Below are 72089 nucleotides of genomic sequence, written 5' to 3' on the forward strand. Positions count from 1 at the left end.
ATCGGCAAATGGAGTCTTTCCAGTTTTTGTTTCAGTCTGCAAACACAAAAATTTGTGTACTTTTGCCTTTATTTACGTCCCACAGACTGCCTAGCTCTCACATCATACATGCTCTCTGAAGTTAGGGACAGCTCTGTCTGGTTTAGCCTGTACAGTCTAGCTTTGTGTCAAGCATACTGATGTTAAAAAAACATTTGATGGTTGACGAGACAGTGCTGGAAGTGAGGTTGGCTGGTATTATTCCCATTCAGATATGAGGGAGACAAGAGATGAGCTGCCTGTAAGTCTGTTATAGAGGAAGGTTGAGTCCCTGGGCTATGCCCGCTTTCTTCGAATTTGAGAATGGGACTCAGGCTTGAAAAACCAAAACCAAAACAATAACAAAAAAAAAAAAAAAAAAAAAAAAAAACAAGCAACCAAAAACCCCACAAACTTCTTGGGAGCCTCCATTTTAAGGTGGAGAAGGTATAGAAGCCAAAAGTAATAATTAAAACATGAGATCAGCCCAAGTCAGAAAGTAATGGTGGCAAAGTGAAAGGTGTGTGTGGGAAGTGGGGAGGGGGGAGGGAGAGGGACAGGTAGAGAGAGAAGCAAGGACATTTTTTTTTCTTTGCAGAAGCAAAGCCAGTGACTCCTTTTCTTGTTCCTTGAGGGAGTGCTTCTACCATGGTTGACTTTGGTTATGGGAAAACTCATTTTCAACCTCTTGGCAACAGTTCTATGAATTTTGGCAAGTTCTTAGGTGTAAAGACTATGTTGTATCTCAGACTTGATCATAGAAATAATTTCTGCTGCTCACTCTTGTCTCTACAGCTGACCTGTGAGAATGTGAACTAGAGAACACATGTGCATTCCCTATCTCCACAGAGATGACCTATTTATATTTCTTTGAATTTTCCATGCAGGTTCTTATATAGAAATTGATTTGTTTTGAATATAATCCTTTCCATTAACCCTATTATATCATGAAAATATGTATATCTGTTTTCTTGATTCAGTATAAAAAATCAGTTACCTTAATATGCCTACATGCAGACAACTAAGGTACTGTATAACCTTCATATCCATTTTTATCCCCGGAGTAAGTTAAAACACTCACAATTAGGAAGAATGGTCAAGCTGTTTATGATATAGTAATTTAGCTCATTTGTTTTGTCCCATGTCTGTTAGCAATCCATGACTTTAGGACTCATGTAAGAAAGGAAAATGATTGCAAAAAATATTTATATTTTGTTTTAGCTATTTCTCTTATGTTCTCCCTTTTCTTACTATAAGAACCACAGGTTTCTTTTGAGATTTTTTTTTTGGTCTTTGCAGACACCCCTGAAGCTCTTGGGGACCATGGGAATACTTCCATCTCCTGAGGTAGAGGCACCTATGCTTTAGAAATTCCTTGAGGTCCTTTAGTTTTCCATCATATTCCTCAGCTCTTATACTATAAGCTACAGGTATAATGCCAGAAGAGAAAAGTTATTTTTTTGTGAGCAAAATGAGACAAAGTAAATATAAATTCAAAACTGACTCAATTGTCAAACTCTGGGCTTTTCCCAGAGGGGTAGACAAAGACTCTGGCAGTGTACACCTTGAATGTAGTAGACTGGTGGGGCAGCTGTAGAGAAGGAAGATCCTATCAAACATTTATTTATGTGTTTATTTTGCTTGCATGTGTGTATGTGGGTCCAGGCCTGCTGCATATTTGGAAGACATTTGGCCCCTTTGTGATAAGCATGCAGTTTATTGCTGTTTGAGGGGTGGGCTTGGAAAGTGAGAATGTTGTTGCTGCCATTTCGGTAGACAGTCAGAAACAAACAAACCAAGAAAATCTATAGGCTTCTAACAGATGGGTTTTAAAAAGTAGGTCATGCTTTGAGCCCACCAACTTTGATGACATCCCTCTAACAGAAACTGGATTCCTGAGTGTCAGGACAATACAAATGGGGTTCTAAAATGGTCTCTGGATCTGTTACAGCTTCCAAGTACAGCTGGGAAAAAACGTTGTAGCAGAAGGTCTCTGTGGGTTTGGAAAATTAAGAACCATGTTGGGAAACCCTGAATTCATCACTCTGTCTCTCTTTACTCTGTTATAAGAGGCTTGGATTGATTTAGTACTGAGGGACTGCAGGGGAAAAGGGGTGTATGTGTGTGTGTGTGTGTGTGTGTGTGTGTGTGTGTGTGTGTGTGTATTTGTATGTGTCTCTGAATATGTATCTCTCTCTGTCTCTCTCTCTCTGTATGTCTCTGTGTGTGTGTATCTCTCTCTCTCTCTCTCTCTCTCTCTCTCTGTGTGTGTGTGTGTGTGTGTGTGTCTTGGTCAAGGGAAGAGCCACTTTCTATGAAAATCACTAGTGTGTAGAGGCTACCCACATTGTTTTGCCTCTTTGACTTAAAAGCATCTGAAAAGCTAGAAGGGCAAGGTGTGACATCTATGATGAGGGAAGAAATCTCACTTACCTTCCACCTGGCCTAGGATACTGGGCACTTTTTGAAAACAGAATTATGTACAGATCCAGTTACTGGTGCTCAGAGGAAGATGGTTTTGTGAGAATTCACAAGCTTCAGATAAAGAGCTCTTGGGTATTTTCCACTCCACAGCCCTAGAGAGTGAAATAAATACCTTCTTAGATCCAAGTATGTGTGGTTTCCCAGGCTTCATGCCTCATTGCTGAATGAGAACAATTGAAAAACAGGACATACATTTATACATCAACACCATTTTGCCTGCAGTGGAATGAAGGATGGAGCCCCTCCCTAGATCAGCCCTTGTTGATTGCCTGCCTGACCCAAGCACTAATCCATCAGAAGTTTGTTTCCCAAACTCAACTGCTTCCAAATGCTGTTGAGCTAGTACTATCTCTCTTTACTTTCTTTGTCTTGATTGTAGAGAGCTCGTCTTCCTTCTCCCAGGGCCCACCTTTACCAAGTGAATACAACTGCTGCTAATATGGGAACTTAGTCTACTCTTGTACCCACAAATACCATCTGCATGGTGTTTGACTGATGTACTGTGGTAATTAAATGAACTTGTGTTCTTTCTAGTCACCTCCTTTTTGCTTCTTTGTCCTTATATTGAGCTTCTGTGGAGCAGAACTTAAGCCAATATGGAATGGGGAAGATACTATACAGCTAAATGATGATTGAGCTATTTATCTCTGAAATCTCTACAGTGTCCTTGAAGCTAAGCTAATAGTTCTTGTCCAGTGGACAGAAAAAAATATAACAAAGTGCTAAAGAAAAGAGATTAGCTCAGATTGTTAGTTGGGGTCACCCTTGTAGGTCTCTGGACATGTCTCTAGAGTCAGTTTTCTCTTCAAACCTATAATGGCTCCCTCTATTAGTAGCTGATGGAAACAGAAGCAGACACCACAGCTAAACACTGAGATGAATTCCTGGAATCCAGTTGCAAAGAGGGAGGAGTGATAAGAAAATGGGGTCAAGACAAGGCTACAGAAACCCACAGAGACAGCTGACCTGAACAAGGGGGAGCTCATGGACCCCCAGACTGAAACCAGCATTATACTGACTCAGACCCCCTGAACATGGGTCTCAGTTAGAAGGCCTAGGCAGACTGAGGGACCTCTGACAGTGGAACCAGGATGTATCCCTGGTGCACAAAAGGACTTTGGGAGCACATTCCCCATGGAGAGATACTACCTTAGCCTAGAGGGAGGAGGGAGGGCCTAGTCCCTACTCCAAATGACTTGACAGATTTTGATGATCCCTCCTGGAGGGCATCACTCTCCCTGTACAGTGTGTGAGGGGGTAGGATGTGGGGGGCAGAAGGCATGGGGGAGGAGAGAGGGAACTGGGATCGATATTTAAAATAAGAAAAAAAAAATCCCCCACCCCAAAACGAGGTTAGGAAAAAAATTGAAAGACTAGCAAAGAGACAACTACTTGGAAAACTCAAAACAGCAGCACACATTTGTGGCATTTTCTTCTTGTGGCCTGGACATTCTAACTTATTACCTATTGGGGGAAACTCAGTGCCACTTACCTTGAAATAAGATTGGACACGTTCTGAAATACTTCTGCAAAGATATATCTACGGATATATCTATTAATGGTATATCAGATTGTAGATGGAAGTTTATGTCCTGCCTGGTCCTGCAGCCATTTAGTCCCAAATAAACACACAGAGACTTGTAGTAATTATAAACTGTTTGGCCAATGGCTCAGGCTTCTTATTGGCTCTCTCTATGTCTCTTAATTATTAATCCATTTCTATTAATCTGTGTATCTCCACATGGTCTTGGCTTATTGGAGATGCTTGAATCTCTTTCTCAGCAGCTACATGGTGTCTCCGTGACTCTGCCTACTATCCGTCTCTATCCATGTTTGGATTTTCTGCCTGGCTAAATCTTGCTTTCACATTGGCCAAAACAGCTTTATTCATCAACCAATTAGAAACATATATCCACAGCATATAGAAGGATATCCCTCATCATCAGATACTTGATTTTACCCTGCCTTTCAATGAGAGAGCCTCTTGAGCCTCCCCTTGCTTGTCTGATCTCACAAAGACTATAGAAGTCTCTGCAAGAGAAGGAAAATCAAGAAAAGTTGATAGTTCACAGAACTTAAGTTTTCCTGAGCTATGTGCCAAGTTTTGTATATGACATTTTAGAATAGTTCCTTTAGTTTCACAAGCATAGAAAATATCAATTGCTTTCTTGACAACAATTATATAATAACTCTGAGGCAAGTTTATAACGTCAGGTCCTTATACTTGGCAGTATAAAAACTTGGGTGGTTCCCGTATGCCTTTAAATCTCAGGTTGCTAATCTTTATAAGATGCTGATAATGTCATAGACTTCATAGAGATACTGCAATGTTAAATCATCTTGTAAATGCAAAGCACTGTGTCAATTTCAGGCATTGAATTAGCTCTATGAATTCATAGTGTCACTATAGTAAGTACAAGAAGTATTCCTTCAAAGGGGAAGCTTGTGACACTAGATGTGAGAATGTGTTGATGACGTTCTCTGGGTCATTTGATAGATTTAGTCAAGAAAAAAAAATCTGCCATTTTATCAAGTGTGTAGTACATACTACTCACTATTTCTAGAAACACTATGTTTTGCTTATAAATGAATATCTATTTGCATGTGAATTTTCATTTGAGCCCTTAAAATATGGCATTTATTTAAAAGTACCTTGGATAGCTGAGATTCTAAAGGTAAGTGGTTCTTGCACATGGGAAAGGAAGGTACACTATTGCTAACAAGATTTATTACATGTCATGTCTCATTGTCAAATTTTCTTTGGTTCAGCATGTGTATTAAAGAATAAAACATGAAGAGATAAATCTTAGAGGCTTCTTCCTACTTTCTTCTGTTTATGCCAGTTCAAGATTCTCTAAAAAGGAAATATATCCATTAGCTGAATCAGACCTGTCACACCTATTTACTCTTCCCCACTGTACAATAAAAAACAGGGAATAAGAAATCCAAAGGGATTTCTACCTGAATGTTTCATTGTTTGCTAGTGTTAGTGATACATCCCGAGTAAGACTTCTCAGTCATTTTTGCTACACTTTTAAAGGACCACTGGCTTAGTGTTTCACTGCTGTGATAAAACCCCAACAGAACCAGCTTGAAAGAATCGGTGTTGATTTTGGCTCAGGATTTCAGAGGTTTCAGTCCTTGTCAGCTGAAGTCTTTGTTCATGGGCCTGTGGTAAGTCAGAACATCCTGGTCACTGGTCATAATGAACTGAAGGTGCTCATTGTGTGACTTCTAGAAGCAAAGAGAAAGATACAGACAGCCCGCAAAGACATGTCCTCATTGATATACTTCCTCCAATTGGCTCCCATATCTAAAAGTTTCTGACAACTCCCAGTATACCATTGAAATTATAAATCTATAAGTGGATTAATCCATGGATTCATAGGTATGAGGGTCAGACCACTTATCATCTAATTATTCATCAGTGATTGGATCCACTGGCTGAGGACCTGGGGACATGAGTCATTTGGGGAAAGAACTTACATTCAAGCTATAACAATAGAATGCTTTATTTCTAAAATGGTAATTTTAGAAATTTGATAGTAATAAATTTGTTCTAGTCAATAACTTGGATATTTTAGTTTAGAAATGGTGACAAATCTTTTAAAGAAGCACACACAAACATGGTCATTATTAGCCTTACTTGTTAAGATGTTGATGTCAAATGTGGAGTTAGGAAATTCAAGTTCATCAGTTTTGGATATGAAAAAATATCTTGAGGACCTAAATCATAGGTGCATCTTTTAATAGGGCGTCTATATCAAATTTAAAATGGATAAATAGGATCAGTATGTGTGAAGACTGACACTCAATCATGTATTTATTGAACCACACATTGGAAATTACAGCCTCTTTTCCCCAGGAATGACTACATACATGAAAACGTTTCCACTGACAGCAAATAAGATCAGGAAGATGTTTGCAAAACAAGTGGAATATCATAAATTCTGGGTCTCAGAATTCATTTTGGTCTTTTTGGGGGGTCTTGACAAGTCAATCTTGGGAACAAAACTCACCAAGTTCTAATAGTGGAGGAGGTTCAGATATTTTTGGAATAATGGCATGAGTAGAGACATGGAAGCAGGAGAGATTCTGATAAAATATATGTGAGAGTTGGTTATGGGGACACACACCTGTAAAGCCCAGCAATATGAGGACAGGTAGAAGCTGGCTGGTCATGGGTTGGAGGCCAGATTGAGCTATATAATAAGAGTGCCTAAGTAAACAACAAAGAACTTGGTGAAGTCTACTGTGGTGACAAAGGAGAAGGGAATAATTTGGCCTGAAACAATTTGCTTAAAAAAATAAACTGAGGGTGTTAGCTTGCTTGTGGGGAATCACTGCACAGACTGCAAGTACGTGAAAGCAACAGCTTTAATAGAAACAATTTGTGTTTGTCAGTTATGTGCCAATAAATCTGGGAAAAATCTAGTACTATTGCTAACTTCAAATAAAGTACATAGTCAATTAAATAATGAATTGGTCAAAAATTAATGTTCTCAATTATTGTTTTTTAAATAGCTGGGCATTTTTGTTTCGTTCTGACATTAGACTTTCCAGAACTGAACTACTTCTGGATTATAGGTACTCACTGATGACCAGCAGGGTCATATCAAATATTCTCTGCAGGACCATGTCCCTCAGTTAAAGCTGCAGAGAGCCAAGAGAAATGTTAAACCACTAGTTCACATGCAAAGATTACAAACACACTAGAAGTTAAGTACAGGGAAGAATAAACAACAGATTTGGACTGCCATGAACAATTACAATGGAAACATTTAGTAAAATGAAGAATGCAAGTCTGAGAGGTACATAGAATAATTACAACAACAACAACAACAAAAGCTTTAAAAATTTAAGTTTTAGCTGTATTGCATGTGTTGTAATTTTTGACAAATACCCAATGGATGATTAAAAATAACACATTAGACAAAAATGAAAAAAAGAGTCAGTGTACTGGGGAATTATCTGTTATTTGGAAGGCAGCCAAAGTTGTGATGGGAAGCACATTAGGAAGCTTGGGTTGTATAGAAGAAGATGGACACATCCTTATGCACATTCAAGAGGGCTTTCAGAAGAGATCAGAGAAGGAGCAGAAGCAATGGATAACAAAGCAACAGTCATGAATTCTACAAAACTAGTAAGTGGTATGATTGTGCATTTCTATAAGTAAGGCATAAAGGGAAAAAAATCCATCCTAAATGCATTAGAGAAGATATTTCAAAACCCAAGACAAGAAGCCAGTGTAGATGGCTGTCAGGGTTTTGAAAAGGTAGGTCACTGAAAGTGGAATGGCGATGGGATCCAGGCAAGGTTTGGCCACATACAAAACAAAGAGGAAAAAAAATCTTTTATAGATAAAAGACTAGAATTTTAATGTTCTCAACACAAAAGAATGATTCATTTTTGAGATGAGGAGTGTGCCAATTATCCTGATCTAATCATTACACATAATACACATGGCTTGAAATATTACATAGTACCACAGCATCTGTACCATACCAATTAAAATGAGAATATTTTCAAAGTTCCATGGTACAATTTGTGCTAATGTGTGGTTATTCTCTACCCAACTCTCCCTATCATATCAAAAAGTTACCTATTGTAACCCATTAAATTGATTTTACAATCCAATAGCAATAACCCACAGTTTGAAAAATGTTGGTTGAGACCAATCTTCTTAATTTAAGGAAAGGAAAAAACAAAACCCAGAAGCTCAGAGGCTGAGGTCAATTAGTTTATAGTTGGGTTTGTTCCTCTCTTAGGGTGAGCTGTGTCTCTGAATCCCTTGGGTTAGGGGTGAGGGGAAGAAGGACACATGCTATGTTTCTGATTCTCCTTGTTCACTTCCTTCTTCCAGGCCCTGGCCAGTCCCCAGACACAGTGCAGGTCTTAGGAGTCCTTGATTCAGGAATGCAGGGACTTGAGACTGACTGCATTTTTTTTCCCCCTACATTAGGCATTTTGGTCTTAAGGAAACCAGGCCAGTGCAGAATGTGAGGTGAGTTTGGCCTTGCCCCTTCATTTATCTTCCTTTAATCAAACAGACTAAACGTTTTCATTGGAGAGAACACTTGTTATCCTTGGCTTTCTTGTGTCTCCAGAGGTATTTTTCTTAGGAATGTGTTAATAGCTGCAAAAATCTTAACACGTCTTCAAGTGCCTCTCACATTAGGAGATTCCTCTTAGTTGTGGGAAAAGTGGTTGTCAGTTAGCCTCGTATTTAAGCAAAATCAAAATGTTTCTGACAGGTCGATTAAGTTCTTCAAATGGCCCGTCTTTAAGCAATGTGCAGCTGGAAGGTTCAGAAGGAGAGACATTTTTCTTGCCAACCCTGATTTCTGCAGTCCTCATTCACTTCCAAGGCAGCTGGGCCCAAACAATGCTTAACTTCAGGCCCAGTGGAAGCCGAATTCAGGAGTTTTCAATTTCAAGGTTCTGTCTCATTTGCTGTACTAACCAAGTTTCTTTGTGCTTTGTTTGAAGAAATAGAAATATTTAAATATCAATTTAAGAAACACAGAGGAAGTATATTGCGTGAAAAGCAGTTTCAGAGGAAGGTGGGAGGCAAATGTTCAAACGAAGGAAGGGGATTCCTAAAAATAGCTATCCGTTTTGTTACCCTTCTCAAGTATGTTTTTAATGGAATTAATAGATAGGGCAGTGTATCTCTGCAAAGATCTATGAGTGCAAGTAGAATTATTACTCTGGGGAGTTTTGTGCTATGAACATCTGACTTTATCGAAGATTGCACATTCCTATGTGTTGTATTGAAAGAAAGATTTGTTGTTGAACTCAAGAAAAATCTGTAGGTGGAGTGGAGGGGCGTGGGATGGGAAGGACGGAGGGAGAAGGAACTGGGATGGATATGTAAAATAAAAAAAAAAAAAAAAAAAGGAGTTTTTATGCCTGGACAGAAGCTAAGCAAAGCCCTCCTTCCCCTGAGGGCTGTTTGAGAGAGAGTCATGTCTGCTGTTTCCTGTTCAGGTATCACAATGCTTCCTTCCTAACACCTACCTCCTGTCACTGCAGCCACTACCCCCTCTGTTCCTTCTCTTTTCCTCTTCATCTGCCCCTCCTCTGCTTCCTCCTTCTTAATCTTCTGAAGAGAGGAATAAGAACAGGAGGGGATGAATGACAACTTTCCCTAGAACAAGCCTTTCCACCATTCTTAGCGGATGTTATTGTGTGTATCTTTGGAAGTACATCAAACAATCACTTAGCAGGTATGATTCACAGGGCAGTTCTGGAACCATCTGAAGTCAGTGTGTTCATCAGACTGACAAGAATAAGCTTTGGGCTGTGGGCAACTAGACTGCAAGCTCTTCCAATGTGATTTTCATCTTCATTGTATCCCAAGAGCTGAGCAAAGTGTTCAGTGTCTAGTATTATACTCAGTACATATTCCAATAAAAAAGAACACAGCAGTTAATTGATCTAAATCATACTGATCCCAAGCTGTGTTCTTACAGATGGGCCTTTCTGCTAGTCTGCTCGAAGGATGGATTTCTAGTGTAGTTACTTTGTCCCTGAAGGCAGGAAGTTGGCTATGCACAGAGATCTACATTACTGCCTTCTATTTCAAGACACTTCTGAATGAGATGTTTGCATTCTCCTCAGGAAATAAAGTTCTGTGCCTGGGCTTTGAGCTCATTCGGTATCCCTAAGCAGCACAGACACAGACAAAAGACATGGATTTTAAAAGGGTTTTTTCATGCATCCACTAGTTTCCCTGCAACCTGGCACCACAGCTTATTACTGAAAATTCTATGGCCTTGGGCAGGCCAGGAAATAGTTTTAATTTGCTCAGGCCCTAAATTATAGACTGTGCATTTGCAATTGTTTCAAACCAGTCAGCAAAGGCCTGGTTTTCAACAGGTTTTAAAGGAAGAACTTCAGTTCACAGGTTAGAGTGCTTTATATTTTTGCAAAGGAAAATAAAATTTGACATTTTCCTTCCCTGAGGAATGGTGGAGTTGAGCAGTATTCAAGGACAGTCAACAGTGCTCATCCCCCATCCTGTATTAACCCTAAACGGATCATCAGATCACATCAACTTTTATTTTAGTGTGTGTGTGTGTGTGTGTGTGTGTGTTTGTGTGTGTGTGTGTGTTAGAGACACTATTCCAGCAACATGTATCAAACTACTCCAACAATTGTTCAGGATTTAACATATCAGGAGTAGAGAGTGATCTTTGTGGCTGTATGTTGAGCTTCTCTTGGTAGTTGTAACTTCATTGTGACATACATAGATTTAAATAAAGCACTGGTAAATATGAACTCAAAATAAACACTGATTCTACTGTAGTGCTTTGAATTCAACAGATGTGTGTTCTATGCTGTGTGTTTTGAGGTACCATCACTTGAACCCTTTGCCACATCAGTCTACAAACATAATATTTCCAAGTTTTGTTATCACTTAAGTTTACACTTCTGTTCTAGCAGCTCACGTTTTTAGTTTCTTCTGTGTGTCTTTTGATTATCTTGGTAGAGTTTTCAGTTACATTCAACAGACTGATGCTTCTTTATGATTTAAATGATTTCTGCAATCTCAGATATACCCTCAGGTGTACAAAAGAGCCAGCCTAGTTAGGCTAACTCCAGGTGAGTGAGGTGGGTGGTACTTATCAATACACATCCACAATGTAGAAATTTTGGCAAGAGATTAAATAAACACAAAGGTAGTCTTTAGCATGGTTTTTTTTTTTTTTAAAATAGGGCCTCATTAATACTCCAAACTTTTTTTTTGTTTTGTTTTTTTGAGACAGATTTTCTCTGTGTAACTTTGTAGACTAGGTTGGCCTCAAACTCACAGAGATCTACCTGCCTCTGCCTCCCAAGTGCTGGGCTTAAAGGTGTGTGCCACCACTGCCCAGCAATACTCCAAATCTTTAAAACTTTGTTAAAAGTGGTAATCCCTGTTTATGCTGCTTGGGAACTATGACTTCTAAACATATTTTAAAGAGAAAGACCTCAGAATAAACCTATTTTTTTTTTTAAAAAATGTATAATACACAAAGTAATTTCATGAGATAATATTAATAGATCCCCACATTATCTGCTTGCTCTCAGACTATAGATTATCTAAACTCTAGATTGCACAGATGTGTTTTATGTTTTGGATTGAATGACTAAGATTGTTGACTTTACAGTTCTTTATGTTAGACGTTAGTCATAATATTATTCTATAATGTGCCAACCAAAGGAAATTCTTTTCTTGACTCTCATTTGGAACAAATCATAATACTCCTGAGAATTATTATTTTTTGCCTATATCAGAAGTGATACTCAGGAAGGTTCCCATAAAAAGACATTAGTAAAAAATAGTAGAAAAATGGGGTGAGCCTGGTGTCACACATCTCTAATCTTTGATATGAGGGCGACTGAGGGGAGCAGGATTATAAATTTAAGGCCAGCCTGAGCTCTATAGCAAGATCCTGTCTCATAAGGAAAGAAAAAAAGAGCTGCAATGTGACTTGGCTATACAAGAAGTGCTTGTCCCATGTGAGGCCCTGAGCTGAGTATCTCTTACAAAAAGAGTGAAAAATCACACACACACACACACACACACACACACACACACACACACACACACCCCAAAAACAAAACCTTCAATAGCTAGAGTGACCCTGAGGAGAAGAGTGATGCTGGAGGCACCACTTGAGACTATGTCATAGTGCCACAGTGATAAAGGCAGCGTGGTACGGGCACAAAAGTAGACCCCGAGCCCAGTGGAGTACAGTAGCACCCAGAAGTAAACCCCGACAACCTCAGCCACCAGACTCGTGATGGTGCCAAGAGTATATGCTGGAGAAAAGATACACCCATTAACAAATAGTGCTGGTAAAACTGGATATACACATGTGAAGTAATGAAGGTTGATCCCCGTCATCCCATTAAAACATTGACTCAAAATAGATAAAATATCTTAATAAAAGAAATAAAAATTTGAAAATACTAGAGAAAACTATATGGAAGAGTAAAACAAAACAACAACAACAACAAAAAACAAAACAAAACAAAAAACCCCAGAAAACTCCTACATAATTCAGGAAATGATAAGAATTGACAAACATGATCACATCAAATTAAAAAGGTTCTTCATAGCCAAAGGAAACAGTCAGCCTACAAAATGAAAGTGTTTTCCAGTTTTTCCTCTGCTACCAAATTAACATTCAGAATATACAAAGAAGTTAAAAATATTAAATGCCAAAACAATCCCCAAAGAATTTAGTCAATAAATGTGCAAATGAATTAAACAGGCAGTTCTCAAAAGAGTAAAAATGGACAGTAATTCTATGAAAAAATGTTCAACATCTTTAGTCATCAGGGAAATACAAATCAAAACTCTTCTGAGATTCCTTTTCAACCCAGTCAGAATGGCTATCATTAAGAAAACAATAAAATAACCAATATTGGGAAAGGGGTGTGTGTGTGTGTGTGTGTGTGTGTGTGTGTGTGTGTGTGTGTGTTGGGGGTGGGGGATAAATACCCTGCTGGTGGGAATAAGCTACTCCAGGCACTGTGGAAATCAGTTCTCCCAAATGCTTATTCTACCCTATGATCCAGCTTCTCCTGGGCATATGTCCAAAGGAATCAGCCAGCTTGTTAGTTATCCACACAGCAGTATTTACCTCAGAACTACTCACAATGGGTAAGTTATTGAGTCATGCTAGGTGTCCATCTGCAGCTGAATGGATAAGGAACATGTGGTATACATACATGATTTAGTTTTAAAGTTTTATTTATTATTCTGCGTGTGCACACATATGCCATTGTACAACTTTGTGGGGTGATTTTTCTCCCTTCACCTCTATGTAAATTCTGGGGATAAAAATCAAAGTCATTGCGTTAACATGGCAGAAGTTTACTTACTGAGCCATCTCACTGCCCCCTCCACACGAAGTATTATTTAGCCAAAAAGAACAGAATTGTGTAGTTTCCAGGAAAACCGATGGAGATTGTCATGCTAAGCAAAATAAGCTAGTCTCCCAATGACAAGTATTGCATGTTTCTTTCACCCATGGAATTTGAGTCACAAGGTGGGCAATTTATCTCCTCCCTGAGGATAATGTACAGCAGGGACAATTAAGGGCATGAAAGAGAAGAGAGAGTAGGGAGCAGAGGGAATCAGAATGGTCCCATAGAGAAACTGCATACTAAAACCCTTTCTAAGGCAGGTCTTCTAGAGCCAGCTAGACACTGTTCACTGTCATTGGCTTCAGTTGGTCAAGTGGCTTGATTTGTTTGCTCTTTATAGGCAAGGTCCATTGTTGTACATGTTTCAAGTAGTTCAGGGAATCTTTAGAACTTGGGGTTGGCAGATGGGGTGGTTTGTATCTGTCATTTTAGTCCCGGGGAGTCAGAGACAAGAGGATCACCACAAATGGGAGGCCAGCTCAGCTTACATAATGAGTTTTCCTGGCTAGTGAGTGTTACCCTGAAAAACTGCATCTAAACAAAACAACATAAAACAAAACCAAACCAGAGCTCTGATTCAAGCGGTATCCAGTGAAATAAAACAGAAACTCTATGTGTTATGACTTTCAGTGTAGTGTTGTTTTTTTTTTTTATGGGACTCCTGAGTATGTGAATGAGTGGTTCTCTGACTCTAGCACCTTCTCTTTTCCTTCTGCTGGTTTGCATTGTCCAACTTGGATGTGATGGTTTTTGTTTTATCTTATTGTATCTTACTTTGTTTTGTTTGGTTGTTACCTCATAGAAACCTGTTCTTTTCTAATGAGAGACAGAAAGGGAGTGGATCTTAGATGCAAGGGGAGATGGGGGGAACTGGGAGGAGTAGAGGAGAGGGAAACTGTAGTTAGGATATATTATATGATACAAGAATAGAGGAAAGGGAAACTGTAGTTAGGATATATTATATAATACAAGGGGAACTCAAATATATATATATATATATATATATATATATATATATATATATATATATATATATATATGAGGCTTAGTGTGGTAGTTAGAAAGAGCAGCCCTCATAGGCTCATATGTATGAATGCTTGGTCCCCAGTTGATGGAACTGTTTGGGAAGTATTAGGAGAAGGTGTCAGTGGGGCCTGATATCGAGATTTCAAAAGACTCACATCATTCTCCATGTGCTGGTGAGAGGTGAGCTCTCAGCTGTTGCCTTAGTTGCCTGGTGCCACGCCTTTGCACTCCCATCATGAAGCACACCCTCTGAAATTGCAAACTAATTGAACACTTTCTTTTTATAAGTTGCCTTGGACCATAGTGTTCTTATCACAGCAATAGAAATGGAGCTAGTGGGTTTTGTTTCCGTCTTATAGTAAGAAACGCCTACCCTTGTCCCTGACTTGGATGACAGTCTTCGTGAATTAGTCTCACCTCTAGTGCTGTCATTCTGGTTGGTTTGAGACTGTTTCTTGATGACTTGGAACTTGCTACATAACACAAGATGGTGTTGAACTCTAAATCCTCCTGCCTCAACCCCTCCTCCAACTGCTGGCATTGTAAGTGTGACTCACCACACCACATCCGTACCATGTTGTTTGATGTGGTACCTTGGTACTCTTCTGACTTTTAAAAGTTTTTTTTTTCTTAAACTACAAATATATTGCTTTAGATAGGGTTTATATTGCTGTGAAGAGACATCATGACCACAGCAACTCTTATAAACATTTAATGGGGGTTGAACTTATTGGTCTAGAGATTTAGTTCATTATCATCATGATGGGAAGCATGGAGGCATGCAGGCAGACATGATGCTGACAGGCAGCAGGAAGAGAGAGTAACACCGGGCCTGACTCCTTAGTGACACACTTCCTCCAGCAAGGCCACAGGTCCTAGCAGTAAGTACCTTTCCCTATGAGTCTGTGGGGGCCATTTTCATTCAAACCACTACAACATATATGTTGAACTTTATTGCAGTTTTCTGTATATGTTAAAGTATGTATGATATCTTCTTGATAGCTAATTCATATATTTAAACCCACAAGTTAAATGTGCCTTCATTTTACCTTCTTCTTCTTTTTTTTTTTTTATGGTTTTATTTAAACACAAATAAAACATGCACACCAGCCATCTACTCATTTTCTTCGCTGTGAAGCCTGGCGTTGGGATTGGTGATTCTGATGGCCAGCTGTGCTGCTCTTTCTACGATGGCTTTTCAGTTCTTGGAGGAAACGTTGTGAGCAATCTCAGCACAATAAGATTTGTTGCACGTCAGCAGCACTTCCAGCTCTTTGACATTGTGAACCAGAAACTTCCGGAAGCCGCTAGGCAGCATGTGCTTGGTATTTTTGTTGCTCCTGTAACCAGTGTTGGACATCAGGATCTGGCCCTTGAATCTTCTCCGAACCCTGTTGTCAATACCTCTGGGTTTCTGCCAGTTTCGCTTAATTTTGACATATCGGTCTGACTGGTGCCGGATGAACTTGTTGGTCCTCTTTTTGACGATCTTGGGCTTCACCAGAGGGCGGAGGGCAGCCATGATGCCGCAAAAGAGATGGCAGCCACCTCGCAGGTAGAGCCGAGGAAGAAGGGAGGGCTCATTTTACCTTCTTGATTTATCCTTATGTTTGGAATATAAATCTTGCCATGCAATAAGTTTCATCAGATAAATCAGATTTTCCTCTTTGCCCCATTTTCACACTAATTTGTATAAAATATTTTTCTGTTGCAAACTATTTAGATATTTTGTGTATACTTACTATACATGGTGCTGTTTTAAATAAGGACATTTTGATATAGATACATAATGAACTTTGAGAAAATTCCTCATTATACTCTTTCTCTTCCTATGTTTTTGTTTCATTTTGTGACCCACTAAGTTGTCTATGTGACCATGAATTTGGAACTACCTATTGATATATGGTAGGCTTACTATTGGGTATACAACTGATGGCAATGAAATCCAGTCTCCCAGAATCTACCAATAGCCAGTAGTTCAATAGGGAAATATAGGGTCCAATGAGCCTTTCCCCCATCCATGACTTACTGTTAACAAGGACTGGTCTTGTGCAGGCTAGGTGGAGTTAACTACAGCTATTGTGAGTTTATGGTTGCAATGGCTATGCCATGTCCAGCAGTGCCCATATTGTTTTTTAGCTCTTCTCCCCTTTTCTGGCCCTTACATTTTTCCTGATTCCCCCTCTTCAGTGTTCTCTAAGCCTAAGAGAGAGAGGTACAAATGTCTTGCTCAGAGAAGAGCCCTCAACCATCATTTGTTCTCAGCACCTTGGACAAGTGGGAGTCTCTGCATTCATCACTGTTCATTGTAAAAAAAAAAAAAAAAAGACTGTTTGCAATTAAGGAAGGAAGTAGCACTTGAACATGAGCATAAATGTATACAAGATTGTTTGATACTGAACAACAGTAGTAAGTTGTTCCCAACTGTGTCTTTTTGACTGGTTTCACAATACCAGATATGGGTCATTCCAATGGAGCAGACCACAAATTCAGAGATAGGCCTGTTATCAACTTTTCTATCGTTGTGATAAAATGCTATCGTCAAGGTGGCTTAAAGAAGAAGGAGCTAATTTGAGTCTTACAGTTTCAGAGCATTAGAATCCTTGACCTCATGCAGAGTAGCATGGCAACAGGCAGGCAAGCATAGAGCTAGAATAATAGAAGACCAATATCTTGACCAATAAGCATGAGTCAAAGAGAACTAACTGGGAGAGGCATGAATTTTTAAAACTTCAAAGCCTACCCCTAGTGACATATCTACACCAAGACTACAATTCTCAATTCTTCCCAAACAGTTCCACCAAGGGGGGGAACCAAGCATTCAAATATATGAACCTATAGGGCCAGTTTCACAAAAAAAAAAAAAAAAAAAAAAAATACCGTAACCCCTGTAACATGCATGTCACTGTTACACAAATGAGCATATTTTGCTGGTCAGGTTGAAATTTGTATGGTCCATAGCTGGGTAAGAAGTTTGATGTTAATCTCTCCTCCAGCCACGAGTGTAACACCTTCTGGTATTATAAAATCGAGCCAGAAAGGAGGAACTTTCCAGCTCAGCTCTAGTTTGATTTGTCTGTATCCAGGAGACACATGCAACCATTGGAGAGAGAAGTCAGTGCTGGATTTTGATCTGGGTGCACTAAAGAAGAGGGTTAGAGAAGGGCAAGAGTGTGTGTGAGCTTATTCTGTGATGTCTCACAGCCAGATTGGACCACAGCACTGAGGAAAGAGAAGGGAGGTCGAGAGGAGACATTCTGTGATGTGGATGGATTCCTGACACACAGTTTTCAGTTAGAAACCTGTCACTTTCTAACTTATGGGTTAAACTCATTCATCTGAAACTTTCCCTCATAAGGGAAAGATTGGCCTCTTAACATTTTAGCAAGATTAACTCTATAGAGTTTTTTTTTTTAATTTTCAATTCCTCATTGCAACAGAAGAAAAATATTTCATGCCCACTGACACTAATAGGAAAGCTAATTTCCTATGTGTTTAATCTTGGCAATTCATTCCTTTATATAATAATGAGAAGAATAAAATTCTTTGTGACACCTCAAATGTAAATTTGGTGAAAATGACATCTCTGAATATTTCTCTGTTTAGGATCAAAGGCTTTTTTTTTTTTTTCAGAATGAGAAAGAATTAGCAGGTTAGTTTTAGAGGAGAGTCTGTCTCCTTTTAACAGCTTGTAAGAGAAGGTGTTTCTTCCTTTAATAACACCAGCAGATAGGTGAATTTAATAATAGCCTAACTCAGCATGTTCCAAATGGAACCAATGATCTTACTCCCCAAACCTGTTCTCTCTCCCATTCTCCCTGACTCAGGAGTCTCATCTGTAATTGTCACCTCCTGAAACTGACCTCCCTTTCCGCCTCACTCACTATTCCCATCAGCCCCCAGGAATGAGGTTCTCCTCCTTCACACTGATTAACCACCAAGAGTGAACTTAGAATTTTTTCCCCCTCACTCCTGTACTCCTACCAACCCCTGGGCCTGGAGCTGTTGCCTGTTCTTTACTCCCTCACTCACTAACTACTCAACTTGATCGTATACACCTATCATAGAGATACATATTAAATATCTAGAGGCCTCATAGGTCAAATAAAACTGTGAGTAGTGTGTATTTTACAGAAAGAATGTGCCACCTCCCTGTCAGGCAAAATGCTGCCAAAAAACCTGTGGCTTGATACTGCAGATATTTAGATTTATAAGAAGTTGGGAACTTAGATAGCATATAAATATTTTTGGATTTTATGATGTCAGCAAATTCAGCCAGATATGGAAAGTCAGTTGTGTTAGCCTGTTTAACACTCATATTAATCCCATGAGGCTTATAGTTCCTCAAACCTATGAGAAGCACATTCTGAGCAGAGGAATAGGAAGCCTAAACCTCTCAGAAAGAACCAGTCTACTGGGTTTGAGAGGCAGACAGGAGACCCCCTGCAGCTTTGATGGAAAGAAGCTGAGGTCAGAGAGGTGGACAGGGTTAAAGCATAAGCTATCCCAAAGATTCTGAATTCTATTTTAATTGTCAAGTGAAGGTTTGGGAATCATTCAGATGGGGGAAACGTCTAGGGATACACTTGTGCTCTAAGAGATCTCTCAGCTCTGTGTGAAGGATTGAGAGTCAATGATAGAGATGGAGAGAGCAAACCTGAGTACCAGAATAAAGCAGAACATGAGGATAGAAGTGGGTGCAGTGATGAGAATAAGAAGTGCTCAGAATTAGGCTGCACTTAGAAGTATAGCTGATCATCTGCTTGATGGACTGAGGAAGGGCTGAGAGAGGACATGGAGACTCTAAAATTGCTCCTGGGTGCCTCAGAAAGTAGATAGATGGGGGTGCTATCATCAAGATGGAGAAACTCAGGGGCAGGAAACTAGGAGAAGAGTGAGATGGATAGTTATATTTAGCTCATGTTAAATGCAGTGAAAAATGTGGCAGTTGTCAAGTGGCCGTGGGTTTAGGAATCTTTAGAGAGTAAAAGCCAGAAAGAAAAAAAAAAGCCAGGAAAAGAGAATGAAAACCCTATAAATGTCAAAGCACTGAAAGCCACCATTCAGAATGTTTTCTGTGGGATACAGCACTCTGGCACTGGGTAGTGACTATGGGAAGAAAAAACTGACGTCTGTTTTGGCAACCTGTAGTTCACTTACAACCATGATAAGAGCCATTGTAGTGATAAAGGCCCAATGGAATGAGTTAAAGAAACAGATGTTGATCCTAGGCTCAGTGAGAAAACAGAAAACTTTGATGTTTTGAAAAGTATTTTAAAATATGTTATTTGACTGACCCAATGCTAAAACATCCATTAACACATATTTGCATGCAGGATCTTGCAATTCTTTATTCTTGCAATTCTTTATTCAGGATGTCACTTCTTATATAAGACTTAGACATTGATAGACTCAGGCTTGTGGATCACATGCTTCAACTTATCTACAGAAGAATTTGTAGCAAGAAACTAAGGCAAACTCAACTTTGACGCATTTTAAATCACTAGCATATAAATTTTAGAAAGACTATTTTATGAAATATCTTACACACTTTTAATTTCAGGAATGGACCTTGGTATTTGCAGTACATTTTCCAGTTTATTTTTATTCTGTTTCCTCCATTCTTCTCTTTGTGCGGTTGTTTATATTATGGGATACAGATAGAGTGCGCCCTCTGCCCTTCTAACCAGATAGTTGCCATTTTGATCTGTCAGTCAAACTCCAGGGTCTGCCCTGAACGTAGAGACAATCGATCATAGTTTGAACATTTGGGCCGTTTCAACTCACTTTAGTCCCCTAAGCTGGACTGTTGTGGGGAGTGATTGGCAAGTCACTTGTCCAAGTTTCAGTAAGGTTACCGCTGTCCTTATGGCTCACAACTGCACAAATAGAAACAGGCTGAGTTTGTGAACATAGTTTCGACAAATTATTTGAAGTGTGAGTCTACCTCCTATCTGTATTTATTATTCCAGCTCTTGGCATAACAAGAATGAAGACCTGTGCTTGTGCAAAGCTTTTCCCAGGAAGAAGATCTGTGGCAGCTTCACTTTCCCTCCATGTGATCGTAACTGACCCCAAGCCTAGCCTAAGACACAACCTAAAAAGATTCTAATACTCCTTCCAGCACAAGGTGTGTGTGAGAGGCAAATGTCCTTGGTTACCTTCCCTCTTTCCTTTTTTTAAAAATATGGAAGTATTGAATGCAATTCTACCTCTAATTTTATCTGAATATGTTTATGAACATAGGAAGTGAGAAGCTTTGAGCCTTGGTCAGTCTTTTTCCTATGAACTAGATGTGTGTGTGTGTGTGTGTGTGTGTGTGTGTGTGTGTGTGTGTGTGTGAAAAAGTCCACCTGGGATTTTAGATGATAGAGCAGGCACACATGCCTAGGACTTTACCTATTGCTCTGGATGGGAACAGAGCCTGTGTCTAATGCATTGCAGAGGGATGCCACACAATGAACAGGTTCAGGTTCTGGTGACCTTATTGCTTGGCTGTCTCCTGACTCCTGTTTGCTTGGAAGCTGAGAAAATGTGGCCATGCCAAGGTTTTATTGGGTTGATGGCTGCCAGCAGAGTAGTTTCCAACTTTGCCAGTTTCTATCTGCAGAACCTCAGCAGTTCAGACTCAGCCCATAATCTTCGGGGTTTGTAAATGGGTTGTTGGCTTCTCTCCTAGCAATAGGTATTTTTAGGAAGATTGACAATCTTTTACAGTTGGTTGAAACGATCTTAAAAATAAACTTAAGTTTTTAAGGACACCAAACACTGAATTTTGACATCTCAAAATATGTATGATTGATGATGATATAAGCAGATTCCTAGTATCTAGTTTTCAATTATTCAAATGACAAATAATCACTAAAAAACTTTAGAGAGCATAGCAGTATATTAAGGAAAGCATTCTGTCTTCCCAATCTTGCTCTACCCAGGTAGTACCTTAGAGTCAACCCTTGCAGATATGTAAAACTGAAACTTTGTGAATATTTTCACATCCTATCCTTTCGAAATGTTCTTCTGCAAGTTTGCTAAGTTTAGTTAATGTTGTCACAAACATTACACATGGCACACATAATGCATCAGAGATTGATAAAGCCACTTAAAAAAAAACTTTCCCCTTACTGTATACATATACAAATGAAAGTCCTGCAAAGGAGAGACTGGAAATATTAATTAATTAATTAGTTAATTAATTAATTCACTTCTGTACACACACACACACACACACAGATACACAGACACACCCACACACAGATACACTTTTCTACCCATTTCAAAATAGTTCTAGAATTTTCACTGAACCACTTTTCCACTATTATGGCCACTGAGCTTTTGAGGGCAGTGCAGGAGAGTGAGGCATTGATTCTGAATAGACTTCAGGAGCTCAGAGCTCATCATTCCCATTCACTAACACACAACTTCTCTGTCATTAGTCTTCTTACTATAGCCCTTCAAGCCACAGTCTAAGGTAGATCATTAACAGAATGATGTGTGGTATCTTATTTCATGTGTGTAGGTGTCTACAGATATATGTGTATGTCTGTTCATACAGGAGTGCAGTACCCACAGAGGCCAGAAGAGAATGTCAGACCCCTGGAACTGGAGTTACAGATGGTTGTGAGCTGCCATTTGGGTGCTAGAAATCAAACCCTGGTCCTCTGGAAGGGCAGCCACTGTTTTAAAAAACTAAGCTGTCTCTCTAGTCATAAACCTTTTTTTTTTTTTTTTTTTTTTTAAAAAAAACATCTAACATGTTGGTAGATTTCTTATTCTGCAAATAGACCTTGTATTGCTCTAAAAACATTGCACTGTTTCATGGCATAATGTCTTTCCTGCACACATCATTGTTTGACATGTTCACTCACATGTGGAACACTTCTCCAGTGAGTGAACTTCCTTTCCTGGATGACAGTGTGCACAAGGTCTAAGCATTCTTCACATGCTTTCTTTCTTTCCTAAGAAAGTATTACAAATATTCACAAAATTGAAACATATTATCAGTTTGAAAGTCTAGGAACTTTTAGAAAAACGAATGTGGATGTGGAACTGATTATAGGATCACAATGGAAAGGCCATCCAGTAAAGAAAGGCACAAATATTAAAAATCATACCCTCCATTTTTTTTCCTAACAATGCTCTAAACTTTGAAAAGAAAGCATCACTCAGCATACTGAGTGTTGGGTTCACTTTGTCATCTTCATACAATGTCAGCTTGTCCTGTGGTTCTCACTTTGGCTTAATCTCCTTCCAGCCTGGCTTGTGCTCAGTTCAGGGCTGTTGTCTAAACCTTTGTGGCTTCCTCTCCCCTAGGCACAGGGCCATCTGCCTTCTCCATTCTGTAAATCAGTTTTCTCTCTTTGTATTTCTCTCTCCCATCTCTGTTTCTGCCTTTGCTTTCATCTTCTCTTTTCATTATCCCTGTGGGTAGCACTGCCTGATCGTTTATGCTTTAGTTTCCTTTAATCTTAGTTCAGGAGGGAATAAAGATAATAAACATATGTGCTCAGAAAGGTGTGATTAACCTGGAGTTGATATTTTCTTTTTTCATGTATGTGTATGAATATGTATATGAATATGCATACATACATACATACTTGTGTGTGTGTACATGTATCTTACAACTTCATCTCTCTCTTTTGTTTACTAAACCACAGAGTCCAGTTATTTCCCAAGAAATCTTTTTCAAGAACAAGATTGCTGTCACTGTTTTTCTGTCATTGCCCACTCTGCCAACTCTGAGCTAAGGACCTGCTTCTCAAATTCCTGCGGGGAGGCCTCCTTGAAAAAAAAAAAGCCTCCTAGTCCCAGCTATTTCTGTCAAGCAATGAATACATCGAATAACTTTTTGTCCTGTCATATTATAGAATATGTTTAAACACCAAAACTTTAAATAGCATCCTGTTGTAAGAGGCTCATGGGTCAGATTATTTTTCTTCTAGGTGATAGGATACAGAGAACCTTTCCTCCCAGGTCTTCATACATGTGTGCTTGTGCATGTCTTTGTGCCTATGTGTGTGTGAGTATGGATATGTGTGTGTGTGTGCAAGATAGTTTTAAGTATGTGTGTGGAAATGTACCTGTGTGTGTGTGTGTGTGTGTGTGTGTGTGTGTGTGTGTGTGTGTGTTTATGGTGCAGGGAGAGAATCTTCCTGGCAACTAACATCAAGGTCCTCATAATTAATCCCTCCATGCTCCTGCTTCTTCTCTTACAGAATGGGGATTACTGTTAACGTAGATATGGAAGTGCATCCTATTATAAAACACGTGGAAATAGCCCTATTAGATGTAAAACTAACCGCTGCCCATCAGACTCGGATTAATGAAATGTTAGAAGCAAAGGTGTTTTCACTCTTGAGGTTTCCGTTCCACTCAGGCACCATGGTTGGGTCTGGATTTGTTCTTGGCTCCTGGCAATATATTGCTTTCCCATGTGAGAGGCCCATCTCCATTTAGAGAATGGTCGATTAGCCACCAAAGAGCTACCTTTGTTCTTAGCCTGGAGGGCTGGAGGCAAAGAGCAGAGAGGATACTGGAAAGGGGCTCATCTTTGGACTGGCAGCCCTCTAGGGAGAGAATTACAAAATTTACATAAGGGCAAATAAATTAAACTTTCCTTGCAAGCTTGCTATGCAACACCAGGAATGCTCACAGAGCTGCCCAGTTTATCTACCAGCACGCATTGATATTCGTGAAAGACTTCTTTGGCCCTGATATCACCAAGCTTTAGATAACAAATATGCCATCCTTCAGTCTGAAGTAAAGAAACACTTACTTACTTCATTCAACAGTTAAGTGAGCTGCTATCTGGCCCTCATTATATCTGTGATTTACAAGGGCTCTGCAGGCCTGCAGCATTCACGTCAGAGACCACCAATATAAAATGCAGCAAATGGGATTTTTATCTTTCAGCACGCCTCAGAGCTGTTGCACAAGATCCGCTCCTCAGTCTGCATATAATCAATCTAATGTAAACCATTATCTCTGCGCAGGGGAAGGAACCAAAAGCTCCCATGCTTGGGATCATACTTAAACACGCCTGACACTCATAGCTTGCAGCCCTCCTTGAGATATCTGTGCCATGCAGGACGTTCCTTTGGGGTCAAGGCAGGGCTGTGAGTGAGAGCGGAGGGGTGCTATCTCAGGAGGAGTTTGTTGACAGGCTGGGGAGTGAACATTTCACCAGAAATCAAAGGCTGATTTGTTCCTGGGCTTCCAAAGGAACTGGCAAAAACTGACTCTATCAGGAGAGAGTCAGTCTCCTGAAAGGTCACGATCAAAGTCAAGACCTTTTGTTCTTTTGTAATTAAGAATGTATGCATGGGGAGGTCTTATCTTGCCCTCTTGGAAATCCTGAAAGACAAATGAATTTAAACCTCTTTTTTAAAATAATAGGAAAGGTATTTTGGGGGCAAAGGATGGAATAGTGGGTAAGGATAGATATTTAACAAATTCCTCACCTTTTATCTTTAGTGATCTTGGGCCTGTGAATCACTAAACTCAGTTTTATTCCTAAGTGGAGGAACTTTGATAATTACATTAGCAGTGTTAATGAGGCCCTTCTACTCTTTGCCAGGCCTCAGCATGTAATAAATGAATGAACATCCTGATCTCAACAGTAGCCTGCAAGGGGCCTTCAGTGCCAGGGAAGTGTTTGAGAAGTCCATCACAGATTAGATGTCCCCTCAGGCAGCAAGCTGATGCCTAAAGGATAGGACAGGTCTTACAAATGGACTTTTGTAGACACAGGGGAACATGAGGATGAAAAGCTTGTGAATTAAATGACCAGAATGCTTATATTACTCCCTATGATCTTTTTTAAGAGAAACTGACAATGAATTGTTTTTTTAAGTCAAAAGTCCACTTAAAGACTGAAATATAAAGAGAATTACTATCATGGATTCTGTTTGCATGTAGCATCTGGGTTTATGCTTACAGAACAAACATTGTGTGTGTATGCACGGGCGTGAGCATGCACGCATGTGTGTGTGTGTGTGTGTGTGTGTTCATCTTCCCATATTCACCCATGGGTGGAGGCCAGATATTGACATGGAAATACAGATGACAGATGTGCCATGTCTCATTTATTTTTTTTTTAAGATAGAATCTTTCATCAAACCATTGAACCTGGAGCTTGGCACTTCAGGTAGACTGGACGGCCTGCAAACTCCCAGGATTCTCCTTACCCACCTCCCCACCCCTGGGATTACAGTTACTTGCCTCTGGCAGGCTTTAATGTGGGTGCTTGGAGGCCAAGTTCAGGTTCTCATGCTTGCACACCATACACTTCACTGACTGAACCATCTCCCTAGACCTAGAAAACAACTGATGTTAAGAAAGATATGGAAATGGGTCAGTTTGTATAATGGGTCAGTGTTGAATAAAAGATTCACAATTATCTAAACTGAGTTTATCAAAGTTTCCCAGTCAAAACCAACACACACACAGAGATATGTCTAATTGTTTCCAGTAATCTGAACAAGGCAGTTTTCAAGCACCAGTTTGTAATACAGTGCCAATCTATCGTCTTAAAGGTGTAGCACACTGAACACCCTGCACAGCACTGGCCAGAATCCCTTGGGCACTTATTTTCTTCTATGTTGGAAAATCTTTATTGACTTTTCCATATGAGTACAAGAAAGACACATGTTTATTCCAAGCAGTTAACCTGGCTCTGGCATTGACTTTAGGAAATTGTTATGCTGACAACATAAAGAATTGGGCACATTATTTGTTACAAAGCCACTGTTCATTGCTGTGTTTCTCCCCACTGCCATCACACAAAGCTTGCTATCTGTTCATGAGGAGCGCGACTGATTTCCTCATTTCAATGCACACTTTCACACAATTGGCTGGAGTGAGAGCCGAACTTAGTCAAATATTTTCTGAGAGCCAGCATTCTTACAGCCATCGGGGTGATATCCCAGAAACCTTATTTACTGGGCACAATAGAACTCATGGATTCATTATAACTTTCTTCCTATAACATGAAGGTATGTGACAAGCCGAGACACACTGGGAGGAGAAAGATGTCTGCCGGGACATCTTCCTTTTTCAGCCCGTCTAGCATCACCAGTGCAATCAATCGCTGGAAGCCATTTTGACTTTGATGTCTGACTGGGGCGATCTCATCTCAGTTTGGGGTTCGTGAGGTCCTATTGTACCGTTAAACTGAGAACCAATTTCTGCTTTAACACAATGACCAGACATTGTGAATCTATGCCCCTGAGCTCTTCAGTTGCTGAGACACAATGACTAGTTTGGTGGGAACAAGGCAGGGGACATAGAGCCGAGGCAAAGAGCAGAAGCCTTTTCTCCAGGACCAGTGCTCACAAACCTTTTCTGGACTCGTGAGCATTTTCCTCACCTTTCTGACGCCCTGGCAAGATTATAAATGGAGGTTCATATAGCATTAGTCTAATGTTTTAAAGATGACTACAACATTATAGACAACAGCACACGGGCTCTGTTCTTCTACCCCGACATGACGATGTGGAAAGCGAGGCCGAGTTTGGGATATTTGGACTCAGTGAAGCTAATAGTATAATGCAAACGTCTCTACAGATCATTTTCTAGAAGTCGCTTTTGGGCTAGGGTTGAAATTAGCCTCAAGGGTACGATTTGTTAGTGTCCAGCTCACGTTCTAAATTTCATTCTTTGTATTCCTCTCCTACTTCCTTGTGGGCACCTGACTCCAGACAAACGACATGGTGGTCTCTGCTCTAAGCTCTCACCGTGCTGCCCTGCAGTTCTCCTCTGTTACAGTGTGAACACGAAAGGTCTAGCAGGCCAAGTAAGAAACTAGTGCCATTATTCAGGATGAAGTTAGTCATTGGGGTGTGGTTTTGGAGGCCACACCTGGCCCTTCTTGCTTCTGCTTCCTTTCTCTCATGAAATAAGAGACCCCCACTTCTACACACCCCACCGCCTTGGGGCCCAATGACTTGGGGCCAAGCGACCATGTGCTGGACTCCCCAGAATAAAATAAACCATTCTCTCCTTAAATTGTTTTTATCTTGTATCTTCTCATAATCCCCGAGTCTGACTGATGCACCTAATGGCCTAGTGTACTTGCTTACTCCTACTTTGTATAGGTCTTGCAACTTCTTCTGCCCAAATTCCTTATTTGGTGGGAAAAGAGCTAAGCCTTCCCTCCATTCAAACTTTCCATGATAAGACCAGAACTGATTTCTTTCTCAGTATCATTTAGTCAGCTTTGTTTCTCTACACTGTTTTAGCCTATGATCTTGGAATACAGGGAGCATCCTGCCAGATCCACTGCCCCCAACATGGGCAATGAAAGACAGTGTTTGGCCTCCAGAATATTAGTGTATACTTGGAGAGAAAATTACATTCTGCCTTGTGTTTTAAATAAATATACTGAAATCCTGTCATCAAGACTGGGTGATACACACACAAGTATACCTATGTACACATGTATTTGCACACACACATATAAAGAAACTTGGTGATGATGCCTCTGCTTTGGCGTTGGAAAAAAGATTTATGGCCATTGCAGTGATGGAAACACAGACTTGGTCTTTAAGAACAAAATGTGCTTCCCCGTAATAAGACTGTCACTAACATGTTAAAAATATATTCCATACAGGCATTGTATGGTTTCACTTAATTCTCATATCAATCCTCTATAATAATAGGTTTCATAAATTCCTTCCTAACATGTGAGGAAGAAGGTATTTATCCTTTGTGTACCTTATTCTGTGTTGGGACAGAAATGTAATTTGAATTACTCTATTAAGATGCTTTTATGAGTTAATGCTAACAAATAGGAGAACAAATTTAGTTAAAAATATAGAAACACTGTTAAAAAAAGTTTGATGAATGAACAAGTGATGAAGTAGACCTAATAATGGCTAATAGGCAAGCAAAGCAGAAATGACAGCAGGTTATAAGGAGACTGGCTTTTGGGTCATGAAAGTTCACAGTGGGGAGGCTAATGAGAGCTTTTGCCTTACACAAGCAGAGACAAAGTGTAAATTCTTCAGTCAACTCCACATGCCAGGGATGTGTGGCCACTGCTTTTTATTTATTTTCTTTATGTGATGTTGAGGCTGAAACACAGGGCCTCATGCATGTTAATCACATGTTCTAACATGGGTTCAACACTCTCTTCATGCATTCTAAACACGTACTCAGCCACTGACCCACATACTTAGCTGCTCTCAATATTTCAGCCATCTCTCTTTCTCCAGGCATTGTCTAATCTCCATATGGTTTTGGGAATTGTATGTGTCCATTTCATTGAAGTAAAATCATTCCCCATGTGCAATGCCTCCCATATTCTATAAGGATCCTAGTGCAGTGTTGTGCATTGTGGGTAATACAGTTTTGACTATTAACTGACTGCTAACAGAGAGCTCCCATAAGTAGCATCTATTGCACAGATATTAATAAAGATAATGATTATAACCTCAAAAGTATATTATGTTGGTAACAAGTTTGTCATGTTTGAGAGAAAGTAGTTTGGTTCATGTTGTTTATAGCTCAACTTTAGATTCTTCTTTGTCTTATGACTTCACTATGCTGAATCCTTAGATCACTCTCCTCATTTGTGAGTATTAGTATAAAACTATATCTTGAAAAGGTAATTACTCACCTGATAATAATACAGGCAAGAAAATACTGTTTTCTTACTGTGGTAAATATATTTTCAAATATATTTTTGGACTTTGAAAACCAATTATTTTCCTTTTTATAAATTCTTTATGAATATTTTTTCCATAAAAATATGAAAGTGCTAAGGTCTTCTACCAATATTGAGGATGTTCTGGAATTTTCCCCTTGGAATATTAAAGTGCTTTTGTCAAGTAATATACTGCATACAAATTGGATCAATACTTGGAGTCAGCAGTTATATTTTATTACACAGAGAGAGTAAAGTGTAGTTGCTTTGTTTTACAAATGTGCCCTGTGGCATCATGTTCCAGAGCATCTGGTTATTTCTGTTACTGCATTCCACAATTCTGAGAGATGACTAAACACATGCCTAGTCTGAATAGCACTAAAAGTCACCTCCTTTGAGAGTTACCAGTCTGCCTGCCCTTCCATCATAGGGGGAAGCAGCCATGTGGTTGCCTACCCATCCATCACAGGGCAAGGCAGCTGTGTCTCACTGCATCATCCTCAGATACTGTCAGACACTAGAATATGACACTGTACTGAGAAACAGGCAGATGTCAAAGGTTTCAAATAATCTGCGAGTTGATAATGCTCCTTAAAGAACTGGTTAGTTTATCAATATTAATAATAAGTCACATATACTGTGACAAGATATTGGTCATATGCTTTGCAGCCAGTACCTTCTTTATCCTCACAATATTTCTTTAGTTTCTGTCTACCTTTTATACATTAGTAGAAAGAGTAAATGTTTATTCTCACTCCTATAGTGAGCAAGCAAGGGAAATAGAACTGAACCTACATATTTTAATTGAGTGCTGATGGTCAGCCAACATTGTGGTTTGGATGAAAGTGGTCCCCATAGGCTCATATGTTTGAGCACTTTGTCCCCATTTGGTGAAACTGTTTTGGCAGGCTTAGGAGAGGTGAATTTGTGGAAGGAGGTGTGTCACTGTGTGTATGGGGGCTGGTTCAAACGATCCGTGGTGACATTCCCAGTACGCTCTCTGTCCAGCTTGTGATTGGCGATGCGGCTCTTGGTTTTTCTTGCCACCATGGACTCCAACCACCTGAAACGATAAGCCCAATTAAATGTTTTCTTCATAAGTTGTTTTGGTAGTCATAGTGTTTTATTTTATCATAGGAATATGAAAGTAAGTACATCTACTTTCCTTAAAAGAAACTCTACTGTTGCCTGAGGCTGCTTGAGTTGGTTAATTCATCATAAACAGGGCTGCCAGCCTGAACCTAAGCATGACTCCTGTAGGCTGGACCAATGCTTCATCTCTGGATGGACACATGATATTTCTGAAGAGCCAGCCAATCGCTGTGTCTCTTCAGAGGGCATCTAAAATTGTGGCTTTCAGTCTCCAGGCTTCTCAAAAGCAGTCCAAAAGGAAAATTCAACTTAGCACCTGAAAAGGCGTGAGACTGAATCTCATTCGGTGTACATCCCTGTTTTATAAAAAATAATTTAGCAGGCACAAAACTTTCTCACACTAACAAAAGACGCATATACAGTCTCTGCCTCCTTAGGAACAGTTCATCTGCTCCGGTTTAGGTTACAGACTCGGTTTATCCTGTAGAGTAGGGCAAATGTGTTGTGATGATTTCCTCTGGAATTATTTTTTTCTTAGAAGTGTTTGCAATTTATACATGTGGGGAATATATATGGACTAACACCCTACATTGTTTTATTTTTTTCCCTCCTTAAGATGTAAAATTTTCATTCATTCCTGTCAAGAAAGTTAATATACCCAAACCCCATCATCTTATTCCTCTCCATGCCGTTTGAAAGGTGAGAGAAGCAAACTCCCAGGAAGTCCCTCCTCTCTCCCCACCCAGTGTTCCTCTCTTCAGATGCCATCAGAACTGAGGTAGCTGTGAGTTTTCCTCTTCACTTTGCCTTTGTTAGCTCTGAGATGACAGCAGAGTTTCTAAACAAGGTTTGCTTGCCTGTTCAGTGGAGCTTCTGGGGTGGGGGACATTTAAGAAAGTGTGTGGGAAGCATGAACATGTCCCCCACACAGTGCTTAATGAATGATTGCCCATTATATGAAAAAGTTAAAGATCAGCTTGCACTTAGACCTCAACACCTCTACATACGCTGGCCATGAACCTCACAGGGCATTTCCTAAACAAGGCAGTGTCCTGGGGAACTAAGTTAATGACAGGTCCTCCTAACAGTGCCTCTGTTTTTAAATTCCTTTCCCCCCCTACATCTTTTTCTGTTTTGTTCTTGACAAGTGCCACCTCCTAAGTGACGAGTAAGCGACACACGATCTGTGAAAGACTAGACTCTCCATTTCCCTCACCACTGCAGTTCTCTGGAGGAGGAAAAAGGGGGGGGGTAGTGCTTTCAGGAAGAGGAATTACTATCGAAACACAGCCATTGCTTCAATCATCTGGGTGTCAATCAATCTCTGCAAGGTCAGAGTTCAATTAATTGACGACACCCTGGAGACACCCAAAGCAGTTAACTTGTCTCCAAACCCGGTCAAAACTACAAGCTACAAGATCTGATTTCCCGTAAATCCCCATCATAGGGTTCCATCTCTTAACGTATCCCACCATGCCAAACATGTCTCTATTGATAAATACTAGAAAGAAGTATGGAATTCAAATTCTGAAAGGTCACACCGTGTCACCACAAAGCATTTTGACATACCACCTTTGTCTATGCTTACAAGAAAATGCCATCAGAACTTCTTTAAAGTTCTAATCCATAGTTTTTAGAAGGAAGCATGTCTTACTTAGAAAGTTTCACAATGTAACACCCTTCTAGTCATTATGTATTCCCAGCTTTTCTTTGCGTTTTTGTTTTGTTTTTGTTTTCAGAAGGGAAACAAATCATTGTTCCTGTCTTTAAATGTGTTTTGTCAACAAGTTGCTGATGTGTGGTGTCTTCTTGTTTTATGGAGGTAAAATAACCCAGAAAAGGAGTGAGATGACAGTGGTGATGCTGGCAGGAGATTAATTTTGTTGTTTAGTCAGGAGAGGGGAGCCAGGTGAACCAGTGTGTCTCTCTGGCCCTTGATTCAAAAGCTTAATCCAAAAACTCTTGGCTGGGTCTCATCTTGACAATCTATCTGGAAACCCCCCAAAGCCCTGGAGGTCAGACTACAATAACAAGATTCCATAGATGAAGTGAAAAAAAAACACAAGAATTTATTTCTAATAGTTTTGGACACCATGAGTCTAAGAACAGGGTGCCAGTGACTTGTATCCTATGGTGACTATCTTCTTTCTGGGCTGAAAATAGTTACCTTATGGGCATGTTCTCATACAGGCAGGTGAGGGAGAGGAAAGGAGGAGATTAGAGGGGATGAAATAAGAAGAAGGGGCTTTAATCACGCTTCCTTTTCCTCTAAGGACACAAATACATGCCTGTAATTTAAACATAGTTATCTCTCAAATACTTCACCTCCAAATATCATATACTGATTTTTAACATGGAAATTTAGGGATGGACACAGACATTCAGTCTGTAACTGGAGACTGTTTACCTTACAGGACAGAAGAACAGAAGACTGTAGTCATACCAGACCATGAGAGAAACAGTAGAGAAGAGAAAGGGCAATTCAATGTTTATGGACAAAGGACGAATTCAGATTCTCTCTTTCTGTTCCACAGAAGCCTCATCAGGTCATAGCTTTCATAAGATCCTCCACAGAAACCACACACAATGGAATCAATCACGCCTCTTTCTGTACCCTGGGGAATATGGAGGGTTTTTCATTTCCTCTCAAATCTTCCATTCAACAGTGTAGTCCTCAACCTGCTGCTTTTCTAACATGGTAGATATGTTGGTCATTGCCACATGTGATTGTGCCTGTGTGGCCACACTTATGATACAAGTTTTTTCAGATTGAGGCTAACCAAATGCCCAAAGCCATAAAAACTGGCTTATCAGTGCATATTGTTGGTCTTCTTAGAGGTAGAGTGTCTTGTTCTCCAATTTGAGCTTTGTTGCTGTATTTACTTTAGGAGAGATACATTTTGTGGAATCGTTTTGTCTGTCATCAGTTTTGGACCCACCTCACCATGTAAACAAAACCAATTTTTCTAATCCCTCAAAAAATAAACTTAAGTGCAAAAATATTCTGTATGTTTCAGCTTACACCAAAATGTGTAAATATTTCTATGACTCACCAAACACAGTGCTAGGCAGAGTGTAAGTCATTGGCTTTGGCATCATTCATTTTAGCTTTAGTCTTTCACTGGAAGACATATTTCTGAAAAAGAAAATCATCATAAAACATCTTTCAGAAATTAAAGTTATGATGACACAAATCCATGAGGTTATGAAATGCAGTAAGAGGTCAACTGTGAGGGACGAGCCAGATATTTAAATTTTTTTATTTAAGAATTATTTTTTTGTGCATATCATGTATATACCAGATGTGTATGGAGGCCATAGGAGGACACCAGATCTCCTGGAACTGGAGTTACAGACATTTGTAAATTCCTGTATGGGCGTTGGGAACAGAATCTGGGTCCTTTGCAAGAGTAGAAAGTTCTCTGAACCATGGACCTGTCTCCCCTGCCCTGAAGGCTGACTTTTTACAACACAATGAGGGATCTCCTCAGAGTTCCATTCCATATCCCTGTTTTAAGCTACATTGGGCAAAAGTCTTTCAGAATAATGAATTTCATCTGATACTTTAGAATATGCATTCTGTGATATTTTAATCAAAATGAGTTGTATTTGTTCAATAACGTCTTTATTAGAAAGGATGTAACTAACACACATATTTATCTTCAGTCATTGTGGGCCAAAACAACTTTGGGTAATCGTATTGCTTTTCTGTTGTTCAGTCAATTTTTTTCTGAATATTTCACCTTAAAACCTATTAAAAACAAAAGAGGGGGTACTGGGTCTCATTTTATAAAACACCTGTTCTCCAATTTACTTGATGTTATCAGTTTCAAATTAGGAAATATCACATGAAATAGATTTGGATTCTTCCTTTGCCTTACACAAATGAGCCCAGTGTGTTGTGCTCTGCAAACATACATAAAATTGGGCAGAAAATATTCTCTTCCATGATTACCCTGCCTATTGTGTTCACAAGTTACTTCTATAGGTTTCAGAGATCTACTGTGCTCAGAGTTTATTTTCTTCTAAATTTGTGTTTGCGTCAGAAGGTGTGTTGAAGTTGTATGGTAGTGTATTGCAGTAATGATGTACAATTTGCTCAAACTCCCCTTCATCCACACCTTTTTGTCACTGATAGTGTGGCTTATGTGACTTGCTTGCCAATTAAAGAATAGCAAGTATGGTATAAGCCAAGGCTTGAAGAATACCTGTCATTTGGAGCCTGACTTTTCCTCTGCAGTTTGAAATCCTGAAAGCACCTAGTCCAGCTTCACAGAAAATTAATACCTATGAAGCAGAAACAAGCCATCTTAGCTGAAGTGATTGACCCATGATGTTCACAGTACTTCTTAACATCAGCATCAAGGCTCCTCACAAATACCCCTTTCTCCTTACAGGCCTACTGAGTTGCTGTTTTGGTTGCAAAGCCTAGCAATCTATGGTTTAGTCCGTCACTGTGTAATCCTAATACATAGCAAGTGTGTGAATTACTTATCTAAGCCAATCAACCTGTCAGTTACCAAGTACTGATTGAGGTCACCCCGGACCTGAGATGGCCAAGGAACTCAGCTAACTTATTTGGTTAGAAAGATCGTTTCTAAATTAAATTAAAAAAAAAAAAACAAAAACAAAGAAACAAACAAACAAAAACCCAACAGAATATGTTAAAAAAAAAAAAAAAAAAGAAGTTGTGCAAATTTGCTTTCATACTACGATAGCAGAGTTGAGTAGTTTGAATATTCACAACTTGGCTCAAGTGTTCAGTGTCTGGAAATCCTTCCTCACTACTGACCTACATCAACTGTGTGTGGCTCAGTCAGAGAGCAGCCACACTGACCTACAATTTAGAAAAGAAGCCCTGTGCTGGGGTGTGTCTCAGTGGCAGCAGAGCGTTTGCTTAGCATGCATGAGGCCCTGGGTTTGATCCCCACACAGAAAAAAAATGGTCTAATAATCACATAGAGGCATGGGAAATAATAAATGTTTTTTTTTTAGACCTTAAAATTTGAAGCATTTCTATTTTCATTAAAATGATTGCTTTAACCTTTTCCTCCCTTCCTCCTTTTCTCCCTTCCTTCCTTCTTCCCTACGTCCCTCCCTCCCTCGTTTTCCTTTATTAAGACAAAGCTCCCATACTGTGACCTAGGATGGCCTGGAGTTCACTATGTAGCTCATCCTGCCCTGAAACTCATAGAAATCCCCCTGCTTCTGCCTCTTGAGTACTGAGACTGCAGGTGTGAGCTACCATGCTCAGTGGAATATTCAATCTGAATGAAGAATAACCATGAGCGCCACCCAAGCCTACCTGCCTATTCGCTGGTTGATCTCAGCATCATTCAGTAAATGGCCTCCTTGTTCTTATCCTTTAGGCATTTCACCCATGGAATACTCCTCTTTTTTTTTTTTTTTTTTTTTTAAGTGAGTACAACCAACTCTTATTATACTGTATTTGGTGTTTAAACTGTATCTATATACTTTAAAATTACTAAAATTATTGTTGCTTATAGAAACATTTAATCATTTGGCATGTTTTGCTGTTGGCAAAGCTTCAGCAAAACCAAGTTTTGTATTACAATTAATGGGAATACATTTGTAATTTAGTCACTTTTCACGGGAGCAGAATTTGTAGAAATGAATAAAATTGTTAAAAATTATAAAGTTTGAAAGAAGTATATTAGAGTGCTGATTGCTCTCTACTTTTATTTATTTTTTGTTAACAATAATATTCAGAATATTCTCAACACATACTATATGCCAGCAAATTTTCTTATATCTAAAAAAATAACAAGCACATTTTAAAATTAAGATTTTTGTTTCCCAATAGTTGCTGCTTCTTTACATGCTCACAGCCTATGGGCTTTGTATTTGCTAATTTAGTATTTCTTAAGCTTGAATGTATGTGGTAGGTAGTGGTAGACATAATTTAAGGTATAAAATGCAATTTCAAGTTGAGTTTGGTCACAGAACAGGCAGCAGGAAGGGCTGACTTTCTGACTTGGACTGTGCTACAGTCTGAAAGTATCCTCTCCAAATCTGTGTGTTGAAATTGACCTCTAAGGTGATGATATTGAGAGAACTTTGAGAAGTGATTAGGCCACCAGGGCCCACTCTCAAGAATATGATTATCTTCATAAAGGAGGTTTGGAAACTTCTTTGCCCCTCACACCATTCGAGGATGTGGAGAAAGCACACACACACACACACACACACACACACACACACACACACAAAACACACGCACGCACGCACGCACGCGCGCGCGCGCACACACACACACACACACACAAGCACACAAATTAGATGTAAAGCAAAGGATAACCAGGCTACAATCTACAACACCAGAGAAGCTAGGTAAAAAAGGGCACCCTAAGAAGGACACACATGGAGGGCCCCAGGAAGGAAAATTGTTAAGATCTCCTGGATAAATGGGGGGGGGGTGCGGATAGAAGGGACGAGATGGGGGACGCACATGAGGGATCAAGAAAACCAAGTTGGTGGAGAGCTATAAAAGAAATACCTTGATAAAGGGAGTCATTATGGGGTTAGGGAGAAACCTGGTGCTAGAGAAATTCTCAGGAATCCACAAGACTAAGACTCCTAGCAGTAGTGGAGAGGCTGTCTGAATGGGCCTTCCCCTTCAATCAGATTAGTGACTACCCCAATTGTTATCATAGAACCTACATCCAGTAATTGGTGGAAGCAGATGCAGTGACCCATAGCCAAGCACTGGACTGAGCTCCTGGAGTTCAGTTGAAGACAGGGAGGAGGGATCAGGGCCAAGAGCATGATGGGGAAAAAAACCACAGACAACTGACTTGAGCTAGAGGGAGTTCAAGGACTATGGACTGACAGCTGGGGAAGCTGCATGGGACCAAATTAGACCTCCTGACTGTGACTGACAGTTATGTGACTTGATTTGTTGGGGGGAATTCCCTGGCAGTGACACCAGGACCTATTCCAGGTGCATCAACTAGCTTTTTGGCGCCCATTCCCTATGGTGGGATACCTTACTCAGCCTTGACACAGGGGTATGGACTTGTCCTGCTTCAACTTGGTGATCCAGACTTATTGACTCCCCAAGGAAGGCCTTAATCACTATGAGGAGTAGACAGGGGTGCGGATGGGGAAGTGGGGACTAGAGAAGGGGAGGGAGAACTGAGTTAGTATATAAAATGAAAAATAAATTTAAATGAATAAATAAATAAATAATAGGGTCTCATTGGACATCAAATTTTCTGATTTTTTGATACTGGATTTGTCACTCTTAAGAACTACCAGAAATAGGTTTCCTCTATGTTTAAGAATAAGTTTGCCTTGCCTGTGGGATGTGCTAGGTAGGGCAAGAGTTGCATAGAGATTGTGGAGGTGGCCAAACAATGACTGATCCAACCTCTAGACCCATAAACCATGCTGACAAGGTTGAGCCCACTCCTGACACTTCCTGGAGCACCAGGACCAGAGAGAGGCTGGATGGCCCAGAGACCTAGGATAGAACCAAACACGATGGGAGAAAAAAATGCCAAATGTAATGATGCCTAACTATATTCTGCTATACTCATAGATTCATGCCTAGCTCAGTTGTCATCAGAGAGGCTTCATCCAGTAACTGGTAGAAACAGATTCAGAGTCCCACAGACAAACATTACGCCTAGCTCAGAGAATCCTATTGAAGAGAGGGAGGAAGGATTGTAGAAGCCAAAGGGGTCAAGGACATCCATCACAAAAAAACCCACAGAATCAGCTAACCTGAGCACATAGGAGCTTTCAGGGACCAAACCAACAACCAGGGAGCTGGTGTGGGACTGATCTAGGTGCTCTGCATATATGTGACAATTGTATAGTTTGGTCTTCTTGCATTACTCTTAACAGTGGGAGCAGGGGCTGTCTCTGACACTTTTGCTGGCTTTGGGATCTTATTCCTTATATTGAGTTGCCCTACCCAGCCCTAATACATGGGGAGGTGCTTAGTCTTAACTGCAACTTGATATGCCAAGTTTTGTTGATATCTATGGGAGGCCTGCCTTTTTCTGAATAGAAATAGAGGAGAGGATTGGGGGGAGGAACAGACGGGAGGGGAGTAACTTGAAGGAGAGGAGGGAGGGAAAACTGGTAGGGATGTAAAATAAGAAAAGAATAGGTCTAAGGTTCTAGGATGGCATACAAGTTAGTTATCAATCTCATTATCAGGGAAGGGCACTTAAGGTAGCCTCTCCACTGTTGCTAAGATTGTTAGTTGGGTCATCCTTATAGGTCTCTGGACATTTTTCTAGAGTCAGTTTTCTCTTCAAACCGATAATGGCTCCCTCTATTATGGTATCTCTTTTCTTGCTCTCATCTATTCATCCCCCAACTTCCTGGTCCCACATGTTCTCCTCTCCTCCCCTTCTCTTTCTCCTAACTCCCTTGCCACTTACTTCCCCCTCCTGCACTCCCAATATGCTCAGGAGATCTTGTCCCTTTCCCCTTCTGTGAGGAACCTTGTATGAATCTCTTAGGTTCCTCTTTGTATGCTAGTTTCTCTAGCAGTGTGAATTATAGGCTGGTGAACCTTTGCTCTATGTCTAAAAGCCATATATGAGTGAGTACATACCATGTTCCTCTTTTTGTGACTGGGTTACTTCATTTAGTAGCTGTTGGAAACAGAAGCAGACACCCACAGCTAAACACTGAGCTAAACTGGAATACAGATGCAGAGAGGGAGGAGTGATAAGCAAAGGGGCCAAGACCAGGCTACAGAAACCCACAGAGACAGCTGACCTGAACAAGGGGGAGCTCATGGACCCCCAGACTTATAGCTGGGAAACCAGCACTGGACCGACTCAGACCCCCTGAACATGGGTAGTAGTTAGAAGGCCTGGACAATCTACAGGACCTCTGAAAGTAGAGCCAGGATGTATTCCTGATGCACAAAAGGACTTTGGGAGCACATTCCCCTTGGAGAGATACTCCCTTAACCTAGAGGCAGGAGGGAGGGCTTGGACTCTACTCTAAATGACTTGACAGATTTTGATGATCCCTCCTGGAAGGTCTCACCCTTCCTGCAGAGTGGGTGGGGAATGGGATATGAGGGGGGTTGTGGGGCATGGGAGGATAGGAGGCAGAGGAAACTGGGATTGATATGTAAAATAAGAAAAAAAAACAATAATAAAAAAAGAAAAGAAAGATGGAAAAAAAGAAGTTAAAGGAATTTTGTTATAGCAGCTTGAACAGACTAACACAGGGCATTATACCGGGCAGTGACCAAGACTCTCTTATACACAGAAAGCGAAAAGAAAATATATTTCTCTGTTGTAGAGTTCTCTGAACCCATGACATGGAAGAAGAGGGCATCGGATTTAACCAAGATAGGCAGGTCATAAAGAAAGCTCTTTGGTTGGACAGAAAGTGGGAGCTGAAGAACATTGCCGAGGTAGCGCATAACATCTTACTCTTCCATATACTTTCAAATGAGGGCAAGCCCCCATCGATCTAATGTGGTTTGACGGCAGAATTTGAATTAAATAGGGATGAAGCAAAGGATCTGTTGAACCTATCAGCCTTGCAGGAACTGGGAGGAGGTGGTTATCAGCTGCATCTCCATTTGCTTCCATTTTAATATGGTGATTTTTGATTGTTCAAAAACACGAGTGAGCATCAGGGTTTGGTAGAACTCTCTCTCATGGATAGAATTTTTCAGAGTAACTGTGAACATTCTTCCCCAAGTGTTAATGGATAGACAGATCACCGGCTGCTCCAGCAAGCATGCTTCAAACAAGCTGGCTGGCACCAGCCTATTTTAGGGAGTACAGCTAGATTTGCAAATTCTGGCTGTAGCAGATGGGATCTAGTACTGAGATGATATCAAAACATATTCTTATCACTTTTGAAATGTACTGAAGTGAAAAAGAAAACTTAACTTTCCCACTGAATCAAGAGAAAATGGAAGGCTTTTTGTTCAGAGACCTCTATGATAAGCTTGTCTACTTGTGCCCGGGGGAGGAGATGGGACTTCTATGAAGCAGAAGAGCTCATCAGTTTGCTAGTACTCCAGATGGGGATGCTTGGGTCTGATTCAGAGAGAAATGTCTGGAATGGATCCAAATTCCAGGCTGGGGAAATAGCAGGAATTGCTTTCTCCTGACTGTTTAGTGTTTTTAGTATAAATCAATTATCAGTCAGAGGTTCTGTAACTTAAGGTATTTTCTTTTTGTGTGAAAGAGGGTAACAAGGGAAGAATGAGCTAATTTCTTGTATAAAACTCTTGGATATAATTGCCTATGTTTTCAACACCCAAGATGTAAACTAGCATGTCTTAATGGTCTTATGGCTTCAGACCTGAGGTGACAGCTGTCACTCACTTATAAAATCTCATCTCACCACTATGTCCCTGGGTTAACCCTGTGTTTAAAAATAAGCAAGCCAAAAGAGTTGAGCTTGATTAATGATAATATTTCATGGCTTCATAGTAGTGTAAAATTACCTGGGATGATTCCAAAAACATTCTAAACACTTTCCTCTTTTTCTCAGGGTCTTTCTTTAGGAGCCACATAGGCTAAGATTTCCTGGGGTCTTAGGTTTTTGGTTGTTCAGATTTTTTTTAAAGTAGCTTCTCTGAAAGTGTTTCAACTCTTCCTAAAAATTTAAGCCAAATGAGAATATTAGAATTATTAGAATCTCAATATATTGAGAAGAACTTTACAAATTTTCAGTAAACATTCTGGAAGACTGAATAAATCAATACTTGATGCTATCTAATAGACTTAGCTAGAGGCTTGGAAGAGCCACTGTCTACAGTTTCCTGTTCCTAACTGAGGACAAATGAACTCTACTGACTGACTAGAAAGGAAGGCAAGTAGTAGATGGGCACCTGACCTCAGGCTTGGTGTCCAAGGAGGTACCATGCTCCTCTGAATACCTCAGCTAATAGCAGGTATTCAGGCCTGGTGGGTTTTATATCATCCAAGAAAGCCAGTGCCTTCCTTCCTTTACATTGTATTGAAAGGCCTATTGTGCAGAGGGCTAGTTCAGTCTCATGCAGATTCCCCAACTGCATGTGGGTGACAGTCATATAGCCTGGTCTGTTTGTGGGACCCCCCTACCAGGATCTATCCCTGGTTCATGAGCTGGCTTTTTGGAGCCTTGCTCAACCTAGATGCAGGGGGAGGGGCTTGGGCCTGCCTCAACTGACTGTGCCAGGCTTTGTTGACTCCCCATGGGAAGCCTTATCCTTCTGAGGAGTGGATGGGGGTGGGTGGGTGAGTGGAGGTAAAGGAGGGAGCTGGAGGAGGGGAGGGGGAACTGTGGTTGATACGTAAAATGAATAAAAAAAAAATTAAAAAGGAGAAGGCTATTGTGGTACTGTTCAAAGAAATACTCTTGTTTTATGAGCTATAAATAATTTCCTGAAATAGTCTAGAAGCAAACAGCAACAACAAAACCACAGGGGACCTGAAAAGGTGGAATTTTATGCAGTTTTGTACTCTGTCTATATTCTATTCTCCTTCTATTCTTTATTTCTGTTGAACAGTAGAAACATGATCTGAGTTGGCTTGGGATTCTTATAGAGGTTTTGTTTTAAGTAACTACTATGTACATAACACATGGTTAACAGCAAGTTTTGGGAACCAGTTTCAATACTCAAGAAAAAGAATTAGAGTATGAAGGCTAACAGCAGTAGAAGGTGGAGAGAAAAATGAAATTACACAAGGCAGGGATGGGAGACTTGGAATCTGTGAGGACATGTTTTTCTCAAGTAGAGAGAAATCATCTTGAGCTTGAGTTTCAAAGGTGCCCACAAAGCTTATGATTTTGTTCTTTGTTTTATCCTGCCTTTAATTTTAAGGAAACAAGTCCTTCTGAAGACTATGATGGAAGATCACAGTAATTACTGATTTATTACAGATCTGCCAATTCACATTTGAGCAGCGTTAGAATAAGGAAATAAATCCAGGGTTTAAATCACCTGCATTAATTTCTAGGAAGTCTGTTATTAGGTATTCAACTTTATTAGCTTACACAATTTTCTTTGCTTTTAATGATTTGAAAAATTCCTCAGTTACTTCTGGTTTTTTTTCTCAGCAGCATATTATTTGATGCTATACTACACTACACCACACTGCACTACACCATACCACACTATATCACACCATACTACACTACACTGCACCACATTGCACCTCACATCACACCATACCACACTACACTACACCACACCACACCATTCCACTCCACATTCCACTCCACACTCCACCACATCATACCACACTACACTATATCACACTCACTGTAGTATACCGTACCATACCACACTATACCACACTATACTTACCATGCTACACTACACTATACCACACCACACTATTCTACACCACACTACACTACACCACACTAATCTCCACCATACCACACCACACCACTTTACACTACACTATTCCACACCACACCACACCACACACCACACCACACCACACCATGCTAAACTATACCTTACTACACAGGACAACTCAATCCCATCTGAATGGAATTAAAGAAGTAACATTGTATTCTCCTTATACATACTATTAGCCCTAGTCAGCAAGGAAGTTGACATTTCACCATTTAGAAAGTCAGACATCAGGGTTCAGGCCAGACTTTAAAACAATTACTAGAAAAATTCCTTAATGGCGATACTGAAAATAGGTAAGAATAGTTGGATGTGCCAGGCCTTGTGGGGTCACATACATTGGAAGCCATCTTGGATCTGGAATCTGGTCCCATATTTGCAACTTGAAGATTTGCTTTTTATCAGTTCTGCAGTAGGGATAAGGCTGTCTGGCAATTGATTGCCATTCAAACTAGTTGGTATATGTAGATAAACTTAGTGCTCCTAATTTGGCCTCTTCATAAAGGCTGATAATCTCAAGGTATATATTCCTCTTGCCAAGATATTTGCACATTCCTTTGATATCTAGTCACCAAAGAGCATATTATGCAATTTTATTTTATATTAATACTTTCCATATATCACCCACAAAAGATCAATAAGAAGTAATTATTAGTTCCCCTTTCAGTCAAATAATTTTAGATTTTATTCAAGGTATCAATTAAACTCACCAGCTTTAAATCTAATGACGTGCAAAAGCAGGATAAAGATGGTGGGTACATAGAAAGGCCACTCAAATTTACTTAGTTTCCACGTAAAGTCTCTGGTTTCACAGATTTCACTAGAAGGCTGGAATGCTTGTTCCAAGCAAGAGCCATTCGCCTTAGTTGGAATGACAATGCAACATCCTAGGCACACTCATTATCATAAAATATTGTCAAATTCATTCCATATGGGCTGACTTTGTACTTAAAGCCCATGTAGGTTGGATTCAAATGTAATCTACATTATTTTAAAATTTGACTGCCCCTTTGTATTTCTGGGAACCAAAATTTTGTTGAGCAGTTTGCCATCTTTGTTCTAGGTTCCTTTTAGACAAATGTGGTTCTGATCCTGCCATGCCAGTTTCGGGGAAGAGCAAGTGGGTTTTCCATCTTTTAACTTTCTCAGATGATTCAGTCAAATTTATGTACTTAGCAGAAGTCATTCTGATATGTTTTTAAGTTAGCACATGGGACATAAACTGTAAGAAGTATGGTTTTTCTGCCTGCCGCCGAGTCTCGTCCTGCCACCACGCCAGCCTCAAATAATACACAGAGACTCTGTATTTGATACAATGCTGTTGGCCCAGTTACTTTTTTCTTATCGGCTAGCTCTGTCTTAATTATTAACCCATTTCTATGTATTTCCACGTGGTCTTACCGAGAGCGGAGGAATGGCGGTTCTGTTCTCTCCAGGCTCTCCATCCTGACTCCTCCTATCTACTTCCTATTTCCTCCTTGTCTCCTAGTCCTGCCTACCTTGCTTTCCTATTGGCCAACAGTGCTTTATTCATTAACCAGTATGAGAAACATTTACAGAATGGCATCTCCCATCAATAAACAATAAATCTAATTTGCAAAAACTATTTTCAGGTAAAGTTGTCTTAACATTTGCATTTCCTCTTACGACTTTTAAGTCCAAATGCAACACTTTAGTACTACTATCTTGTGTTATTTCCTGAAGTCAGGAGAAGAGTAGCCAGAACCTCAATAGGAAATGACTCAATCTCACTGTACTACAGAAGCCATCTGGGAAATCCAGGTCAGGCTACACTTCTCCATATCTTAAAACTGGCATCTTGTGATCTTGGCTGATGGCTTTGTTGAGGATGATGAAAATTTAGTTCATAAAAATTACCTAATGCATAATCATTAGAGTTAAGAATACTATGGAGAAATATGAGTCAGAAACAGTCATTTATGTCCTCATCTAATAATAAACTATTGACTACTTACCCTGTGGCCCTTCCATTTGAGGAAGCCAATGCTTATGAAATAAAATGATAGTTACAGCATCATCTGTAGATTGTGCTAGTGGAGGATGGTGGGAAGGCACAGAAATGCCAGACTCAGCTAGGAAGGGAAGACCCTCTGTGCTCATGGTTAAGACAGGAACAATTCAATGAAGTGTCAGCCTGTGAGTATCACTGATAGAAAAATAAGCAGAATAATCACTAATGAGCTATGGAGACTTAAGCTCAGGGGCTCATCCTTTTAGGGACCTGTAGGAAGAGAGAAAAGGACCTGTGCTAAGCAGCAAAGATGCAAGGTAAGGCAAAGAGGACAAATGGTTGTCCTCCAGCTCTACTGTGTAGCAGTCAGTGAATGGCTGGCCTGAAGAGCAGATTCCAGCCAACTCCTAGAGACTGTGATGCAACAGGTCTAAGATACTGTGGCTGAAATAGTAACATTTTGTATTTTGTCTGGGGTTGGGTGCTTGCCCATGTGTGCAGTTGTAGAGATCAGAAGTCAATGTCATTCTCTATAATTTTTGAAATATTTTTAATTAAAAAAACCTTAAGTATGTAGGCATATAGGTGTGTGTGTGTGTGTGTGTGTGTGTGTGTGTGTGTGTGTGTGTGTGTGTGTTGGTCATTTTTGGAATATAGACCAATGGAAGCCACACTGTGGAGCATTGGCTTCCCAAAGCAAGGATAAGCCCTGAAGTATGTCACTCCATTCTGTAGTTTACAGGCCTCTTTCCCAGAGCAGTGAGTTAAGCAGTCTTATTAATGCTAGTGATTTTAGCACTTCCTTCCTTGGGTCATGATACTAGCTTCTGTAATGTTTCTTGCTCGGGAATGAGTAGCTGATGTTGACAGACTGTAGAAGTCTGCTGCAGGCTTTCCAGGGGCTATCCACTAATTACTGACTGAATTTAGTGAAGCCCAAGATTCAAACATGTCTTAAAATGTACTTTTCTTTAAACATGTTTTGAACTGAATCCATTCCATATTCAAGGTACTTAAGTTTTTAAATTATGGGCTGTTATAAACACATACACATTGTACACAAAAACATGCAGCCAGAATTATGCAGTAAGTTCTAGACACATTACCCTGTTTTATAAACTATCAAGACCTTTTCATTTTATTTCTTCTGTTTTTTTGTTGGTTATGTACTTTTTTTTTAACCAAGCTATAAAAACAAATCCTTACATATGTCAAACATATCTCTCATAAACTAGACCTTTCATTATCACCCTTAGCAATAACAATTTACAAATATTATACTTGCTTCATAATCAAATTTGCTGAAATATCTCACCCTCCCCCCTAGATAATTGGTTTAAATTGGCATCACACATTAATGACTTCATTCAGAGAATGATGCTTGAGTTGAGGCTCTGGAATGGTCTATCCCATTGGAAAGTCCTATTCTTCCAAAATAATGCACAACACATTGCAAATGTGTCCCCGCACAAAACTCAGGAGCAGGAAAAGTATCCTATTTCCTATGCCATCCTGAATATTTCATGTTTGAGGCTGAATTTTAAAAACCACCAAATTAAACTGTCCTTATAGGGTGTCCTGACTCACTTACACAGTGATATAAAGGAGGGAGTGAGTTGGGATGTGTGTTGTTGGCTCTGCATCCTATGATGGGGCTTAGCAGCAATTTCCTCTGTGCTACATTTCTACAAAATACAATAATGCAATGATTGGAGACTGGGTTCTCTTTATTCGGCTCTCCCAATAGCCCCCTGTTTCAAAATTCTGTTCAGACTTTATTCTTGGGCCAGAATTCCAGGAGAAAGACTTAGTTGAGTCTGTGTCCATGTCTGTGAAACGGATCTCATCTGGTCCATATCAGAGGTTAACTTGTGAGGCTAAAATGGTATTGAATCCATGGGCTATACCATGTTCCTTTCTTCTTCTGTCGCTTTCTTCTTAAACTAAAGAAAAGGAAGCCTTCGGCAGCTTCATTAGATGTGTTTTGTAGTCCTTAGCTTACTGTGAAGTATTTTCTTCTTCACTGTTTCATTTTGCTTGGAGTTCCCCTAACTGTGTAACACTGACATGTAAATGGGGATGGCTTTTCCTGGGTTGAAGAGATAATAAATGCAGGCGTGTGCATGGCTTAGACACAATTTACACGCTGGTCTAGCAGGCAGGCCTCCCGAGGCCTCTTCATATCCACACTGGCCAACTGAAGCTTAATCTGACAAGGATAATGTCCAGAATGTAAATATTACCATTTGTTCCATGTCATCTCAGATCAGACACTAATTTGCAAATGTAATTTATCATGTCTAAAGAAAACCAAAATGACAGCTCTTACCAGTATTTGCTATTTTTGTGTTAACAATAGCTCATTTATGATTGTTATTGTTTCAGGCAGAAAAATCTGCCTCAATGTGTTCAGTTGGCAGTGTGGGCTTTATATCCTTACAGGCTTCATCTGGACCTTTCCTGCTCCTCTTGTAGCTTGTGGTTACCTAGGCTGTTCTTTGGATGGTTGGTTCCTGTTCTCCACCCTCCTCATGTTGCTGAAGGAAATGCTCTGATAATGTTTCAAGCTCTGGGATCTGTTTTGGAAAGTCTAGGTGGCTATACAAAGTCTGAGGATCTTGTTTGATATCAAGTGCTTTTGAACATTTTCAATAGGAAATACACAGAGAAGCAAAGTTACAGAGTATGTTATAGAGGCATTTCTAGAAGAATTTGTGTCTGGGCAGTTTGTGAAGCTCAGCTTGAAACAGGACTCTCCAGTTAGTAGGTTGAATAATGGATCACAGAGTAATATCTATGTCCCCCAAACAAAATTATATATCTGTGCAAAAGGAGAGTGACCATATTCCCAAATTGCTAGATTTTCCCCATCCTCTTTGTGATTCTTATAAGGTTAACAATGATTCTATTTTGTCAAGTTTACCAGGTCTTTTGTTTGTATGATCACTACAGTTCATTGCCCAGCCAGCTATAAGATGAATTGATCCTTGCGTGACGAATGCCAGGAAAGAGGGAAGGCAGTGAATCTCCAGCCCTGGAGGTCCTCATTTCAGAATGTAGAGGAGACGTGCCAACCCCAGTAAAACATTCATGACACTTCAGAAGAGCTGAAGGAGCTTTTTGCCTCATTTCTCACATGGAAAACTAGGGAGAGTCAAGTATCCCCAGCTGGAAGAAATAGGTTTTTGTTTATCTTTAATTGAAAGCAATGCTCCACCGCTGCACTTACAGCAGGTTTTGTGCGTCTCCCCCTGGTGAATGGTGCAGGAGATAAGAATAGACAGTTTCTGGGAGGGGCTCTGGCCTGCAGATACCACTTTTGTCATCTTGATTGGAAAAGCTTGGCCAGCTGCTTTGATTCAGCAAAGCCAAATTTCTAAGACTTCCTTGACCTTTGCTAAAACTGTTTTTGAGATGGGCTGTGTTTTTGTTATTGCTTGATGGGGCTAGAAGAAACTAGCAAGTTACTCATAGTGTGAATAAATCATTAGCAAGCCCCAAATGACTGATGAAGAGTTTGCAGCTGAGAGGTAGCACCTGCTTGGTGGCCACAATCTAAACATTGTCCAGGGAGCCACTAGGTGAGTTTTGTAGAACAGAGCTTGTGGTGGTGGGCTGTACTGTAGAGCATTCATGGTGTGTGTGTGTGTGTGTGTGTGTGTGTGTGTGGCTCTTTTGGGGGCTTGCATGGAAAGGTTTGGATTTGAAAGGGAGTGAATTTTATACGTAGCCATCAGTGTCTATATAGTCATTTCCTCACAGCCTTGGGGTGATTTTTTTGATAAAAAAATATAACCTCTTCCATAAGCAAAGGCCTATGACAAAGTAAAAAGTAATCTATAGCTTCCTAAGTTGAACATGTAGGAGCTATAGTACAATGTACATTAGGGTAAACTACAGAGAAATTACAATGTTCCATTTCTTCCAGATACAACCTTATTGGGCCTGGGAGATAGCTTATTGGAATATAGATAGTCCTAAATTTATTCGAGAGAGTCCTTTTTTGACTTGTGCCATTGATTATGTGTCCAGTCTCAACTGGTTAAAACCTGTATGGTAATCTTTCTGGTTTTCTGCTTTTCATTAGATGTGCATTGCTGCCCATCATGCCAAAGGCAGCTTTCTAAGCTTGACTACAACCTTTAAATAAACTGCATAATATTTCAGTCATTTGATAGATGTAGGATTTCCCATAGTTTCTTTATTTCAATAAAATATGCATTTAGAATTGCTTCATTTTTCTCATTTGTAAGATATAGAAATGGAAATCAAATAATATGTACAATTACAAGATTGCTCCAAATTGGTAGATCAAATAAAGTTTGGAAATATGAAATACCATATATGCTAGAAATTTCTTCTAACCCTATCATCAAGGTGAGGATAGGATAATGATATAAAATATCGTGAATTGTCAATACTTGTCTTTGTCATTTAGCTGGAGACAATATCAACACATGCCAAATAAATAAAGATTAGGACCTAGAACCAAGTGATTATTGTAAAAGAGGCAGATTTCTATGAGTTGCTGCATATATAAAAAGATTGATGGGAGTTGAAAAGATAGTTCAGAGGGTAAAATAATAGCTATGTAAAACCAAAGACCTGAGTTTGATCCCTATGTAAAAGCTAAGAACAAGCATGTATAATCCCAGTGCTGGGAATATAGAGATCCTATGACTCTCTGGCCAGACATCTTCACCCATCATTGAACTGAGACCCAACCTTCCAAACTAAGCCTCCTTTCTGTGGTAAAGCTTTTTTTTTAGTAGCAGTAAGTACTATGTAAGCTGCCAAGTATGGGAAGCAATCAACAGTCCAACCCAACTGTAAACCCTATGAGCCACAAGGACCAGCATAGCAAGCTATCCCTAAATTTGCAATAGTGGCATTCATCTTTTGGTGGGTGTCTAATTGGATTTAAGGCCCACTCAATAGGAGAGAAATCATACCTGGAACTAGAAGACTGACCAACTACCTGGGCTAGTAAGGGTGTGGATCTTAGAAGAGAACCTACTATTAGACCAGCACAATTCTTAACTGTATTTTAAAATATATCCTCACACCCACAGATGACTGTAGCTCTTACCCTCCACCATTGAAGCTTCTCTTTACACCAAATGGAAAGTCAAGTTGATCATAATGCAGAGATCAAGCCCAGCCACCAAAAGATACATCTATAACAAAATTATTGCTCTTAGGGACCATCATAGATTTCAGTGTAAACACAGAGAGTGAGAATGTTTGTCAATCACAGCATAATGCTTTGGAATGATCCTTCCTGAAAAACATAGCAAAATATGCCTTTAGACTTCAAATTCTACAAAGATGTGCATTCTATTCTTAGTGCTAGCTAGTTTATGTCACCACAGGTCAAGAGGATCTGAATGCCATTTATAGGGTATATCACTTTTCTATTGTTATTGAAACAGATCAACTATCAAGTTTGTAATTTAGAAAGTGTACATGTGTTATTAGCAGGTTTTTCCTGCCGGTCTGGTTCCAGTGCCACACCAGCCCCAAATAACATACAAAGACATTGTATTAGATATAACGCTGTTGGCCTAGTACTAGTATTTCTTATCGGCTAGCTCTGTCTTAAATATTAACCCGTTTCTATTAATGTAAGTATTTCCACGTGGTCTCATCTTAATGGAGAGGGGGCCCAGTGTCCTGCTTTCTCTGTCCTCCATGTTAAATCTCTTCCCTCCTTCCTCTCTCCTCCTAGTCTCCTAGTCCCACCTATCTTGTTTTCCTATTGGCCAACAGGACTTTATTCATTAACTAATAAGAGAAACATATTTACAGAATGACATCTCCCATCATACATGCACTGAGGGTTTTGTGTGTCAAAGAACTAGCAAGCAACTGGGCGTTATCAGGGCTGTTTTTCTGTTTGACACCTCCAGTGGAAAGCTTGTTGACTTGTTCCTTCAATGGTTGACTGACTTCAGTTCATTATGATGCCAATTCAAGGCTTGTGAAGCTAGTGCATCCCCCAGCTTATGACCAGGGAGCATAGTCCCTATCTCCCTGAGCCTTCCCTACCTCTTTTTATACCACAATTCTCTGACCATATGGTTTTTCCACATTTAATGGTTGATGTAATTATGTCAGACGGTCCAAGGCAATCTCTCTGTTTAACAATCTTATGATGAATGACCTACTCACATCTGTTGATGCTTTTTTGACTTGTAACCTAATATACTCTCAGGTTCTGAGGATTAGGTGGGAACTTCTTTGGGAGAGTTAGTTATTCTGTCTTCTACAGAGAGGAATATAGCACATGATTACATGATCTAAATGACATATTCAACACATTTTTCTTCAGGGGTTTCTCAGCTTCATATTCTTTCTTATCCATACACTGTATCACTTTTAAGGGAAAAAAATACAACTCTGAAACTCATACTGCAAGAAATGATACCATATTTAAATACAGAAGCATAAACACTAAGCTAAATATCTTTGTGTATGAAAACAAATTGAACATTTTTTGTACAATTAAGTTACATATTTGCTGTTTGAAAGTGATGGCTTGTACTGGCCACTGTGAAAGCTTTGCACTCAAGTAAAATGTGTTATATGTAATGAATTGAAAATAAATTATTATCGCAAAAGAAAGTCCTTTTGCTATGTTTTGTAGTAATGAGAATTCAAGGTGGTATGAAAAATAGAAGGTAGAGTATTTTTTCCCTCCAAAAGTTAGGATAAATCATTGATTTATTGATAAGCTAACATAGGCCTGGTGCAAAACTGCCTTCTAATTTTTCATGTTTATGCCCAGTGTATTAGTTGCTTTGTTGTTGTTTTGATAAAACACTGTGACTAAAGACAACTTAAAGAGTTTATTTTCAGAGGGAGAGTCCACAACGGTGGGGGAGACATGGAAACAGGCAGTGGGGTCATGATGCTGAGAAGTTTACTCTTCAATTGCAAACACTAAGTAGAGAGTGTGAGCTAAAGTTCGCCCCCAGGGATGTGCTTACTGGAGCTATACCACCTTTCCATCTGGGAAGGGAAACAACTGCATCCCTCATTCTGATCACCACAGCGGGGTTTAAGGGAAAAAATACTGATCAAAGTTCTGAGAAGGCACTGGAGAGGAAATAGGCTTAGAGGACAAACACCTCCCACTATGCTGGGTTTGGTACTACCTTGTCCTTGGCAGGAGTGTTTGGGATTCAGAGAAGCATATGATCAATTTGAAGTATGACTTCTGCTGCCATTGAGAAAGCATTTTGCAAGTATAATTTAATTTGAAAAGGAGGGGAGGTATGGCACATTAAAAGTCCCCTAGCAAGTTGTTTGGAGCCAATTTGGGTAAGATGGCTTTTAAAACACTATTTTAATATTTCTATTTACTATGTAATATTTAGTTAATACTTTAATACTACTAAATGATATTTACTTAACATTTACTACTTAATATTTACTATGTTAAATTTCGGAAGAGGGTAAGTGTGTTTTTGCTTCACCCTGGAAATTCTAGCAGAAGAAATAATTATCAGTAAAAATGGCCAAGTTATCTTATTTTTATCATACATACCATCTAAAACTACCAGCCAATGTTAGAACATGAAATGTCAGCTGACATTGAGCTGACAAGCTGTAGATTTTACCCCCCCAGCATCACAACCAAGGCAAGAAAAATGCTGTCCCAATTGATGCAGGAGGTCAGAGGCATCACCTAGCTGAGAAACTTCAGGGCCTGCAACTGGTGTTCTTCTGGCCAGCACTCCTCTGAAAGCAGTGAGTCTGGAAGGAATGCACTGGGAATCCTCCTCTGCCCTTTATCTGGGAGCCTGACAGGGAAATTCTAACCCGAAAACTGATGAGATGGCTGTGCTCTTAGGCCTCACTGGGACTGCCTGGGTATCTCCTTTTACTTCAATGGGGAGTGACTGGTATTCGAGCACAGATAACTGTAATCTTGGCAGTGAGGGTGAGTCAGAGAGGGCATTCCAGAAATGCAAATGACTCAGAAAATGGGCTGCCTGCATATGGGGACAGAGACCCCAGACCAATCCCTGTTGCTAGTCTGCTGACAGGAGGGCAGGGTGGAGGGGTGGGGGAGGGGGGTGTAGAGGGGGGTGGGGGAGTGAGGATTAGAGAGCACTGTGTGAGGAAGAACTAAGTTCTCTTTCATGGCGTGTATGGGAACTCAGAAAGGAGGAATCATGTTTGGGTTTGGTTTCTGCCCACAAACTGTGTAATCTTTGCTGAGATATTTTCATGTCTGAGATGGAAAGGACTTGAGTTAAGGAAATTCTGGATGAAAAGAGCTACTTTTCAAAATCAGACTTCCCTGTATTCAATGGTCCAAATAAGACAACAAAAAGGCTACATTGTATATCACATTAGGATTTTAGCATGTTGTCTTGACTTTTCCAATGCAGATGATCTCTAGTAATAAAATAAAAGAATAATTCATAGTCGCCAATCCTTACACCAAACAGAAAAAAGTCCAAAATTCACATTCCCCAGGATAAGGTTTAACTCTCAGCTCTTTATGAAAGAAAACAAGATGGAAGATGATGTAGGCCATCTCACTGACAGTACAGGCTGTCACACTAGCAGAAGACATTGTTGAGTAAACATCCTTCCAAACTGCATCTTCCTTACAAGAATTCTAAAGAAAATTAAACTGTACACTTGTTAGGTCGGTGGCAAGAATTGGAGCCCTGGACTTCCGGCTGAATAGGACATAGGATGGTCCTAAGCAGGCCCAATGGAACCACAGAGCATATCTTGAAAAATACTTCAGCTACTGAGCAAATCCTATGCTGTCATTGTCATCGTAACTATAAAAGCCAGCTTTGTATGTTATAACTTCTGTGATGGTTAGTTTTCACTGTCCACGAAACCACATCTCTCAGCACGATGATGGTGGTGTTTACAGAAAGATATAACTGAGGATCTAAGAACACCTTAAATGTGAGCGGCACCACCCCATGCCATTGGGTCCAGGACTGAATAACAAGGAAAAAGCAAGCTAAGCCAGAACACTCATCTCTCTGCTTCCTGTCTCCCTACAGGGTACCCACTGGCCTCGCACTCAGGCAGCCATGTCTTCTCTGCCATGGTGGACTGTATTCCCTTGAACTGTGACCCCAAACAAACCTGCTTCGCTTATAGCACTGGGTAATTAACCCCAGCCCTCAGAGTTGCATATTTATCTTTTTGAGTGACGCCATATCGTATCCTCTGACGACTCTACAGTGTTTCTGTGGAGCCACCAAAGACTGTGCAGCCCTTCCGCTGCCTCCCAAAACACTTTGTGACACACTCTTCTCATGAACTTGAGCACTCACCTCTCCACCCAATCATCTCCCAGAACTCCCCATCTTTTGCTATTAACTGACTGCCCAAAGGTATCAGAATTTCACCGAGAGGTAAGTTAGTAGATGAGAAAACTACACATTACCCGACCCTTTCAGAGTCCATGTACTCCTGCCTTGTAACTTCCTCAGAGGCATTTGCTTTTCCCATGATACCTTCTAGTATTCCTGGGTGTACTGAAGTTAACGGCTGCGTTGTTCATCTTAAAGGTCTATGGGAAGACAAGAGGGTGGCTGCAATGTTCACTATGGCACGGCAGTTACATTGTCATTATGCCATTAGTTTTATTACATTGACTATTTGAGGCCCACAATTTGTAGTGAGTTTATTTTGTAAATTGCATCTACTTCTTGGAGACTTGGCGAAAAATGCCCATTTTGTTATGTGTTTCTAATGGTTTTTGTTGTTGTTTACAAAAAAAATATGCCAAGCTGATAATTATTTGCCTGCTTTACCAAGGAAAATAAAAATTATATTTAAGTGGGAATGGAAGATAATTTAAGTTATTATTATTGTGTCTTGAAGGTTTTTATTAGTGTATATTTATTATACAAAAATCAGGTGTCATGATGATATTTTTTATTCAATTATGTCATGTATTTTGATCATATTCACTTCTTATTTATGTTCCACCTACAAATCCCACTGTTTATCTTGCCGAGTAACCCTCCTTTTATTATATTCACATTCATTCATACATATTTGTTTATGTCTTGAAATGTTTCCTTAATTGCTGAGAATTTTTGGTGAGATTTAACTCTGAAGTCTATAGATCTCTTTCCTCTGCCTTCTTATTGCTAGAGCAGCAGGCATGAGTTAATACATGCCTGTAAATTATTCTTATGCTTTATGGACTGATGGTTAATTCTATAATTTGGATACGAACACATCCATTTTACCCAGGTTCCATACGTTTACATAATCAATGTACACTAGCAATGTGTAAAGCTCCCCATCCTCACCAGTATTTGCCGTTTGCACTTTTAACCAATAGCCATTTTGACCAGAGTGGGATGAAATCTTATTACCATTTTGATTCCTAGTTCCCTGAGAGCTAAGGATGCTGAATATTAAAAAAAAAAAATCTATTGACCATCTGTACTTTGTCTTTGGGAAATCATTGATTTTGTTCGTTCATTTATTGATAGGATTATTTGTCTTATTCGTGCTTAATATTTTGAGCTATTTATATATTCAAGATATTAATCTCTTTTCTTCTTTCTCCTTCTCAGGCTTCCATTTCTTCTTTTCCAACAACCTCCTTTTAACTCTCTCTCTGTATCTATTGATATTTTCTCTTATTCTCTAGGTGATTTCTTCACTCTGTTATCTGCTTCCTTTGTTGTACAGAAGCTTATTTATTTATTTATTTCACACAACTCATGTGCCAGTTCTTTACTGCATTTCCTGTGACATTAGAATCCTTTTCAGAGAATGCTTATTTATCCATGTATCTTGAAGTTTCTCCTTTACTACTGAGGGTTTTTTGTTTGTTTGTTTGTTTCTGTTTTGAGATAGCTATGTGATCTCTGACTGGTAGCCTTCTTGACTCAGCCTCCTGAGCTGATTATTTTTATGATTTTTGGATTGGTGTGGACTGATGACTAAATGATAATGATAATAATAATTTTAATGTGTATTAAACATTTCTTTCTTAATAAGCATGTTAAAGGTCTCTGCATATTAACTAATAACTTTATACATTATGACAGTTAATTCTTATAGTGAGCATTAATATTTGCATTATTTTAAGAGGACACTGGGCTTGAAAAAGACCTCGCTGAGCAAATGACAGATCTGGCTTTGATCCAGGCCCCATTCATCCCTAGAGTGTGCCCTCTTTCTTACCCCTGGGATTGGATGTTTCAGAACAAATTACTTAAGCAATGTGAAGAAACATGTATGAATAATTGAACATTTGCCTGTGTTGGTTAAATGAGTTTGGAAACTTATTAATGGGTGGGGACGCCTATTATTAAAGAACTTGTAAGAACTTTTCCTCTCTTTGCGAACTGGGAAGGTGGACAGGGATTATTTCCTTTTTTCATTGCACACCTATTTGTCTGCTTTCTTTATCATTCTAAGGGATGTGATTTCATGCTTCTCAGAGTTGAGGCCATGTCCATTAGGTGGACAATGGAAAAAATCAATGGAGTGCAGTAGCTAGACTCTTCAAGGTGACTGCATAGGTATGACAGTAGCAGAAACTCCCATAACATCCCATAGTGGGTGACAGTAGTGTTTCTTTTGTCTTCTTTCTTTCGTAGCACTCTCCTTGGACAATTCACGACGAAAAAGTCACATTTCTTTTGACAGTAGTTTCCATAGGAAGGCTTTAGCTTTTATTTCTGAGGAGTCAAGGGCAATTACCGGTATGCTCAGTTCTTTGAATCTGAAGTGCAGGGTGGTGATAGATCATGCCTGTTTGTTTTCCTAACATTTTAATATAATAAAAGTTTTAAAAAGATGTGCAGACTTGAACTTTTATTTATTCCCCTCTGTTTCTTTACCTGTGAAGAAGTAGGGTAGACATAATACTTGTCATCATGTATAGTATTGGAAAGCTCTGGATGTCAGTGCAGAACTTTGAGATCTTTCTCTCAGTTTTAGCATCGTCTATTACTGTCAACCCCACTACTTTATCTGTACTATGGAAACCACAATTTACTTAGCAAAAACCGCAAAGGTCTGAACCAAAATATTTTTAAAGGCATGTACTGTGTCTGAAATTAAATCTGTGCCTCCTGAAAGAGAAAAATGATTCTAGAACTTGATAGACACATGCAAATGTGTATTTCTTCCTTGGTGTGTATCCTCTCCTAGTCACTGCTGCCAGGGAGAGAAGGGATGAATGAGTTTAGAGTCTACTCATTCACATGGGCAACACTTTTTCTGTTTCTTGTCAACAGCATTTTTCCTAAACCCTTCAGTTCTTGTAGATTCATATTTCTTTCTTTCTTACCTTTTTAGATTTTATTCCCTAAGAAGATCAAGTTAAAGAAATGAGTTTTTCACCCAATAAATTTCAGAATTGTCATTACTTTGTGTGCCCACCTTCTTTGTTAGAAGCTCTGCTCTCTCGCTCATCTCCTCCCCCCTCTGATAGATTTGCCCTCCTAATACTCTTTAACCCTGTGGGCTTACCTTATCTCCTTGGCTCTTGTGTGTCTCTTATCTCTATCCTGTTAGCCTTAACTGATGTAATTTGTTTTCCTTAAGTTTCCTCCTCCTCTGTAAAGACATGAACACTCACCCTGAATATTTCTCACCTCTTCATTAGTCTCTGTCAGCTGAATTCCAAGCTGACACACTCTCCAGGAAAGTTCATAGCCAAGTCCATCCAGGCTTTTCTCATACTTCTGGGTTTTCATTCCTCTTCAAAGTGTCATATGAAATGTGCTAAGCCTCACTCCTTAACTCTTGCAGATTTGTTTTCTATGCTTGCTCTTATTTTCCAGTATGGAATTGATGTTGTTAATCAAGTCTTGGCTGAACAGTTCATGTCAACTTTGAGCAATTATTCTCACTGAGTTTTCTAGAATTGGACTCAATTTTCCATGTTATTTCTGATATACTTTACAGTTTAATTTTTGGTAGATCACTATGTTTCTATGGACCTCAGTAAGGATTAAGAATATATATATATATATATATATATATATATAATATATATATAAAGAAAAAAGAATTATATATATATACATATATATATATCCATTCAAATATCTAGACACATAGACTTACTAGACAATAATGAGGTTTAAAGAGAAATTCCAAAAATTTTTATAACATTACAATGAACAATCCCAAGTTTCTTTTCTTAGAATTAAAAATTATTTTCAATTTCTTGTGGGATGAGGGCTGTGGAGGAAGCTCAGACCAGATAAAGTTATTTATATTTATCTTTGATAGATAACACTGGCAAATACAGTTCATTATATTTAACACATTCAATTCAGTTGAAAAAAAGTTCCCAATTCATGGCTTATGGCCGAGATGAGGGGGGAGGAGATAAACGAATCTTGGCTGGTGGAACATGTGGGAACCACAGGACTAGGCAGTCCCAGAGGCCGCTGCTGGTTTCATGAATGTTGAATCTATTTGGAGCAGGCTGGGATGTATCTGTAGAGGAAGCTGTCAGCTCTTAGGACTCTGACTCAACTGTCTGCTGGGATGAAAAGCAGGAGATTTCTTTCCAGGAAGGTCAGCTATCGTCCCTTTCTTTCACATGAGGCTTGACTTCCCATGAGTTAGCACAGTCCTTGGGAATTCAGTCCTCTGGACTCAAATATGAAGCAAATGCTGCTGTTTCAAGTACATTTTGTCCTTTTCTTTCCTTTCAGGTTTTAAGCTACCATGAAATGACTCAGGTAAACAGTTTTTTTTTTTTTTTTTTTTTTTTTTTGGTTTTGGTTTGTTTGTTTGTCTGTAGGTTGTGCAGATTAGCAGATTATGGTGACAAGAGATAGGTGAGTGACAAGGTAATTGGAGACTCTGAAATGACTACAAGCCTGAAATTTAGCATCATATAGTTTCTGAGGAAATCTCAATACAGGTAAGAGAAGAGACAATGGTTCATCTGCAGAAGTTGCCATGGAATTCAGTGTGACCCTCAGGAGTCTTCTGGTCTTAGAGTCATAAAGAAGACAGAATGAAGATGCCCAGACTCTCCATTTTGTAGTTGATATGGAACTAGAATGAGTGGCCAGGAAATAATGAGTTGGTGACACATTAAAACATGTATTTGCAATGTAAAGTCAAGACAATAAATAAAAAGTATATAATATACGACAAAATTTTATTAAAATTAAAATGATAAAATATTCTACTACAGAATTTACAAATATATTCCTGAAAAATCAAAGGGAAAATGTGGTAATGTCATGGTGAATTTTAAAAAAAGGGTTTATTTGTTTTAATAGTTACTGCCATAGGTCAAAGGTTGAGTAAGGAAGGCACTATGGGTAAAGAGACCACTTTCATGACTTCCTAAATGTACAACTTTGACCAAGATGTCTATTGTCCTGTACCTTAGTTTCTCAGATAATGGGAAGAGCATCATAAATCATGCATATTTGTAATTGCTTTATTACATACCTGAAGTACAGAATACCACCTAGGCCATTCAACCAGTGTGGCTGTGACCAAGATTGGGAGCATCATTGAACAATCAGATAAACTACTAAGCAAAGCAACTGACCTACAAGCATCCCACAGGGCAGTCATAAGCTGATTAAAAACATTGAAAACTAATATTTTGTTAGTCAGACCCTTATACTTGACTTGATATGTAAACAACTTGTAATGTTGAACAAAATTTGTTGGAATCATTGTGCTCTTTTCTGAAGCAACCAACATAATGATAGACACATGAAATGTCAATAATCAGAGTAAAACTGAAACCTGATGTTTTTGAGCCCCAAATAAATAGATTTACAAAGATACAAATATCAAAAATTTTATGAACAGGGCTGGAGACACAGCTAGGCCAGGAGAGTTTTTGCCTAGCATATGCTAGGCCCTGATTCACTCTCAGCACTGTATAAGGCAGGAATGGTGATACACTCCTGTATCCATGGCACTCAGAAGATGGTGGCAGAAAGACCAGAAGCAGAAGGTGCATACTCAGCTACACCATGAGGACAAGGTGATCCACATGAGACATTTTCTCAAAAAACAAACAAACAAACAAACAAATAAATAAATGCAAGCAAGGTTGTCGGGGCAGGGCTACAGCTATGTTAAAGTACTTGCCTAGCATTCACAAGGCTGTAAGTTTAAATCCCAAGTACACCAAAACCCCCCAAAATAGAAAAATTAAGAACAAATATAACTTACAATGATTTTGTAAGGTATAAACATGTATGCTTTCATTGCAAAGAGCCCTTATATGGTTATAATCACCAAGTAGTTAATCATACCAATGGAATTTCAAATCACTGAGGTTTAATGTCAGGCGAATTACAATTCACCTCAAATGTATCTATAGTTGTTTTGGAAAAAGTAGCCTACTTTGAATTTTCTCTTCTTGGAGTTTAGATAGAATAGACACCAATATTCATTAATCTGTGCATCCAACCACTCGTCCAATAGTTGAGAATCAGCCAAGCTTCAGGCAAATGGGAAAATGATTAGAACAAGTGCTCCCTGTCCTTTGGGGTCCTACACTTCAGGGAAAGACAGATTTCTCATTAGTGAATGATTATGCTTTGATGGAAATTTGAGGTGTTATGACGTTTATATTTATGAGATTGGAAAAGCTTTTCGAGGAGTGACATTCAAATAAGCCCTGATAGAATGTTAGTGAGAGTGTGAGTACAAAGTAAGGATGAGACAGAAAAGAAAAGCTACTTTAGGAAAGGAAAGGAAGAAAGAAGTGCAGTAAGAAGAAACAGTGCTTCATGGTGACTTGTAGCAATAAAGGCAGGACGTGAGTCCTTGCAGGCTTTATTTTAGATTCATCAGAAGCACTGGAAGTTATGATATGCTTTACGTAGATCTGGGCTGATGGTTTACAGACATTGCATTGCCTATTGAATATAGCCTGGAGAACATGGAAAGAGATGGAGGGAGAACAGTTAAGAGGATGTTTCTAAAGATCAAGAACAAACTTGAGCATTGAATGGATGTGGTAGAGAGGTGGCAGGGGGCTTCTCCCTGTGGACTTAGCATTCTTTGTAAGATTTTGAAAGGTGGTGCTGTCACTTGTTGAGATGGGGAATGCTGGTAATAGAAGGTATGGAAAGATGATCTAAGAGTCCATGCGAACATGCCAGTGACACACCCACATGGGGCTCTTCCATGTCTAACTGAACAGGGGTCTAGGAATCCACAGATGCTGATACAAGCCACACAGGTAGAGACATGAACCATCTACTGGGATTGATTGCCTAGGAGGAACCAGAACCTCTGGCCAGAGAGATTTTGAAAGGTAATTTGACAATGTTTGACAACTGAGCTTTGTTATGACTTCATTATTTATGAAGATATACAGCATAGGATCTATATTTTCATATAAAAAGAATAAGAAGGAATCTAAGTTCTTTCTATAGCTGCCCATGTTTTAAAACTCTGAGACAAATCTTCATATTTTTTCTTTCTTTCTTTTTTTTTTTAACACATTGTCACTCCAAACAAAATGTTTTTTTTTTTTTTCAGGTTGTAAGGCCTGAAACAACTGTGGTATGGTAAACTTGTTGATTTATCATGGATAGATAAGAATCTGGGAAAACGAATAGTCTGATGCATGTTTATTTGGGGAGAAATTGCTTACACCAGAAACCACCAGCAGGTTCCTGTTCCAATGATGCCTCTGGATGCCCTCTGTCTCCCATCTGGAAGCAAGACAGAGCTGGGGTCCAGGACCCCAGCCCTAGTCCCCCCAGGTCACACCGGCACCTGTCCCCACGACCAATGGGTGTGGTCAGTTCAACAGGTTCAGATGGGGTGGATATCTCACTACATTGATTATCTTCATTCATTCATTCATTCATAATTATGAACAGGTATCAAACCATCCAAGGGCATCTCATATGTATGTGATTCATACAGTAATTGCTCAGTTAAAATAATAAAAAATGGATCTGGAGAGGCAGGTAAAACACTTGCTGGGCAGGAATGAGGATTGGTATTTGAATGCCCTGAACACATTCCTATGGTGAGATGGGAGGCAGAAACAGCAAAGCTCACTTGGTCAGCTAGCCTGGACTATACAGTATTAAATAATGGAGACTCAGTTCAACCCAGGGAAGAGGACCCCAAGGTTGTCCACACAAGGCCTTGGCATCTGCCCACCCACATTCCCATGAATGAATATGCATCATCCTTGTATACACATATTATACACAAACATACAATACAACAAAATAATTTAAAAAAATTAAAATGAAGCTTGATTGTTTGCCGACATTATGTTGAACTGTGGGCCCCCGCCTGGTGCCAAACCTGTTAAGTTTTGTAGGGAAGCTACATCTTTGTATTCTCATGTGAGCTATCTGATAAAAACAGACAGACAAACAAACAAGAACAAAAGAACATCAACTAAACATGACTTAAATCCTTGAAGCCAAAAGAAGAAACAAGAAATCATCTGGAGCAGATTTGGGTGTTGGTGCCTGCTTATGCCCCCCCCCCATCACTTTAAAGCATTTTTTTTTCACAGCATCTCATTTTTTACCCTAAGCAGTGACCACTTTTTTTTTTTTTTTTTTTTTTTTTTTTACCCTAAGCAGTGTTCTTGGTTTGTAGATCACCCGGCACTCTTCCTGTGTGTAGCATGTCTAGTGTTCCATCTCCTAAAATGTGCAGAGAATTTGATAACCATGTAAAACAAACCTTGTCACATTCCTGTGTAATCAGAAGTTCTCCCCTGTTGAAAATGCCTTGGTGATGCTGAAGTCTGCATGCCCTTAAGTCCATTCCTCCAGTGACTATCAGAATGAGCACAACTCCAACTGCTCCGGCTCAGCCTCACTCAGCGGCAATCTCTCAGCTATGCCCTTTGGAGTTGGGAGTCACCAACACCCTGGGACCAGGAGATGATTTCTGTGAGGCTCCTGGGGAGCAAAGCTTTGGGGCGTGTCTTCCCAAAGCGCGAAACACAAATAGTGCCCTGTCCTCACTCCTCATTTCCTTCATGGTATTTTCAGTCTGAAGAAGGAATTGCCTGGCTCAGTGCTCCCTCCAGCCTATTTGGAAAACGTTTCTTCCCTCCCCCCAGCTCCCTGGTTATGGTTCTCCTCACCTTAGGGAAGTGGTGATAAAACTGTGTATCTTACAAGCCACCAGCACTTGACTGGTACTCCAAGAGGGTCATGGCGCAAATAGGTGTTTGATTAAATGCCTGTCTGGAAGGGCCAGAAGTCTTTGAAAGATTTTCAGGAGCTGAACGGGGGGGGGGGGGCGGGTAGCGGTGAGGGGGGGTTTGCTTCTAGGGAAGCTGGCTGTAAAGGGGGTTCACTCTCTCCTTCCATCAGCTAGCAGTAGCAGCCACACACGGCTTTTATGAGTTCATCCAGGGAAGGATAGGAGTGAGGTTTTGAACTGAATCAAGGCCATTTTCCCTCCCTTTCTGAAGGTGATGTCTTCAGACTCTAATTAGAGAGTTGAGCAACAAAGAAATGTCTGAGTCACCGACTCCAAAGCCTGTAAAAACAAACTCTGAAGAAAGACACTTCTTGCCCATAACTTAGTCACTCTGTTCAGCACTACTGACCTAGCCTCTTTTTCTTTCAGGCCCTCTTGAAGCAGCAGTTAAGTAAATGAGTCAAGCAGAAGGCTAGTTTTCTCCATTTTGTTGGATCCGGACTGTCATTAAACCCGTTCCATTCTGGTGAATGATTCTGAAGGTCTCAAGGTAGATTCAGAACTTACTCGGACAAGCATTAGGATCAGCTGTCCACACAGCACAATTTCCCTGACAATGATGATTTCTGTTTTAGAGAGAGAGAGAGAGGCAGTGTTTCTCCGTGGCTTTGGAGGCTGTCCTGGAACTAGGTCAAGCTCATAGAGATCCGCTTGCCTCTGCATCCATTAAAGGCTTGCACCATCACTGCCCAGCAGCAGCAGTGATGTTTTTCTCAATGGGACAATATAAGTGGCTCTGGGTTGGAAATCTGCATCTGTCCTTTGCTAGCTGTGTCTGTGGACTCCTTACAAATGTGTCTCCTTATTCTTCTGATTAAGGCAAACATTCCTAACTGACAGGATTGTCATGAAAAATAATTGAGATAGTGAGAAAGCACCTAGTACAGGGATTGGAAAAAGACAGATGCCAAACAAATAATATTTCTCAGTATAACTTGGCATTATTAGGTTATAATGGATAACATAAGTTATAAACGAACAAAGCTGACTGCAGTACTTTAGCTCCTCTGTGTTTGAATAGATTTTCCATTAGTATTGGAAGGGTGTGCTTTCTTTGAACTCTTTCAGTTTGTCTTCCTTTGATATCCCATGCTACTGCCTTCCAGTTATTCTGTTTATTTTGTTCTTAATATTAAGAGTACTGACCAATATCGATCTCTTTGAAATGCTCGTCAGAGATGTGTTCTCTTTAAAGATACTTTTTTTTTTTTTCAGGGAAGCCATTGAGTCAGTTTGGATTTTTGAGGGTCTTTCTACTCCCCAGCAGTCTCTGAAGGCATTGCCCTGGGAGGGTGAGGAGCTGTCCAGGCCTCATGTATGGAGGCCTATGAATTGACAGGATTTTAGGGATGTTGGTACCACTTTATTCTTCAGGGGGATGTATTCCAGCATGATATTTTAGATAGTTGCTCTAAGGTAGCCTGGCTGAGGTGTATTCAGTTTAACTAATTGTTTTCATTACATCTAGTTTGAAATGTTGAAACATGGCATTCTTAGATTTACCTTCGCACCAGGATTTTCTGTCTCAATTCAATTCATTTTGTTTGTTTGGCTTGGTTTTTCAAGACTGGGTTTCTCTGTGTAGTTTTGGAGCCTGTTCTGGAACTCATTCCATAGACCAGGCTGGCCTTGAACTCACAGAGATCGACTGCCTCTGAAGTGCTGGGATTAAAGGCACGAACCACCATCTCCAGGCCTTCAGTTTATATTTGTCATTTTATGTTTTGTTCTCTGAGTGATTGACAGTCTCCCAGTCAAGATCCTGCTTTCTTGTGATCTGACATTCCCTTCTAGGAAGAGGCAGAGAATGGTACCCATTGTTATCCATGTAACGTGGTGACAGTTTAAGTCACATGACTGATGCTTGTCATCACTCTTAAGAAGTCATTTTCCTGTTGTTGAGCTTAGAGATCAGACTGCAAGGTGACAGTGCTAGTGTTGTGTAGTTTTGGAGTCACTTCTTACTGTGGGTTTCTTGTTCTACCCCACTTTCTCTGTGAGGCATGCTAGCCTTCTGGGCTAGTACTGTAGAGGATTCTCCCCTCCTTTCTTTATTTTCAGAATGGCAGAAATAATAGTAGTTTTGTTTATTTGTTTTAACTTCACCATAAGAAATTGTCCAATCTCTGGGTAGCCACAGAAGTACAAAAATAGTTGTTGAAAATCTTTGTTAGACTTTGCACTTTGAAAAATAAAAGACAATAAGGACCTCTCTCCAAGCAATCTGCTTTTTTGTATAGCTGGGAAGGTAAAGCTACCACATATGGCAGTAGAGAATATGTATCCTCAGGTTATATGACATTTGTTATAAGACAGAATAAAATTGCCCCTGGCTAGAAAGGCCATTACAAACTTCTAGGAATCAGATATGAGGATGGGCAAGAGTTAAGCATACAAAGATAAATAGATAATCCCATGTCACTCAACAAATTATTTGGGTAGAAAGGGAATGATTAACTGAATAACAATGGATACTTGTTTGAGTAGCTTAAAAATTAATTTGGATCTGGAGAAAAGTTTCAGTCAGCCCTCAAATCCAGAACCCATGGGAAAATCCAGGTGTAGCCACATGCGCCTGTAATCATAGGCTTACCGGTGGTGGGTAAAAGGATTGCTGGTATTTGCAGGCTACCAGTTCAAGGAGAGTTTTGTCTCAAAGAAGGATAGAGACTCCTAACGTCTTCTTCTTCTGACCTCTGAGCACACACACACACACACACACACACACACAGAGAGAGAGAGAGAGAGAGAGAGAGAGAGAGAGAGGCAGAGAGTGAGGGAGAGGGAGAGAGAGAGAGAGGGAGAGAAAGAGAAAGAGAGAGAGAGAGAGAGAGAGAGAAGAGAGGGGATGCATGCCCTTGTATCTCTAGGCATAAGAATAGCTACAGTATAAAGAAGGCTATAATGCATGAAATGAATATGATAGTGTGAATAAATAATATGGCAGGGGTAGAGAGGGCTGTACTGTAGAGGGTGGTCATGGGGATGCATCCTCTGCTAAGGGGTAGAAACTATTTCCTCATGGTCAAAGTTCTTAGCTTCATTAAGCTCCTCCCACACATCTCTATCGTATGTTACAGGACCCCATCACTTACCAATCAGTGTCCTTACTTTGGTGGCTGACATTCTCTGAGGCTGGAATTTGCATTTTTATAGTAATTCAGCAATGAGGGGTTGAGTTTGATTTTCCATAAGTTTCGCTCTAGGGCTGCTAGATTCTCTTCTAGGGCACAGTTAGAAATCTTTAGACTACTTATACACATTTGGAGCTCATTTTTCTTTGACAGTTTAGCCAAAGATGCTAGAAGTGACCAACCAGCACAGTTGTTTGCTCTATTTACCACACATTTTAAAAACTTCTGTGTATCAAGTCATTAAATTCCTTGCTCCTCACATGCACTATAAAATGCATTTATTTATTTATTTATGAACAGTATTCCACTCCAAAGACTTGTATTGTTCTTTATGCTACTAGAAGAGGCTTCAGTAACTCTAGGTTTTGGTGAATTGGAAAGCCTGTTAAAGATACTGACAAAATGCATCCTTAAAATTCTGTTTTTCTAACATCCCACTTCTGGAACCACAATGTACATTAGTCAGGATTCTCTAGAGCAACAGAACTGAATATATATATATATATATATATATATATATATATATATCTTACATACAGAATGGTAGTCCAACAATGTCTGTCTCAAGATGAAAAGACCAAGAATCTGGTATTTATTTAGTCCATGAGGAAGAATGTTTCAGTAGTCCAAATCTGGTGTCAAAGTCCTAGAGGACCTAGAGGTAGCTGTTGGTCTTTAGTCTATAGTGGAATATTGAAGAAGTTGGATTTAATACTGACTGGTGTAATAGGATAAATGAACTTGTCAGCAAGAGGGAGGAGAAGCAGCAAAAGGAAAAAAAATGGGAGATCTTTCCATTTTCTGGTATCTTCTTTAATTTCTTTCTTTAAAGACACAAAGTTCTTATTATATAGGTCTTTCACTTGTTTGGTAAGCATTACACCAAGATTCTTTATGTTGTTTGTGGCTATTGTAAAGGGTGATGTTTCTCTGATTTCTTTCTCAGCCCCTTTGTCATCTGAATAAAGTAGGGCTAATGATTTTTTTTTTTTGAGTTTATCTTGTATCCTGCTAGTTTGCTGAAGGTGTTCATCATCTGTAGGAGTTCCCTGGTAGAGTTTTTTGGGTCACTTATGTAAACTATCATATCATCTGCAAATAGAGACAGTTTAACTTCTTCCTTTCCAATTTGGATCCCCTTGATCTCCTTCTGTTGTCTAGAATTCTTTGGTTCTTACTTTGTCTCAAACTTGTCTGTAATTAACTCTTCTCTTTAGAATATGTATAGTCAACTGTAGCAAATATAGATTTCCTTCCATTTTAAATATGAAAGTATTTGAGTGTGGATACATGAAAATACTATTTCTCAAGCCATGGCCATGAGGCAGAAGTAGGTACTCTGTGACATTTTCCACTTGTCACAAACACAGCCTTAAGTGTTGAAGCCAAGAAAGTGTCCTGGATTTGGTTAAACAATGGCCTTGTCATGACAAAAGTCACATTGTCATATCAGGACATCGATAAGACGGTGCACACACCCCATTTAACAAAAGAAACAGCCCTTCTATGAAGCATGCTAAAATAGTTCTTGAATTCCCAAAGGCAGAATTGGTGGTATTTTGCTTTGACAGTTTATGCTGGACAGGATGTGGAGAAAGGGGAACACTCCTCCATTACTGGTAGGAGTGCAAACTCATATAGCCACTTTGAAAATCAATATGGTGGTTCCTCAGGAAAATGTGAATCAATCTACCACAGAACCCAGCAATTCCACTCTTAGGCATATACCCAAAGATGCACATTCATACAACAAGGACATCTGTTCAACTATATTCATAGCATCATTATTTGTAAGCCAGAACCTGGAAGCAACCTAAATGCCCCTCAACTGAAAAGGGGGTACATTTACACAATGGAGTACTACTCAGTGTAAAACAAACAAACAAACAAACAGACAGACAATGGAATCTTGAAATTTGCAGGCAAATGGATGGAACTAGAAGAAACCATCCTGAGTGAGCTAACCCAGTCACAAAAAGACAAACATAGTATGTACTCACTCATAAATGGATTTTAGACATAGATCAAAGGATGCCCAGCCTACAATCCACACCTCCAGAAAAGCTAGGAAACAAAGAGGACCCTAGAGAAACACAATGGTCCCCCCTCCCCGGAGAAGGGGAAAGGGACAAGATCTCCTGTGCAAATTGGAAGCATGGGGGGGGGTAGGAGAAAGAGAAGTTGAGAAAAGGAGGAGAGAGGAGAACATGAGGGAGCAGGAAGATTGTGTCAGGGAAAGAACAGAGAAGAGCAAGAAAAGAGATACCATAATAGTTGGAGCCATTATAGGTTTAAAGAGAAATCTGGCACTAGGGAAATGTCCAGAGACCTACAAGGATGACCCCAACTAACAACCTAAACAATAGTGGAGAGGCTACCATAAAGGCCTGTCCATGATAATGAGATTAGTGACTACCTTATATGCCATCCTAGAGCCTTCATCCAGTAGCTGATGGAATCAGAAGCAGATACCCACAGCTGAACATGGAGCTGAACTCCTGGAATCCAGTTGCAGAGGAGGAGGAGTGATGAGCAAAGGGGTCAAGACCAGGCTGGAGTAACACACAGAAACAGCTGACCTGAACAAGGAGGAGCTTATGAACCCCAGTCTGATACCTGGGAATCCAGCATAGGACTGAACCAGCCCCCTGAATGAGGTGTTAGTTGGGAGGAAGGGGCAGTCTATGGGGCCTCTGGTAGTGGAACAGTATTTATCCCTAGTACATGAATGGACTTTGGGAGCCCATCCCACACATGGAGGAGGACCTAGGCTCTGCTTCAAATGATATGACAAACTTTGAAGATCCCCCATGGAAGGCCTCACTGTTCCTGAGGAGGAGAAAGAGGGATGGGGTAGAGGGTTGGTGGGGGCAGTGGGGGATGGGAGTGAGAGTGAACTGGGATTAACATGTAAAAAAAGAGCTTGTTTCTAATCTAGATAAAAAATAAAAGAATAATAAAAAGCTTTTGTAAGAAAAGCCAAATTTGGGATGACAGGATATACCTTTTGTCAGTTATAGATTGCTTCATGCTTAAGTATTATACATATGAGGGAATATTTTTTTCTTTTCTTTTTTCGCCACTTCCGTGGAACTCTGGGTCATGAGCAAAATGTGTGCTTGATAAAGGAACAAACCCACCAAAAATCACCATGAATTTGAATACAATTGTTTTAGAGGCATATTCAGAAATATAATCCATTTGGGCCAGATATTTTTGATTTATCAGTTTCCTTTCCCAAGTTGTGGAATAAATTCTTTGAATGAACATACCAGGTTTGCACAGACTCATGAAAATAACCACACACTCCTTAAATCAGAGGCAAAAGTTCTGGTTATACCATGCAGAGAAAACTAGAGCAATGCAATTAGCTTCATTCATGTAAGTTTGTGTCTGGTTTCCTTTACTCTATGGCTTCTAGAGAAAGATCAATCTCCATCCTGCCTAGTGAAAATATCAGTGTGCAATGAAAACATAACCCTTTGATGTATTTTTATAGGATATTTTTCTCTCAGAAACTTTTGAGGCTTTGGTCTATGTCCTTCTCTTGGTGCTTTTATCTGTCTCACAAAGTCACCCACCAGTGCACACACTCTGAAGTCCCACTGGGCTCCCATCAGTCCAGTAGAGATAGCTGACATGACATATTAGTCTTAAATCCAAAACATATGTTTGGAAAACACACTGTTTCCTGGTAATAATTAAGAATGCTACTTGGCAGGTTGGCAGTCACATAAAACAATCATTAGTAAACCTTATATTTATTATACTCCCATTTTGTGGAAATGAAACCCATGTTATAAATATGTGTAGGCAAATACACCCATAATGCTGCACAGGTACAATCATTTATAATGAAGATGAAAAGAACACTCATTGATAGTTTCTTTTAATTCATTGTTCTTACAACAAAAGAACTCATCCAACACACACACACACACACACACACACACACACACACACACACACACACACACAAAGGCCACATCAAAAACATTTCTGAGTTTCCTACTATTTTTTAAAAGCATCTAGGATAAACTTACATAAGTCCTTACTTGGCACTGAAGACTTCTACTGCACAACTAATTAAGCTAAGGTCCTATAGTCAGGAAGCATTTCCTTGACAAATGTCATATTGTTAAAAAAATATCCAGGTATTAAACCTGCCACTTCATTTTAGCACACACACACACACACACACACACACACACACACACTTACATATATTAAACAATAATATGCATAACAACTACATCTAAAATTCTTATTTAAAAATTGAAATAGTTATGGACCAGAGGGAAAATACATAGTACACTGAGTCTCCCGGGGCAACTATCTCATCTTTTAAGACTTCAAGAGCACCCCTATACAGCAAGGAAATGTCTTATGCCTTGGGAACCTGCCTCCTGAAGTGTGTGTGTGTGTGTGTGTGTGTGTGTGTGTGTGTTATACACTAGTTAAAGTTCATTTTGAAAATCACATCTGCACACAAACATTGGATTTCTGTGTATGACAGACAGATTGACCCAGTGGACAAACTCTGCCAAGTAAGCAGCACCATCTTAATGCCCTCCAGACACATGGTCAAGACACAGCAACAGATTACCACAGAAATGGGTAAGCATGAGCCACACAATCTTACTAATCACCCAGTGTGCTGCAGAATGTCCAGACTTTTCCTTCTGAAGACACAAAGAAAACCAGGAGTGGTGGTAGATGCCTGTAAGCCCAGCCCTTAGAACATTGAGGCAGACAGTTCAGGATCTTGAAAAGAGCTTGGACTGTATTAGGACCTTTAGCTTTGCCTGGCATACAGAGAGATGGACCCCCAAGTGAATAAACAAATAAAATACATTTTAGATAAAAAATATTTTCTATGCTATCACAAGAGGCAGGTAGAGCCCACTTTAGAAAGTCACTTTATAAAGAGGCACACACAACAAAAAGTACAACTATGGTAGCCTGTTGTGGTATGCCCTCCCCCTGTCCTTGCAGGAAAGAGGAGAAACAGGGTTTCAGTCTACATTTACTCAGTTCCATGTGAAATAAACCAGACCAGTGAAGAAATAACATTTACTTTGTTTTCTAGATTGCTGACTATGAAAAAAAATTTCTTTGTTGCAAAGTTCAAATTCCAAATAGAGCCATGGATGGGGAATTCAGAATGTCTCTGGAGGAAAGGTTTTAAAATTGAAATCATCTTGAAAATATGTTAGAGAATAAGTATATCATTGTTTTTTATTTTCAGTTATTTTTTGTATTCTTATCTTCTTGCTGGTCAGGATTTTAAATGCAAATTTTATAGCATTTTTCCCTTATAAGTAAATGCTTTGAACATCACTCGTCAGACTTTCCACATCTATTCACTCACTTTTCTACATGAGCTGATTGGTTCCCCTTGAGAGATTCATTTTATCTGTGAAGATAGTCTTTCAAATTTAGATAAAAGCACACTGAGTAAGAAATCAATATTTAATTTTAACAACCATATATTTTGCCCAGGTTTTTGTTATATAGTAAGTATTCTTTAGTTCAGTTAATTTAAAAAGGGACGAAGAGGGGAGAGTGGGGGAGGGGAAGGAGAGGGAGAGTAAGGGAGGAGGAGAGAAGGGAAGGGGAGATTCAAGAGAAAGAGGAGAAGGGAGTGGAGTTGAGTAAGAGTAGGCGAGAGAGGGACAAGGGAGCTATAGTGGGTTGTAGTCATGATTTAGAGACTCTAGAGAAAAAGACAGCAGCAATTACAAAGATGAAAACTGTTGTAGCTCTTGGGTAACAATAGCATGTAGTGTTCTTGTGGTTAAGTACAAAAGCATTGAAGGTATAAACAACAACAACAACAAAAGATTATGATTTTGTCACTTACTAATTTCGTGATTATTAGAAAATTACTTTAATATTTTCCATGTCCCTATTTTATCATCTGTAAAATAAGATAGCATCAAACTAATGGTTTGAGTGTTTAAGATATAAATAAATAAGTGGTAGCTAAATGTGACTTGTGAGATGGAAAATCCCATTCACAGTTATACCAGAATCATTGTAAGTGAAATGAGGCCATGGCCCTCGTCTAGATGCATTGGGATAGGGAAAGGTATCTGGTCATAGAATCTAGGTCCATAGATATGCAGATACTCTGATATGACTCTCATTAGTTCATATTGTATCTCCTAGAGTAGCTGTGTAATGACATGACTAATTTTGTTAATCATTTGTGGTTTGAGACCAGCTGTG

At 39.6% G+C, this 72089-nt stretch overlaps 1 pseudogene; it reads right to left on the minus strand.

Annotated features, from left to right (window-relative positions):
• Window positions 1-15544: 15544 nt before the first annotated feature.
• Window positions 15545-16027, minus strand: LOC127213459 (60S ribosomal protein L32-like; annotated as a pseudogene).
• Window positions 16028-72089: the final 56062 nt, after the last annotated feature.

This window comes from Phodopus roborovskii, unplaced genomic scaffold (assembly GCF_943737965.1).
Source record: "Phodopus roborovskii unplaced genomic scaffold, PHOROB, whole genome shotgun sequence".
Lineage (NCBI taxonomy): Eukaryota > Metazoa > Chordata > Mammalia > Rodentia > Cricetidae > Phodopus > Phodopus roborovskii.